The sequence below is a fragment of the Cavia porcellus genome, unplaced genomic scaffold (genome assembly GCF_034190915.1).
Source record: "Cavia porcellus strain 051 isolate PalLab524CR breed Dunkin Hartley unplaced genomic scaffold, mCavPor4.1 scaffold_22, whole genome shotgun sequence".
Classification (NCBI taxonomy): domain Eukaryota; kingdom Metazoa; phylum Chordata; class Mammalia; order Rodentia; family Caviidae; genus Cavia; species Cavia porcellus.
This window is the reverse complement of record NW_026947505.1, coordinates 56780238-56852326: the sequence shown is the minus strand read 5'-3', so window position 1 is coordinate 56852326 and position 72089 is coordinate 56780238.

The window sequence follows — 72089 nt, the reverse complement described above, 5'->3', positions numbered from 1 at the left end:
TTTTCTCTTATTTCTTTATTAACATCTTTTCATTTTATTGGCACAGAAACTATTTAAATAATACATGTTTCCATGATGAACAACTAGTTTTTTGTAAGAAAAAAATTTAAATAAATAGTACATGCAATAGCATTCCTATTATTTACAACATGAAGACAGAGATACATTAAACCTAATATTGATATAAATTGATTTGGAAAACTATCTCAATTATTGTATGAGTCCATGAGTTTTTATTGCCAGAATTAAGAATATGAGGCCTAAACCAAGACTAAAAAAGCAAAACTCACTGAAGAATACATATAAAATCTAATTAATGTTGATACTTAATTTCACAAGTAATAATTCAACCATTTGTAAACAATAAAATACATTATTATTGGCATTCATTTTCCTTTGAAATTTAAAAGGAATCCTCTAATGAAAGTGATAGGTATTAATAATGTAGTTGTCCTAACCCCAACAGCCAAAAACTTTCTGTAACAGTCCACTAGTGAATATTTTAGATTTGGAAGTAATATACTGCCTTTATGATATATAATTTCTTTCAAAAATCACTTAGAAAATGGAAAAATCATTCTTAGCTCATAAACTCAACATTGATATAAAGAAAAAAAAAATGTAACTATCAAACTTCTAGAAGTTAGAAACATTGAGTTCGTGTTCTCCAAAGGTGAACAATGAATTTTAAGAAACAATGGAGGTTACTAGTAGGAAATATTTCTTGAAGGGGGAAGATATAGCTCCTGAAGGATGCGAGGGCACCCAGAAAACTGGTTGACCCACAGTACAGAGTAAGTGTTATAGAGCAAAACCATAAAGTATGTACAGATTCACGAGGTGGTTCAATGTGGGACAAAACTACAACCAAGCAATAAAATTGCAAATTTAGTTGTTTAAGTAACATTGATCCAGTGGGAAAGTAGGTCACATACCAAGTATACCTGGGAAGAACACAGATCTTTTTCAGGAAGAGACAAGTTAAGGGGTTCCAGCCACTCACCAGGGTGACTGATATTAATTACTTTTTATCTGTCAAGGAGACATGTAGACCTTTTCATTTTGTCTTCATTTGGAGGACCAGCCTCCAAAAGATACACATCTGGCTACAGTTGTAGTGTTTTGACTCCCTTGAGGGGCTATTCCTGTCTGACTTCCATAATCCTTTTTCCTAAAGCCTTCTATAATATTTCCCTCTCTGAAGACACACTCGTAACTGCAGTGAGAAACAATGGACAATGACTGGTCTGGCTGCTTCTGGCTGAAGGTCTATAATTGTAATTCGCAGTCAGAGATGCTCTCCAGAGTGTCTGTCTAAAGACCCTAATAGATACCAGGTGTTCTCATCTTGAGTGGGCATATAGCTTTATGTTTGGAGACCACAAAACTGAAGAAACAGTTTAGTATGTGTAGACCAAGTAATATGATGAGCAAGACTATCATCAATACAACCAACAAATGTTTTCACCAAGAAGAACCAATAACAGCCTTCCACAAAGAGAGAAAGGAGAAAGTCCAGGGAATTTTGTAATCTGAAATAGCATTAACCTGCCATTTAATATCTTGAACAGCTATTGAGGTATTAACAGGAGCATCAGTAATGTACACACAGCATTCAGATTTTACAGTTGCACAAGCATTCCCTTTTTCTGCTGTTAGAATGTCAGTGCCATCTGACTTTGAAGGACAGCTTGCCTCATTAATTTTACTTCTTCATTTAGGAGAGAAAGATCAGGCAAGGCATTGTTTAAGGTCCAAGGAACACAGTTAATTGAGGCCTCCAAATGTTGCCTGAAATCCTCTAATCCTAGAGAAGAGACAATGATGGAAGCCAAAGGATCATGCCAGTGAATCACACTTCTAGACCACTGATATTGTGAATAAGGTAAGTTTGCAGAGTGGTTGACATTATTGTCACTCCTGCCTTGTAACTGCACAAGTCCCAGCATTCATCTTCTTATCCAACTAAAGGGTAGCTGGGATCATGAATTGGTCCCACAATGAGTGCCATTTGGGGCTTTCCATCTAATATCAGGGTGATTAAACTATCTATTGAAAACCAGTCCTTGACCTGTAAAGCTAGTATGTATACACTGTTTGTGAGGTATTCATCCCAAATATTTAGTTTAGTTAGGTAAATGATGATAAATGATATTTTGGTCCCAACATAAGGGGACTTTTCTATCAAGTTGTCCTATATTTGTAGTTAACTATATATAATCGTACCATATCTGAAAGTAGCCATCTTTATATCTGTGATTGTTGACTCATACAATAGGACCCATGTGCTTGCTTAATAGTGGTTCTGCTAATGTCTGTAGAGAAGTTTTAGTGATATTTTTAGGAAAAATTGAATTGTGTCTAGGATCAGTAAGGGTATATTCTATAGGATACTCAGTTAATCTGTAAAGGTGGAGTAAACTGCGAATAACTATGCTTTTACATGTCTCATCAATGTAGTTTTGTAGCTTATTCCAGTCATCTCCTAGAAGTGGGGATTCCCATTTGGGAAGTGCTGGTGCACTTGTCAAGGGGAGAAGAGTACATATTTGTGTTAACAATTCTGGGTATTCCTGTGTCCACACTAGAAAGGAGTTACATTGTTCTTTAAGTGGCAGTTAGTAAAGGGGCTAAGGATAATATCTTAAATTATTATCTGAATATTTTTTTAAATAAGAAGTTAAGTCTTCGATGGGATCACAGGAGTATGTGGATGGTTATTCACACTTAGCAACAGTCACTGGTACTTAGGGCTTGAGTCAAGTGTGTTGTATCCAGCATTCCAGACCTGTTACCTCTACAGCTGTTGGAGCTGACATGATCAAAATTCATGGTTCTTCCCAAGTTGGTCCTGGGGAAGGAGATGAAGAGGGATAAAACATTACTGGCAGGAAATCTCCAGGGTGGAATATGGAATTTACTTTTCTTTAGGTTGAGCTCCTGTTAGTTGTTGAAGAATCTATTGAAATTTAGCCAGAGAGGTGACATCTTTTAGTAATGCTATCTGTTGAAGAGAAAATCATTAGTAAGAAAAATCCATAAAATATTTCAAATAGACCAACACCTAGGATTTGAGGTGTATTTTTTACTTTGAGTAGAGCTAAAGGTAGTAAGTGAGGCCACTGAAGGTGGGTTTCCTGAATCATTTTGCAAAGATGTCAGTTTAGGGTCTCATTCATTTTTTTCTATCTTTCCCAATTATCGTGGCCTCCAGGCACAATGAAAGCAATAGAGAATGCTTAGATCCTGAGAGACAAGCTAGGTGATTATAGCTTTTTTTTTTTTTAAAGTCCCATTATCACTGTGAAAGCTCTTAGAAGACCCAAATCTGTGAATGATTTCTGAGACCAAACTGTTACCATCTCTTTTGCATTTTCTGTTCTATAAGGAAAGGCTTCGATCCAGTTTGTAAAAGTATCTACCCAGACCAATAAGTATTGGGATTCATTGCTCTTCACCATATGAATAAAATCCAGTTTCCAATCTTCTCCAGAGTAATTATCATGTCTCTGTTTACCTGGAGAGGCTATGTTCCATTTAAGAGAACTGTTCTTTTGGCAGAGCTCACATGTCTTAGCTATCTGTTGTAATGTTGGAGAAAGTCCCTCTCCTATGAATAACTCTGAGGCCATCTGGTGTGTCTTGTCTCTCTCCAAGTGGAAGTTTTGATGTAAACACAATAATTTTCTATTGGCTAGTACCAAAAAGGAACAATTTACATCATCTGATTATAACCATCGTGATAGAAGAAACTGATACCCACAGAAGAGAACCTATTCAATTTCTGACTGAGAATATTTGGGTTGACATGATTCATCTAAGATCATGAAGGTCTGAGGTCAGGGGCCTTGAGAAGCTTTTTGTGCAGCTATGTAAGTCAGTTGATTATCTTGAGACATTTCATCAACTCTTTTTTGGTGCCCTTTATAGTGAATTACTGCCACTTTGGAGGGCATAAAGACAGATGATGAAAGTTCAGATCCGTTAGCTGTCAGACAGTTTCTTTCCATATCACTGTGTGGCGTGGCATAATAAGAAAGCATACTTTGAATCAGTATAAATATTGACTTTTTGTCTGTTAGGATTTTTAAAGTCCTGGTTAGGTCTACGAGAGTTCTCCTACCTGGGCACTAGGTACAGGGGCAAGTGTCTGGTATAAAGTCACCACTTCATACCCTGCCTTTCTTGTCCCATTGTCCATGAAGGAACAGCCATCATAGAAGAGGGTCACATGAAAGTAAGGGGTGTGTCTAGCAAGTCTTCTCTGGCTGCATCCATATGGAGAATTACCCGTTCACGGTCATGTCTTTCAGCCTCAATTTCTTCCCTCTGTGGTAGAAAGGTGGAAAGATTTAAGGAGAACTATATCTTTATTTGAATGGGTTGTCCTTCCAGAATAAAGCCAGTATTTAAGAAGTCAGCTGTCTAATTGTCACAGGCACCCTTTGGAAGAAAGAAGTTCTGCCACATACAGGGAGAGACAAAGGCCTAATGTCAGTTCTAAAGCACATAGGCCATCCCTTTGCTACAATATCTAATTAATGACTCAGATCCCCTACAGGCTGTTAAGCAAGTCCTTGATCCTGTGTAAGCACACCCAAAGCCATGTGCCTTTCATTAACATGTAAAGTGAAACAATATCCCATAGATAGGCTGAATGTTGCCCGTTCAAAAGCACTTGTTTAAGCTTCTGGAGTGTGTTTTGGGAATCAGGTTCCCATGTCAAAATATGGATATACGCCTTTTGGGTTTCCATTATAAACCGAAAGAAAAGTAGTACAGTCTCACAACAGCCTGCTATCAAAAGTTGACAAAAGTCTGTAATTTCTAGAATCTCCTTAGGTGTTTTAGGCTCTTGGGCCCAGGAAGGATTGTATTCATTTAATTCTCTCTCCTCTCAGTCTTTTGGATTCCCTAAGTATGACAAAGCCCAAATACTTTACCTCAAGCCTGCAAAGTTGTGCCTTAGGCCTAGAGACTTTATAACCACGGTCTGCTAGTAAATTCAGCAGAACGCAGGTTCCTTGGCTAGAGAGCTCTTCTCAGGAGACACATAACAGTATGTCATCCACGTATTGCAAGGCTGTGACTTGGAAAAATCCAAAATATGCCAAGTTGTGGGAAAGCACTTGTCCAAAAAGATGAGGACCATCTCTGAATCTTTGACAGTCCAAACCAGTTGAGAGGCCTGGTTGTGAGGATTTTCAAAGGCAACAGGAACCTGGGATTCTCTATGTACAGGTGAGAAAAAAAAAAAGGCATCTTTTCAATCTAACAATGAAAACCAGTTGGCATCTTCCAGTACCTGAGAAAATAGAGTGGACAAGGTGGTACCGCTGAGTGGACTGGCACTACTGCTTCATTTACTGATCTAAGGTCCTGTACTAACCTCAACCCTCCAATGGGTTTTGAGCTCCCAAGATTGGAGTGTTACAGCGGCAGTTACAGAATTTAAGTAAGCCTTGTACCCTTAAGATGTCAATTAGAAGCAATAGTCCACCTTTAACTTTAGGCCTTGGAAGACAGTGTCTCTGGTAAGAAAGTAGTAGGATATTTGAGATGTATCTGTACTGGAGCAGCTCTTATTGCTCTTCCTTTCTATCTTCAGTTGTCCACACTCTAGGATTTAGTTTCATCTCTATAAGAAGAAGGCAGCATAGCTGGTCTAGGTACATATATATTATAGTATTTAAGTAAGATAAGATATCTCTCCACAGGAAGGGACCTGGACCTCAAGCATAATTAAAAAGGAACAGACAGTATCTCATAACTATATCTTGTACCCTGAGTAACTATTCTAAAGATAATATGACATGTATTAATTATTGTTACTCTCCTATTATCTTGTTTGAAATTCTGTTTTTTAATTAAAAAAAAAAAGAAATAGAAGAAGAGAAAGCAATCTCAGTTCACCTTAAGAGTTGGAGAAATAGTGAGTTGCCTCTTCTCCAGTGAGTCCTTTTACTGAAGTATGGTGGCTGGCAGGCCAAGGTTCGTAAAAAGAACCAAAAAATGTACCAGCATCCAGCAATATACTGGTTTCTTTACCCTCTATAGTCATGATTACCCAGAGATGATTGTCTGGCCAGAGAGAGAAGGTAGAGAGTGCCTTGGGGCTTGGTCTTGCTGAGCCAGCTGATAAGACAGGTCTGACCCTTGAGACTTCCGTTTCAGGGGACAATCAGACTTGCAATCAGGGCATGGCTCAGGGGGCCTCTTGTCATGATAGTTTTTATCACATTCCCTTTTAAGGTGGCCTGATTTTTCATAGTTGTAGCAGGTGAGTTTAGTCATTGGCACCATGGGAATCAGACTTACAGGTTTTTTTTTTTTTTTTTTTTTTTTTTAAGGCTACAACCAAGCCAGCCTTAAAGGTCTTTGTTTCTCCTTTGTCTTCCTCCTGGTCTCAGTTATAAAATACTGAGGAGTTGATTCTCACTAAAATATCAAGTGAGCTCTATGGAGCAAAAGCCCCAGCCACCTTTTGTAGCTTTTTTCTGACATCTGAGAATGACTGGGTAATAAACTTTTCTTAAGAATAATCTGTGTTACTCAATCCGGAACCAGGGAGGTATGCTTTATCAATGCCTCTTGTAGATGATCTAAGAAGGCAGAGAAGTTGTCATCTCTCTCCCGAAGAACAGTTGACAATTTAAAATAATTGAAGGACTTAGTTTTTGTCCTTCATAGATCTTCATGAATACATGTCTGAAGAGTCCCCCTATTCCAGTTTCCCATCTCATAGGTAGGCCAGTAGGAATCTTGTGTAGGGACTACTTGAGGTCCACTAGGAATCAGCTGTCCCCCTGGCTGTCAGTCTTCTGGCCTTCTAAAATTAACAATATGATACTCATATTCAAACGTAATTGCAGCTTGTAATGCTGCTTCTTTGATTTAAGAGTAGCATTACATCTTTCCAATCTAGTTCATAGTTCTGAGTAAGTTCCCTGAAGACTGGAATATATGTCTCAGGGTCATCTGAAAACCTTCCCAGATCTTATTTGATATATTTGAGGTCACTGAGAGAAAAGGACACATGGACACAATTAGTACCATATTTTCCTTCTATCTTCTGCAAGAAATAATGTCCTTGAGAAGCTTGAATAAAATCAAATGGGGTGGATGTAACCTATAAATGCTTCAATTACAACTGGCTTACAAACCTCATCCTTAGGATTGGAAGGGCAAGGGTGGGGAACCACAGGCTCAGGAATAGTAGATGAGGCTTTGATTAAGATTGCCTTAGAAACCTCACCCTTAGGTTCTGAAGGGCAAGGGAGATGAACCTCAGGCTCATTAATAGTAGATGCATCCAATTGTTCCTTAAAAGTCTGAGGTATCTGGCTTTCCTGTGGCTTGCATTTACATTTGGAGCACCAGTAAGGAGTATCTTGTAAAGCAAAGAAAGTCTAAACGTAAGGTAATTCTTACCAAATTCCCTCCCTCTTACACAACAAATCTGGTTGTAAAATAGTGTCATATTGCTTTCCTCAGTGTTATATTTTATCACTAAGGGGTAGGCATATGTGAGCACAAGACAATATAAAACAGCTTTTTCTCAATATGGGAGATTCAGACATTTTCCAGTGCTTAAGAATATATTCCAAAGGAAGAGAACTTGACATTGAATTCCCCACCTGAAACACAGAGAAACAGGCACCGCTTTTAATCTCCATTTGGTTTCTATCTCCCCTTTAGGTGCCCCTGGATGATCTGCTACCATCTGCAGAGTAACTAGAGGATAGGTCACTTTGGACTAGCTGCCCTTTCCAATGTGTACCCCTATGTTCCTCTCACTGTCTACCACTGCACACAGTGTGATAGAGTTATGTAGCCATGACTTAGCATAGGTAAACTTGCAAGCACTGGTTTATAGCACTGTATAACAATGTAAATGCAAAATAACAACTTACGCAAGAAGTGTTTAATGAATATTCAGGTGACTGTGGTTATCTTGCACTCTTCTGATTCATGCTGCCTGCCATTGTTACTACTGTCTCATACATGTGGATTCTTTAACCTATAAAATCTTTCTTGAGATCCACAAGTGGCCCAACAGCTATCTACCCAATAACCTGGACAACTTTTCTTAGCAGCAAGACAAAGCTAAGTTTTACTCAAAATTCACTTAAAATTTCTATGTCTCTATATCTGTAACACACATATGAAACTCACAGATTGACACCTTTATCCATTGTTCAACAATCACAATGTACACATTACAGAAAGTAATTTTCTTCCCTTACACATATAAATTATAAGAACCTGGCCTCAAAGGGGAGAGAGAGAGCCAGGAGGTTGGGGATTCTCCCTTAAATGGAATGTATTTCTCATCTAAAATGACTTCCCTGTCTTCAGCATTAGAAAATGTTTATATTTTTGTGCTCAATTTAAAAGTTATTAGTTGTTGGCTAGAAGGGAAATGTTGAAGGTTTCTTCCCCTCTTATCTTTAGCAGAATCATCCCTCCAAAAAAGGAAAGTACAAAGTGACAAGAAAAAATGAGAAATGGTATCAGGAAAGCGAGATACTTTCTTCTCATATTCACAGCGAGTTATTGAGATAACTTGCGCATGACTCATCAGAAAATGTGAAAATGGGGAATCTGAAGAACTAAGACTGTCTTCTCACCAGTGCAAAACAGCCCTGAAAGGAAATTGAGGCAGAGAGCTCAATATTCCCCTCTAAAAGTGCAGAGAGGAGGTCAGACCAGACTGCCCAGTGAAAACTCTCCTCCAAGTTTTAAGAATGTTCAGTGGCCTATGGCCTTTATGGGCTGATGGATCGAAAGGTTTATTAATAAGCATACATATATTATAAATATAAAGTAGATTTCATAAAAAGACTCATTTTACAGCATTCTATAAACTCATACTTTGGAGTTGGCAGGGTCCTGAATTCAGTCCTGGGCCCTGAGCATGTGTGGGTCAAATCCCAGCACACAGGGAAGCCTTGGAATATTACTCCCAGGTGATAAGAACATGCCCCATGTCTCAAATCACAGGAAAACACAGAATTCCCCAAGGGCATAACTGGCACATGCCCAGTGAACTCCAAGCAGCTAGCAGTTGCCTGCTGTCTGGCCCAGGAGCCAAAAGTGGGCCAGTGATTCCCAGCATATGGGGGAAGCTTTGAAACATTGCTCAAAAGCCAGAAACACAGGAAAATGACAAAACAAAAGAGCAATATGCAATTTCAAACTTCCAGACCAAACCAAGCAGGCCTAGGAGACATGGAAATAGAAGGAAATATAAACCATACACCTGAAATGATAACAACTGAAGTAAAGAAACAACTCCGGGAAGCTATAAAAGAACTAAAATTAGATAGTTTCCCAGGTAAAAGAAGAAATGATAAATGTAATAAAATAAATGCTAAACACATCTAAAGAAGACATAGTTAACAAATTAGAGGAACAATGCAAAAAGATGGAAACCCTGAAAGAACAATATAAGAAAAAAACAAAATGCATAAAGCAGATTCAAAGAGATATTCAGGAAATCAAAAATTCCACTGAAAGTTGGCAAAACCACTTCAATGAAAGTGAAGATAGAATTTCAGACCTCAAAGACAAGATTGCTGCTAGTGGACAGGAAAGGAAAGTTCTTTTAAAAATAACAAGGAATCAGGAAACAACAACTCCACAAGCTACAAGCTGATGCAAAGAAGAACAGCATAAAATTGATAGGTATAAATGAAAAAGAAGGGGACAATACAAATGATATAAAGGGGCTATTTAAAGAAGTAATAGCTGAAAATTTCCCATACATGAAAATGGAAACTAACATATACATCAGTGAAGCATATAGAACTCCAAATAGCCATAACTAAAATAAAACTACACCCAGATATATAATAATCAACATTCCAGAAATTCAATATAAGAACAGAGTACTAACAGCTGCTAGAGAGAAGAGACAGATCAAGTATAAAGAAAACCTTTCAGAATCACAGCAGATTTCTCATCACAGACAATGAAGTCAAGAAGAACATGGAGTGAAGTATTTCAGATGATAAAGGAAAACAACTTCCAACCCAGACTGATGTACCCTGAAAAACTGTCCTTCAAAATGGATGGAGAAATATGATACTTCCATGACAAAGAACAGCTGAAGAACTTCATGACCACCAAACCAGCCTTGCAAAGAATACTGAAAGACATTCTAGACAGACATAAGAAAGCACCATTAAGCAAGGCAAACAATTAGAGTGGAAAGGTAAAGAGTCAACAGCAGAAAGATATCATGTCAAAAGTAAACCAAAATATATCAGTTATAACCATTAATGTAAATGGCCTCAATTCACCAATTAAAAGAAAGAGACTGACAAAACTGATCAAGAAACAAAATCCAACCATATGATATATTCAGGAAACCCATCTAACCCAAAAGGAAGCTCATAGACTTAAAGTCAAAGGATAGAAAACAATATTCCATGCAACAGGATCCCAAAGAAAATCACGGGTAGCTATTCTGTTTGCAGGCAGTGTGAACTTCAAGAATAACTCAAAGACATAAAGAAGGCCACTACATACTAGTTAGGGGAAAACTTTAAGAGCAAGAGATAACAATTTTAAATATATGTGCACCAAAATTGGGAGCACCCAGCTATACAAAACAAATATTAGCAGAAATGAAAAATCAAATAAGTAATAACACAATTATAACAGGAGACCTTAAAACTCCATTAACACAAAGGAATAGATCAACTAGACAAAAAATCAGCAAGGAAATGACAGAAATGAATCATACCTATGAAGAAATGGACTTAGTAGATGTATATAGAGTGTTCCACCCAACATCAGAATATACATTATTCTCAGCAGTACATAAAATGTTCTCTAAAATAGACCATATACTAGCCCATAGAACATGCATAAGTAATTGCAAAAGAATTGAAATTATCCTATAAATATTATTGGATCATAGCCCCATGAAATTAGAAATTATTGACAAAAGAAACTGTAAAAAAAAAAAAAAAACAAGCACATGGAAATTGAATAATACACTCCTGAGCAATCAGGAAATTAAAAAAGAAATTAAATAATATTTACAGGCAAATACAAATACATGTTAGTGGAACCTCCAGCACACAATGAAAGCAGTTCTCAGAGGAAAATTTATTCAGATCAACTCCCACATCAGGAAAACAGAACTAACACAAATAAACAACCTGATGCTACACCTCAAACATCTCAGAAAGACCCAACCAAAAAAGAGTACTACAGGCCAATTTCCCTAATGAACATAGATGCAAAAATTCTCAATAAAATTTTGGCAAACAGGATGCAGCAAATCATCCTGTATCCATGCAGCAAATCATAGTGTATAAGAAGATTATACACCATGACCAAGTAGGATTCATCCCAGGCATGCAGGGATGGTTCAATATACAAAAATCAATAAATGTGATTCAACATACCAATAGAGCCAAAAATAAGAACCACATGATCATTTCTATAAGATGCAGGAAAAGCTTTCAGTAAGGTCCAACATTTATTCATGATAAAAATCTTACAGAAAATTGGAGTAGATTGTCTTTACCTCAGTATGTTTAAAGCCATCTGTGACAAACCAACAACCAGCATCATATTAAATGGCCAAAAACTGAAAGCCTTTATCCTAAAATGAGGAACAACACAAGAATGTCCATTATCACCACACCTATTCAACATTGTGCTGGAAATACTAGCCAGACCAATTAGACAAGAGAGAGAAATAAAAGGAGTAAGGATAGGTAAAGAAGAAATTAAATGATCATTATTTGCAGATGACATGATACTCGACATTGAAGACCTCCAAAACTCCCTTGAAAGACTCCTAGGCATAATAAATAAATTCAGTAATGTAGCTGGATAAAAAGTCAACACTCAAAAATCAATAACATTGCTATACACTAACAACAAAACCAGTGAGAGAAAAATAAGAGAAGCTACTTTACACTAGCATCCAAAAAATGAAATACTCAGGAATCAATCTAACAAAAGAAACAATAGATCTATTCAGGGAAATTTATAATACCCTGAATAAAGAAACCAAAGAGGACATCAGAAATGGAAAGACATCCCTTACTCATGGATAGGAAGAACAAACATTGTGAAATGGCCATTCTCCCCAAGTTGTTGTACAGATTTAATGCAATTCCAATCAAAATGCCACTAGCATACCTCATAGATCTAGAGAAATCACTCCCGAGATTCATCTGGAACCAGAAGAGACCTAAAATAGCAAAAGCAATTCTAAGCAAGAAAAGCAGGGCAGAAGGCGTCACATCCCTGATCTGAAATTATACTACAAAGCTACTGTAATAAAATCATCATGGTACTGGAATAAAAACACACCTGAAGATCAGTGGAATAGATTAGAAGATACAACTAAAACTACAAACACACTCAGCAACCTTATCTTTGATAAAGGGGCCAAACACATTCACTGGAAGAAAGACAGTCTCTTCTATGTATGTGCTGGAAAAATTGCTTCTCCATATGCCAAAACCAAAAGAGCCATGCCTATCACCAGGTAAGAAATTAAAGTCTAAATGGATCAAAGATCTAAATATTAAAACAGAAACACTAAATTTGTTGGAAGACAAAGTAGGCAGAAATCTTGAAGACATAGAGGTAGGTAGAGCATTCATGAACAAGAATCAAATTGCACGCAAAATGCTTCACAGAATCAATAACTGTAATTGCATCCTATTAAAGCATTTTTGCATGTTGAAAGAAATTGCCAAGTTTGAAAAGAAAACCCACAATTGGGAAAAAATCTGAATGAACAGTCCCTCAGACAAAGGACTTTTGTCCAGACACATAAAGAATTAAAAAAAAAAAAAAAAAAAAAACAGATCCCAAAATTTCAAACACTCATTCCAAAAATGGGAATCTGAGATGAATACACAGTTCTCAGTTAAAGAAATACAAATGGAAAATAAATACATGAAAAAATGTTCAGCATCAAATGCTCATTAGAGAAATGCAAATTAAAACAACACAGAGATTCCATCTCACTCCAGAAATAATGGCCAGGATCAAGAAAACTACCAACAACAAATGCTGGAGAGGCTGTGGGGAAAAGGAACTCTCCTGCTTGTTGGTGGGTGTGTAGCCTGGTGTAATCACTGTGGAGGTCAGTTTGGAGATTCCTCAAAATACTGGGATTGGAGGTCCCATTTGACCCACCTATTCCACTTCTAGGCATATTCCCAGAAAAACTGAAAACATAATACCACAGTGATATATGTGTACCCATGTTTATAGCAGTACAATTTGTAATAGCCAGATCTTAGAAATAACCTACATACCTATCAACTGAAAAATGGATAAAAAAGATGTGGTATTTTTATATAATGGAGTACTATCTGCTACAAAGAATGATCACATTGAGATATTTATAAGTAAATGGATGCAACTCGAGACCATATTCATAAGTGAAATAAATCAAACTTACATGTGTAAATACTGTATAGTCTCCCTAGTGTAAGAAATGGCAAGACTATATAAGATACCCAAAACTCAATAATTACAGTGAAAGAATCTGCTTAAATGGGAAAAAATAGTCTCTCAGTGAAAATGAGGAAAAAGAAAAAGGTAAAAGAAAAAATGTCTAAAATTATATAAACACACAAGATAGCTAATATGATTGTGCTACAAACTATAAATTCTTGGAACAAAATAGTTAACATTCATAGGATTGGAACAATTGTACATAGTATTGTATAGTGATCTGAGGAACTCTTGAAGATCATTATGTAAAATAGCAATCCTAATTATGTTCATATCACCTTGTTTTGAAGGCTGATATTATCAGTGTTGTAGGGTCTTTACTATTGCTGTTTATATGTCTTTTTCATTTCATGTTTTTCTAGGAAATTTTTTATTCTGTCTTGTTTTATTTTGTTTTTCCCTCCAACACAGAAAGATATATATATCTAGAGATTCATGAATGTGTAAAACTTCTAAAAAAGTTTATGAGAATCAATTTTTAATGCACAATGAAATGAATAGCTACTTTGAAGTAAAAGAGACACTAAGGTACCCAATGCTGATTCCCTAGGGTCATGATGTGAAATCCAGCAATACTATTATTCTCTGTTCAGAGTGATTTTAGTCTGTTTTGTTTTTTTAATTTCAACATACATGAATGTATAGACAGCTATTTTGAAGAGAATGAGAGACATTATGGCAGCCATTGTTGGCTTCCTTATTTTCTGGTTTTGAAGACCTAAAATGCCTTCATCATCCAGTTTGATCAGTTTTATGCTATTTTGTTTTGTATGAATTCCTTGTATGTGAAGATATGGACAAATATTTGGAAGAAAACAAGAGACTAATATGATAGTGAAGATCTCCAGTTGTCTTGCTTTGAAATCTGTTTCTCTTACATTGTTATCTTATGATCTGTTTTGTTTTGTTTTGTTATTTTTAATTTTACCTTCTTTAAAAATAAAAGTAAAAAATAAAAAAATAAACTCACATTTTGTATAGTATCAGAGTGCACCAGGGGACACTCTGACATTACATTTGCCTTGAGCTGTTGTCTAACAAGTCAGTCAAGCAAGGAACATCAATAAATTCAGCAGCTGGTAAATCCAAATGCATAATATACAAAACAGAAATACAAAATCTTGGCTGTAAAAGTAAAATGTCCCTTCAAGAAACATCATAATCCTCTCATGTTCTCACATTAAATTTAACATCATTTTTTAAATGGATAAAACAAAAGACAAGATATAAAATCCAATGCATAAACAAGGACAACAATTTCTAATTACTTAAGCAAATCACAATCCAAAATCCATGAAACAAAACCAAACTTTTACCTCCTTCCAATTATCTTGGTGGAACCTCCAAATGATATAGGGGAAATAGATATTTCTCCCATCCTATTAGATGTCATGTACACTGAGTTCATGTACTATAAAACTGAACAATGAATTCTGAAAGCAATGAAGGTTAAGAGAAAGAAATATTTATTGAGGAGGAGAGATATAACTCCTGAGAGATGGGGAGGCCCAGAAAATGAGTTAGCATGGACCCCAAATTACAGGGTAAGCTTTATAAAGCAAAATCATGGGATGGCAAGCAAAATGAAGTTACAATGTAGAACAAATTTATGATCAAGCAAAAAGGTTACAAGTTTAGCTACTTAAGTAATATTGACCCAATGGGAAAACAGGTCACATATCAGGTGTATTTAGGAATAAATGAGTCAGGGGTTCCAGCCTCCCACAAGGGTGGCTGATGTTAAGGTTATGTTTGTTTGTTTGTTTATCTCTTGAGGAGGAGAAATAATCATTTGGTAGTTATCTTGAAGCCTGGCCTCCAAAAGATGCACATCTAGTCACAGCTGTAGTGTGTTTTTATCCTCTGTATTGACTCTCTGGAGTGGCTTACAGATGATTACCTGACTACCTATAATATTTCTAACTAATTTAGTTGTCTATAATAATATGACCAGTGACCTGTGTGTTTTTTAGCTCTTATTTTTCTATTCTGGATTCATTTCACTCATATAGATCTCTAAACAATTGGTTGTTTCTTGTAGCTTGATTTTGTGGAAGGGGAAATATTTCTGAGAGATGAAAACAATCCAAACTCCAAATTAAGTCACTTTTCCTTCTTTTCAATTGCATGCATGAAGAACTTGTGTATTCAAAAACGTAGTAATTTCAAGTCTTGCGATTTACTAGTAAAGGAATTCAGCTCTTCCCGAAAATGATTTCATAGGAAGTGAAGGCTCAGATATATAAAGATTTATTTCTAATAACAATTGCTAATAAAAGTCCAGTTTTGTAGTGAACTCTTTGTATATGGATGCATAAAGTCCTGTTGGTCTGAATATGTCCTTTCACGGGACAAATGGCTACTAAGCTTTTGCCCATCTCAAGCACCATGTCCCAAGAAATCCAAGGGAGACCAGACTTGAAGGGCTCTATCCAGGGTGATCATCTTTGAAACAGAGACATGAAAGTAGAAAATAGACATGTCCGATGGAGAAATAAACAGGGTCATATGATGATGAGTAAAACCGCTTGGTGGTAATCAATCACTTTTAAAATGCAATACTTATAAGTTGATTCTTTAGTATTGCAATTATTCTCAGTCATATTCAACTCAATTCAACAATATTAGTTCAAATTGAGGTCTGACATATGAAAAGAAGTTATCTGTTTTAAATTTTGAATAAATACATTCATTGCTTTCATTTTGGAGTGCTGATTATAAATATAGAAATAACAGAACTGTGTTGATTTGTTTAGAATAATAAATATTATATGAAAGTTACAAAGCTTCTAATATGGAAATTGTCAAAAAAACAAATAATTGTCTTAGAATTTTAATATATCTTTCTGGTATTCTCTTAACGTACAAAACTTTTTCACAATAATGATGAGTTTATCAGTTTTCACCAAAAAATATAATAGCCAGTTGATAACACTGATGATATAGTACACACGTTTTTTGGTAATATTACATATATTTATCAGTTAACTAGGAAAAATTAAGAATAGTTCAATGAGCTTCAGAATAAATGTAATACATTTGATATCTCTATTTTCTTATTGTTTTTCACATTATTACTAATCTATCAAATGCAATAACCTGTAGCTATCCTTTTAGCTACTCCAAATTGCCTCAATGAAATTATATTTCATTTCCTTACCATTAAATATATTCAGATCATGCTCCTTCTTAGATTTGACATTCATTCTAGACTGATTTATTTTGTCTTTAATGTCTTAATTTTAAATTTATTTTAAATACAGTCCTAAGATAGAGAATAAGGTTTTTCTGTGTGGTTTCTCTGCAATAAATATTGCCTTGGGCACTTTATTGAACTCTTGGGGTACCAAGGTTAGGCAGGCTTTTAAAGAGAAAAGTTAAAGAAAGGCCACATGGCTTTTTCAGAGAAAGCAGCAGGATTAGCAGAGTTTAGCAATGTGGAGCATGCTAGATCTTTGGAGACGAAATGAAGTTTACAGATAAAAGTCAGTAGCTTTATTATACACAGAATTTAGATCAAGATTGTAAATAGTTACTTGATATGAAATGAAGTAGGGAGAGAAAGTGCAAAAACTCAAGAAAACTTTTTTTTTTTTTTTATCTTAAAGATACTTTAAAACAGGCCCTTATGACTCATTATCAGTTACTGAAATAGAATGAATCCTAGCACTTGGGTTTTATTTTTAGAAGGCCATACTGATCTTTTTCCCCCTTCCCTTCTGCTTCTGTGATGAAAAAGTTCCTGCACTGAGTTTTTTCCTCTGTCTCTCACTTCCCTGTACAGCTGGTAAATCTAGGTGAAGAAATCGAGCATGCACTACTCTGGCACATCAGAGCTAGGTATTTGCTTTTGCTTATTTTGTTGTGACAGGGTACACCTGAAAGGCAGTCCCTGCCCTCTTTTCCTCATGTTGGAGTTTAAGGAAAGTAATACCCCGTTGAAAGGTCTGCTGGGTTCTAGCACTGTTTGTAACTGGGTGAGCAAACCAATCTTGCCCTTGGATTAAAACAGAAGGGCAGCTTCTCTAATTAGTTCACTTCCAGTGTCTCAACTGGGTTCCCAAAATGAAAGGAAGAAAGTGTCATTTACTTATGCCATCAGACCTCAACAATGAAGGATACACTTCAAAGTAAGCATCCAGAAAACTGGATTCTAAAGCTGATTTTTAGCACATTTGGTCCCTCAAGAAAAGGCTGCTGTAAACTTTACAAATTTTAACTTGTCATAACAGCGAAATCTATATTCAATGTCAAAGGTGCCTTCCATTATTGAACAATATGGTGACCCAAAATTGTATCTCAATCCAGAGACTTCATGTTAAAACCAAATATATATATAAAACTTAACTGTCAGTAACTAGCTGCTTACTTTGTGCTCACTACTGTGAAGCATTTTATATTCACTAACCCACTTTTAACTTTCACAACATGAAGTCTAACTTTTGGCTCTCTTGAGTTTTATGGATCTTTCTCAAATAGAAAGGGAATCAAGAGATATTAAAGACAGGAGAAAAGAGGATAAAAAAGAGAATTAGAGTACGTTCGGTATGTGTACCAACCCTACACAAATGTACCAGAAATAGGTATGAATTATGTACTACAGACATGCATAAATAAAAAATTTTAAAAATAGGATATCAAAATTTGCTATTTTACTTCCAATATGTTTACATGAGCTGAAATATTAATATGAGTCTTGATTTGTCTCAAAAACTTTTCATCTCTTTATTCTATATATTTACCTGCACATGTATCCACTAAAACAATAACATTCACACATGTTATGTTCAGTATAAACCTATAACTCTGTATCAATTGATATGTATTGCTAGTTATCTAAGATATATTTTATAAGAATAAGTATTTTCTTTTACTTTTCCATATCTTCCACATTTCAACTAATATATATATATATATATATATATATATATATATATGTATAACTAATTATCAGAAACACTGGAAAATAGTTATACCTTATATATTTATGACAATGTTAAAGAAAATTTATTTTTAAATCACAGAAAAAAGATATGAATAAAATGGAATGAAAACTACACATTGTCATTATATTATTTGGATTGCATATTAAATACAATGTTTTAAGAAATAAAAAAGACTTGTATTCACTGAAAAAGGCTAACCCTAGTAAATTAGAAAGTCTGTTGACTTTTTCTTTTTTAATAAATAATAATTTTCATTGAAATAATTTTTAAATTTTAGATGAGACATTAATTTTCTTATGTAGTCTAATGTCAACTGAAAAAATATCCTCTTAGAACTTTAACATTTCCTAAAGGAGTAAAATACAGTACCTTATTAATACCCCCACTTTATATCAATGCAGAAAGCAAAGTAATTTAGTTTTTTTATGTAAATCCACTCTGGATTCAAAAGTAATATGATTTATAATTAATTTGCCTGAAACTAAAAAATACACCATGAAAATTATTGTACAACATCAACCTCCCAAAAATCATTACATCATTACTGCCTATATATCTGAATTTTCTATTAAAAAGACTCAACATTAATGACAAAGAAATAAAAAATATTTAACACTATGTAAAGCAAACTAGAATGGTGGAGCTTAACCAGCTCGATTCCCATTTCTAGTCTGACTCAGTATGTGTGTTAGAGTTAATGCCACATACTGGACTTCTAATGTTAGTTGCCTCTCCATCCATCCACTGCGCTGTCATTAAGAGTTAAATATCAAACTTCCTGTGATGTCCAATGAGCTAAAAAAAAAAATAGCCATTATGGTATTACACACATATATTTCTAAATAAATGCTAACAAAATTTCCTATAATTTCCAGATGGTGGGGAGCTATTAATAGTGTTCAAACAACCTTCTGCATTAAGAAATGTAGTAATATATTAATTAAAGTATTAATATATTCAGTTTTTCCCTCATTTGGTTTTCATATACCTCTATTTGTTGTAGTTTAGTAGTCACTCTTTAAAAATAATGAAAATATGCTGGGGATTTAGCACAGCAGTGTAAGCACCTGCCTTTCAAGTGTGAGGTTGTGAGTTTGATCCCCAGTACAAAATAATAATAATAATAATAATAATAATAATAATAATAATAATAATAAAAACAATATTGCTGCTTAATATTGAAGAAACAAACTTCAAAAATATGACAAACATGAAACTGTATACACCAAACTATACCACATGAAAACATGTCTAGATTTTCCTGTGCCTAATAAATATATTCAAAGTGATATTTGCTATAGCAAGTTCTAAAACATATTAAGCGAGTCATAGGCATAATTTCAATATATGTAGGTAGGTTTTATCTGCTAATATGGAAGATTTTGGAATTTCATGATAATAATATGGATACATATACACACATACATGAACACACATGTTCAAGGACAAAGTGTAGTTGCTATTGACATGATTATAAAAAATTGTCAAATATTCAATACAAACTTTAAAGTCTACTATTTCAGAAAGCAATATTGACTGCTGAGGCTCCATCATCCTGCATATAGATTATCTGATTGTCCCCAAAGTGTGTTGCATATTATCATTCTATTTAGAATATACTGAAGCCTATGTCTATCAATACATTTAACCTCTAACTTAAAAAGCAAGCAGTATATAATGCTTCCTATAAAAATAATACGGTCCACTAATCCAAGAGACAAAGGCTATTATGGATTAAAAACTGATCAACTTAACACCAGCAGGATTAAATCACCATGGTGCTGAGCATAGATGTTCCACCTGAGGAAAGTTGCCAGCATAAATACAGATGTGGAGAAAAGGAGCGAGACGTTGAGGCATTGTGGGTTCTCCTCTGTGTTGCTGTTTGGGCCGTTGGTTCTCCTGGAGAAGCTCGGGTCCTCACATGGAGCATTGCTTCCTGGCTCCAGAAGGGAAGACGTGTACTGCTTGGTCTCCAAGGATGAATTTGTCATGCTGGCTTCCTGGCATGTACTCGACTGTGTGTATCATCAGAGGATCTTGTGGTCTCCATGTCACTGAGGATGGCTGTGGTGCTTTTCAGGACAGTCTTTGTCTTGGTGTGCGGAGCATGACTTCTCGGCTCTCGCGCAAAACCCTCAACCTACCAGCACAGCTCCTTCACCCTGCTGGCATAGACTTTCTAGTATCCACCACTGACCTTTGGGCTTTGATCCATAAAAGAAACTGGCATGAATACTTCTTTTGGACTCTAGACCTCCAGTTGGACTCTTGGGAAGCATTGTCATGGGCTCTAGGTCTTCATCTGGACTCACAGGGCATTGTGGTGAGATTCAGGCCCTTGGTTCAATATTCTATGTCTTTGGTGTTGTGGATAGATTTCCTGCAGTTTCTTGTGTTAACTCTGGATGACCATCATAAAATAATATTATAAATTCCATGCCCTGATTTTAATTGTTCTCACAACCCCTGATTAAAACAAAGGCATTCCAGAAATGTTCACTATTTATACAAAATTTATATGTAAAAGCCTTTTAGTCATTTGAAAGAATAAGTATTGTATAGTCTTCTATAAAAATAATGTTCTACAATGTTGATTTATTTGATTTGTATTTATTTTCTTTTTCTCCACTTCCTTTTAAACTTGTTTTCCACAGTCTAATTCACAAAAAATATACCTAGCATATGTTGAGGTATAAAATTTTGTAGAAAACAATGTTTTGTAATTCTAAACACCTAAGACACATGCTTTTAGGGTTCTACTTTCCCTTTTAGTATTTATAAAATAATATTTTTCTGTCATTTGTAAAATTGAAGCAAATATAATTATGATCATTTTTCTTTGTTCATTTCTTTTATTCTTTTATTAAGTAGCCTCTTTTGAATGTACATATACTTGGGGAATTTCTGATTTTCACACATGTTATATTTTTGTCTGCTTTCCCTTGTGCATCCATCTTCAGAAAGTTAATGAAAATTTTTGTAGGATTCATTGAAATGCACATGGAAGGGATTTATAACTTATAAAAGTTCTATCTTGCTCAGTGTCACCAACCAAGAGACAGTACAATAGGGAACTTAATAATCAGAGAAATAGTGATGATCTTAAAGCCAAGTTACTCTTAATCTTTAACATTCAATTTGTATGTGTGTGGGCCTGCAGGGAATGGATGTTGTGAATCTTTTTTGCAGGAAGGTCTTAAAGTTCAAAGAAAAAGACATAACTGATCCTATCAGATATGTAGAAACACCTTTCCAAACATTTTACTCCACATAGCCAGCATTCTCTGTTAAATAGGAAAAGTCACTTATACTTCACAGAATCATTGGATAAGATCTAATTTCCCATATGTGTGAAACTCCTTCACGTAAAATTTCCAGTACATCTTTGACCTACATAGAGATAGTGGTATTCATTTATCCTTCACCTTCTCCATCATTTAAATTAAATTCTACAGTTGTTCTCTGAGTGTTTTGTGAGATGACATCGGAGAAACTGAAGCATGCTGCCCTCAGGCAGTTCGAAGGCTCCTGGAGGAGACACTCGCCACATCTTCACTCACATGCACAAACAAGTGTGCTCACTTGACAGTTTCTTCTGCTAATGTCATCATCATCATCTATGGTTTCCCTTTTTCCCCTCATCTGAACTCTGGCCAGCCATTAATCATCAGATCCCATCAGATCTGCTTCCTTAATATCTGTCCACCTATTTCACACTGTGTCTTCTCCCTCTGACAATTATTTCGTTCTTTATGTTCTTCTGCTGGCCACACCCTAGTTCCAGTTTTAGTAAGCTTCTACTACAATACATTCATAACAGATTTTCTTGCCTTCTCACTTTCTGATAGATACTTTGCGCCACTATCTTGATTATCATTGAAACAATTTCACTTTCTTCTATTTTCCAAGTCCTTTGACTCTTGCATGCACAACAGTCCATTAGCACAAACCATTGATTACCTTGCTCTCTTCCTGCAGTTCAGTTTTTCTTAAGCAGATAACCCATTCCATGTTACAATGACAATAACAGTTTCCCAGCTATGGTCTGCCTTGTTTTGCTTTTCCTCTACTTCTCCAGCTGGAACTGTGTTTAATGATATATCCTCTCTTCACAAAATATCCTCCTGTAAAATCTCCTCTAAACTTTAGGATGATCATCTTCCTCATTGTGATGAATCTTCTTCCCCATATTTTAACATATATCTTATGACCTTAAAAAATATGAACCTCTTACAATTATATATGTGGCTGCCTGCATTTCTCCAGTACTAAAAAAGTGAGATCTTGAACAGAAAGGACTATTAGATACAGTCAATGTTTCCTCAGTCCTCAGAATAATACTGCATTTAGGAAGGTTTAAAAAGAGTGCTACTAAAATACAAGTGGTTTTAACGGAACATGGTCAAACTGTTCATACCAATTTATCTTATCTTTCTCTCTCATTTACTTAACACTGCCTTTTCAATTTTTAACCATCTTTTCTAACCCTTGTCTAGGAATATTCAATCCCAATTCCTTTTTACTTTACCCAGTTTAACAGTTTCCCTTCTTGAGTGTGTAGTCAATTAGCTTTATTTATTGATTACAGAGGAGGCCTACAGTCTGGCATTTACTCAACTGATTGATGCAAGGTAAGAGAGGAAGAGGCATATCAAAGCCCCCTGCAGTTGGTGAAATCCAGAATACCCAGTGCATATTTTGAATGTTGAGTGGATAAATGGACCATGGTTCAGAATATACAAGACATCCACAAGTAGAAAACAGCATTACGAGTAGGAAGGAAAAAAATCTCTTAATTTAAGTATTCTTATATATTAATATGTAGTAACTGACATCACATCTGAGTGGCTGAAAGTAATGGCAAAAATTATATATATATATATATATATATATATATATATATTTTTTTTTTTTTTTTTTTTTTTGTCACAAAGCTCTAATTCACTTAGCATCACCAGGATAGCATGACTTTTGAGTTTTAAGAAAAGCACCTATCCATGGCCTGGCTGCAAATGGTTATGTGGCTTCTTAGCCCTGTGAGTGAATTCTAAGGGGAAACATCCCCAAAGAAAGACATAAAAGTAACAATGTATTTTTGGACTTTGCCTCCGAAGTCACATAGCATCATTACTGCTGCAGTAACAGATTCACTTAGATTAGAGTTGAAAGCACATCGATCATATACGTCAACAGAGAAATGCAGGTAACATTGTATGAAAAGAGAATGTGTGATGGGACATGCTGGTGTACAATATTTGTAAAATAAAGTCTTATTACATATTATACTTCTCATTGAATTAAAATAGCATTAAAAAGTATAGTCTTGAGCCAGGAAAATATCTCAGTGGCATAAGAGCCTGCCCTGAGTTCAATTCCCAGTATACACACACACACACACACACACACACACACACACATATATAGATAGATAGATAGATAGATAGATATAGATATAGATATAGATATAGATATAGATATATAGATATATATATACACACACACAATCTTCATGCTTTCTGATAATGCTTGCCACTGTATATTATGTGATGTACTTTTAAATTTCAGGAAAAGGAGTAATGTCATTAAAGAACCTTACCTGTAGAGAAGATTTTACTACCTGGACTTGGGATAAGATATTTTATAGTCAACTACAGATATTCCCAAATGCCATCATATTTGAGATACCTATAACACCTCTAAAAATACAGATTCTTAGTATGCAAAGATTATAAACTGATTATTAACTGATTAAGTATGACTGAGATATAAATTATCCTCAGAGATTCTGAGGTGTGTGATCTAGGACTCACTCTTTGAAAAATTCTGGCTTTTTCTTTAATTTCAGTCTATTTCATCAGACAAAACACTCAGACACATGCGATGTAAATCTTAATAAAGCACAATTAATGTTTAAGACTAGTGGGATGGAAAGGGAAATGATGGTGTTGGATGCAAGCTGCATACAAAGCTATACTGATTTATTTTCTGAGCCTTGCTGTCCTGATATTCTGAAGCAAGGTAACTGGACTTACCAAATATGAAAATAATTGTGCTTAAGGTGCGTGGTGTGGGAGACAGTAATTGCTCAGTGTGGGCACCTTGTATGTATGCTTCTTCATTGCGAGCTCCAATCAATTTCATATCGTTTTCACAAAAGGAAGCTACAGTTCAGAAAGGTGACAAAGTTATGCTATGAGAACACTGGGGAAAGCAGCACCAATATAAACTTCAGAAAATTCTAATGCTCATTGTTGTTATATAAAATCTAAAACTTCTTTCATATCCTCCATAATTTATAGGAATGACATAATTAAATATGGACATGGTATAAATCATGCAGAAACTCCCCCATTGCCATGAGCAAGAGGCTGTGATAACACTTGCCCTAGATAGACTTCCCCAGGCCCTTGGGCTAGACAGTCGTTGATAATTCTTGCCATAAACACGTATCATCCTGAAGTCATCTCACCACTACAGTGCAGTACTAAACACAGAGGTTTGAACAAACTCTCTGGGAAAGGCTACAGAAGACAAAATTCTCTTCATGAGAAAAAATATGGGCATCATTTTTATGTAACACTTTCCCGAAAACTGAAGATCAATCAGTTGACCAAATTTCTGGACAATAATATATAAGTTTCTCGCATAAGCTTTCTTAATTCGGTAACCATTCTTCTTAACTATAGCTTTTATACTTCAGTAAACAACACGGACTGTGTGCACTATAAAAACATTTAAGAATTCAGTCCTGGGTTAGTTGCCACCTTGTACGGACTGAAGACTCTCCTGAGACAACTTTGGAGGTAGTGCAATGGACATGGTAAGCATCCTTCCCCTCGTCTATAGGCTCTATCCTCAATATGTAGTTCAATCATCAGAAAGTAGAATGCCTTGGTCATTTCCTCTTATCCTCTGCAGAAAGTTTTCACTGAGTACAATTTAATGTTATGTTCTCAGACAGTAAAGTGAATCAATACCAGAACCGTCCATTTGAACAGTATTTTTGCTTTTTGGCAGACATGGTTTGTTAGGTTATTCAGCACATCTAATGCAAGGCACAACAAGATAAATTTCTTCTAGAGTTCAGTCATTTGAAAAATTTGCTAAAGATGATAGCATGGTATTTCTTTTCTTTATTTTTCAGACAGTAGAAAAGAAACTATACGTTTTCTTCTTGCCTTTCCTGCTAAGAAACAGGGTCATTTTAAGTGGTGAGCTATAGTAATTTACTTGTACCATGAACTTGTTGACATAGGATTGATCTTCTTGCTCCTTATGAATAATCTCTAATCATTTACACTTTTATAGTTTTTATCTTTTGGGGATTAAAATTATTTGTCAGATTAAAGAGTGGATACTACAATGTAGAGTGAAAAAATAAAGATAAAATAATTTAAAGTGCATCCCAATAACTGATGATTATTACTATAGATTAAAAACTAGAAGTCAACTTAAGGCCAGCAAAATTAAATCACCATGGTGCTGAGCGTAGATGTTCCACCTAAGGAAAGTTGCCAGCATAAATAGAGACATGGAGAAAATTATTGAGGGGTTGAGGCACTGTGGGGTCTCTTACGTGTTGCTGTTTGAGCCATTGGTTCTCCTGGAGAAGCTCTGATCCTTACATCAAGCATTGCTTCCTGACTCTAGGAGAGGATGTGTGCCACCTAATCTCCAGGACAAATTTGTCATGCTGGCTTCCTGGCATGTACTCAACTGTGCTTATCATCAGAAGAGCTCAGGGCCTCCGTATTGCTGAGGATGGCCGTGGTGCTTTTCAGGGCAGCCCTGGTCTTTGTTGTGAGTGTGACTTCTTGGATCCAGCATAGAACCCTCAACCTACCAGCGCAGCTCCTTCACCCTGCTGGCATAGACTTTCTAGCTTCTACCGCTGAGCTTTGGGCCCTCCCAGCAAGCATCTGTTAAACGACCTGGTGTGAATTCTTTTCATGGGCTCTAGATCTCCAGTTAGACTCGTGGGAGGCATTGTCATGGGCTCTGGGTTTTCATCAGAGCTCATGCAGGACATTGTTGTGGGATCCAAGCCCTTGGCTGAATATTCTCTGTCTTTGGTGTTGTGTATAGATTTCCTACAGTTTCTTGTGTTAACTCTGGGTGATGACCATAAAATGATATTATAAATTCAATGACCTGATTTTAATTGTTCTCACATCCCTGACTATGACAATTATTAATGCCCTAATTTTGTGAGTGTTCTTGCAGCAAAAGATATAGTATCCAAATTTTCTGATTATTTCTGTCATGTTGATGTTAGAAATCCACAGAATATTTTGTAAAATTATCTATTTATTCTCTAATCAGCATATTAGGGAAATCACATCATTGTCAAGTGATATCATCAATCTTATGTCAGTTACCAAGAAAATGACAAATAGTGGATTCTGTTATAACTGGACCATGGTCAGCCTTTTTTATTACTGTAGCCCAGATCATTCTGTCTTTGAAATAGGCAGAATACTAGTCTACAATGGGTTTCTGGGTAAAATTTGGCTTGAATAGTGTCCAAACAGATTTTCATAATGGAATAACACAGGACTAAAACTGGCAATCATTAACCTAAACATACATCCCTGCTGGTGAATAGGAGAACATGGAACTTAGTGCATAGACAGAAGACCAAATATGTAAACAAACAAACAGCTACACTGAACTGTATCTGTATAAGTTAAATAAAATATGTGAATTTGTTTATGCTCTAAAATTTTTGTGATAGAGTTATAATTAGCAGCTTGGCTGAGGCTGGAGGTGTAACTCATGGTAGAATGCCTGGCCAGCATGTGCAGGGCTCTGGGTTCATCCACATGTCACAAATTGTTACTGTCATCGTTAGTACTACTACTGTCACTGCTCCTACTATTACTAGTGGTAGTAGTTATCCTACTAACAATGGTGGTATTTGGCTGCATATTTAGAATTTTTTTGTAACTCGGCATTTATTTTAGTCAATCAGGACCCTAAAATATGAAAGAATTATTAGCAAGTTTACAATTTTCAAAATTATGTCACTTGAAAATATTTTAGTGTTCTGTAATGTCTTCTAAACATTTTATCATACTATACCTGAATTAAACACAACAAAAGATGACTTTGCTTCTCTTCAGATGGCATATCTAAATGAAGCATAAAAGCGTCTTCAACACAAAATAAATAAATAAATAAATAGTGCCTTCAACAACGTATCATCTTTACAGGACAAACTTCTCTAATTTTCAGATACAGAACCTTCTACTCCTGATACTCGTGTGCTTTCAGAGAGGGATCTTCCCAGCTAATTTTGGTGCTGAAATGAAACTTTAGTATACCATCTCTTTCTAAAATACGATGTACAATTTCTTGTACATTTCTTGATGGTGAAAAGTAAATCAGTTGCCTCTTGCTTCAGATTGCTTAACAGTGTTTTTGTAAAGAAATAGCCCTGAAAAGCATATAAGGGACAGTTACACACAGTTCTAAAAAAATTTCCTTGACATATATGTTGCCTGGAGGCATCCACAATGGTTTTTTTTGTTTTGTTTTGTTTTTTCTGTTTTTCTCCAGAAACATCAGATCAGTTACCTACAGAGGCATCAGGATCTTAATCTATAAAATGAGACAGTCACTACCTCCACAGAATGAAGAATACTGTCTATACATAAATTATGATTCATTAAAAGTCAACTTAAACTAGTAAGATTAGTATTCAACATAGTATTTCTTTCTTAACTGAATATCATTTCCATACAAGGATAAAGGAAAAATGACAGGGAGGAAGATTTTTGTTTATTTAAATAACTAGTTATTCTAAAAAAAAAAAAATGCCAAAGATGCTGAGTCTGAGATACTCAGTAAATTCTACAAAGGTGTTTGATAAAGTACTTTTATTTATATTCCAGCTCCTAAAAGGCTAAGTACTTTTTAAACCAGGAGGATGGCCTTCACACAACCTACCATCATTTTAATTACTAATTTGAAAATTTGTATTAAAAGATGATAGAATTATATATTCTAGAAATTTCATATTAATAATATACTGAGTAATCTGTTTTACTATGAATGTTAAAAGTAAGGCTTATAAAAGGGTAAGTATTTCAGTGTGTGAGACTCTGACATCTTTTAAAATACACGTTTAGTACATTTATTTTAGTAATGCTTTTCTGCTGTTTTTCATTCCGGGAAGCAGGGTATGAATCATGTACGTGCATTGCTACATTTGAAAGACAACCAAGTTTTCAGGCTCCACCTTCTCATTCAATTGTTCCTTCTCCTTTATGATACTGATAAGAGATACATATACACATAATTTATACTTATTCCTCTTGTTATATTCTAGATTGACTCATTTAGTTAAAGCTTTTTTTGGTGGGGATAGAAGAAGAGTTTTCATATTGAGTTCCTTTAATTTCTATTTTGAAGCAAGATTTCACTAAACTGCCCAAAGTGGACTCAACCTCAAAATCCTCCTGCCTCAGATTCCCAGATTATAGGTAAGTGTCACCATACCCAGTTCAGTAAAATAATTCTTAAATATAATGAGACACATTTCATACTTTATGTAGATACACCTACCAAACTGCATTGTGAACATTTATAACTTTTAAAAACTTAATATGCTCACTCTTGGTCATGACAGAACTGCTTATTAGGCAGCCTCTGAAATGTAAAGGAGAGGGATAAAGAAAGGTAGAGACTTTCTCCTTCATTTCTATGCATCCGTTGTCTGTTGAAAGGTTCTTGCCTAAGTAGAAATTATGGCAGTGGTCTAACGAGGCAGAAGGCCAAAGTGGGAACACCTACCACTTCCTAAATGGGGATACCAGTTTTCACAGTCTTTAGGCCATACGGCATGAAGCAAGACTGATATTTTTGTTCCCTGGGACCCTGCCCCGCACTGTTTGGTGACCAGCCGAGGAGAATGGGTGTTGCAACTTTCTGTGTCACACTTTCAAAATAGGTGACAATCTCTTTTGTTAAGTGTGACCCAGGACAGCTTCCACAGTCTTTGGGAGATAGCAAAGTTTTTCTCTCAGCTCACTTATAATTCAGTCATGGGGACCACTTCCTTTCCCAAAAAACACACTTCTGGCACACCTGGTTCATAGCCTTGGTGCTTTTGGCCTCTAAAAGGCTATAAAAACCAAAGAGTTGATCTTTTATTTATGCTTTTGTCACAATGGCGGCAAGTTGGCAGAAACCTTTAGGCCTTTTTCACTTTAAGGATGTGTCTGGCTTGCTCTGTTCCCCCTGGACCTCTCTCCCTCCCCACCAGACCATTTTGGATGATATAGCTCCTGTCTGTACAGCTCCTCCCCTGTATCTCTCATACCAAATCCCACAGCCTTCTCAGCCAGAGGTTTCTTTGCCCCCTGTGCCGTCCACTCCCCCACCGCCAGAGCCATGTGATCCATTGGAGGGTTCTCTGCCCCCTTCCCCTGTGTCGACATTTTCTCCACTGGCTCACTATACTGGGTCTCAGACACTCCAGCCTCCTCACAGGCCACATCATTGCCAGCAACCATATTGCTGCAGCTCACATGGAGGACAGCCACATCTTATGACAGGTCTCAGGGTCAATGGCCATGCTCTTGTGGCCTCTGGTGTGACCAGCAGCAGCTAGGCTGCTGCGGGCCACAAGATCACCCACCAACAGCCTGTGTTTCCATGTCACATGGTGACAAACAGCCCTTTTATAGCCCATCATCAGATAATTGCCCACATGTGCCTGCCGGATGGTTGGCCACTCGGTGGCCATAGCCTTCTCAGCCTCAGTCTCTGTCTCAGCCTCAGTCTCTGTACCTGCTTCAGGAATAGGCTGGCCCTGTTCCCAAGAGATTAGCTAATATTTACATTCCTGTTTTAACTTTCTGAGCTATCTCAAATTAGCCATAAATTAGGTTCCTTTTGGGTATTGTTATTTCAAGAGATCTCTATTAATTGATCTACAAAAAGGTTCATGCTAGTCTATTTATTATAGTTCAAATTGGCCAAATATATATGAGTGCACTCTAATTTTATAAGATGACTGTCAGTTTATATATCTGTCAGTTTATATGTCTGTTTGTCCATTTGCCTGCTCTGTAAACAGCTGTTTCTTTTTATTTGAGCTCAACAATTTTTCATCCTCTTTTATATTTTCAGATCATTTAATCAAGGTTTATTTGGATTATAGATTTAAAAAAACATGCTACCACCTAAGTTGCCAGCTGGTCAAAATGATGCTAAAACTGGTTCAACAAAACCCCTTAGGGTGAGGAGACACTGGACAGGACTCCAATAATAAACAAGAGAGTGGCCACCTGGTAATTTTAACCAGCTGTAGTTCATTAATTGGAGCCCCCAATAATCTCCATAGCCTTATGGGAGACACTTCAACTAATGTTCATATGACTAAGACAAGTCATTGTGCTGATCTAATGGTATATTCATGCCTTCACATGCAGAACTGAGATTTTTTAGGATGACAAGTATTTTCTTTCAGATCTAGACATCTGCCTTTTCTTGTGCTCCAGCCAGGAGATTCAGGTCAGACAAACAGGAGGTCACCAGCCAAATGATAATTTTTAAACAAAAATTTATGTAATATATATGTTATTCTTAGAGATGCTTAAACAATGTCACGAATTTCTTCAGTGCTCAAATGTTAAAACAATCATGATTAATAGAAAATAATAGTTCCATTTAATGTTCTATATTAAGCTTACTGCCTCTATTACACTGTACTGTTATCAAACTTCTGTATGTTCAACAACTAAAATTAAGAGATAATTATGGACTGCTTTTGCTGGAATCCACCAGATCTTTTCCAGAAAGAAGGTTATATGATGCAGGGACAACAGAGTAATGAGACCAGTGCTGGGTCTGAGGCTGGGATAAGGGCCAGGTCTGAGAGTTTCCCAGCCCATCCGCTGGCCCTGGCTCAGCCCTCCACCAACTGGTTGGTGCTGGGCATATTGGGGCCATAATTAGCTATACTCAACTGGCATTAAATGACATCACAGCTGATCTCTCTGCTTAATAAACAGATAAAATTAATAAAATAGGCCATCCTCCAAAAATCGAATGGCATTAGATATTCTAACAGCATAAGAAGTACTTATATATGACAGATGAATGATATGTCAGTTTCTAAAATTCTCTCCTCATGGGAAGCCATTACTAAAGTTATAATCATAAATACCCTGTTGATTTTATTATTTGACTACCGCATACTTAATAGATTGTTTGCCTTTGTTTCCTTTAGATTTAATTGGTACACCTACCCAAGATTAAAAAACTAGATGTCTTGTGACTGTGAAAGAGACAGATACCTTCCACTGTGGGCCAGATCCCAAGACAAAAGGCTAAAAGTAACACTTGGAGCTCTGAGACAGGTACACTGACACAAGGTGGAGCTGCTCAAGCCCCTTCTGGACCACGCTTCAAGTGCAGTGATGAAGGACATTGGGCAAGAGAATGCCCCAATCCTGGTGTTCCTTTGGGGCCCTGCCCCTATTGCAATATCAAGGGCTGCTGGAAGAGTGAATATACTAGCTGCCAGAGAGCAGGTAAGCCATTCTATAACTCCTTGCCCTCACAGGAGACTCCATCATCTCCAGATTCATCACTGACAGATCTGCTGGGACTTGCTGTTGAAGGTTGATGGGACTGGGCCCACAACTCCCATTAAGGTGTTCTTCTCAGAGCCCCAAGTCCTACTGAGGTCTCAGGTAAGACATTCTCTATACTAGTGGGCATAAGGCCATGAATAGTGTTCTTCCTGAGTTTTCAGGCTGTTATATTAAGTCCTCAGTCTCTGTAGGGGGTGTTGACAGCCAACCTACTCAGCCTTTACAGACAGGGCCTATTTCATTCAGGTTCCAGACTCACTTCTTCTCTGGCCAATCCCATAGTTTGAGATACCTCCAATCCCACCTGCGCTGCCCATGCCATGCCTATTTTGTCTCAGGAATCTTCAATTTTTCCTTGTGTTTCCCAATATTCCGTAATTCCCAAACATTTACAGGGCCTTAAACATATAATTAAGTGCCTTTTAGACAACAGTTTTCTTAAACCAACCCACTCACCCTATAATACTCCCATTCTCCTGGTACTCAAGCCTGATAGGTCTTATCATTTGGTACAGGACCTTAGGGTAATCAATAGTGCTGTTACCCCAATCCCTATTATCATGCTGTCTCATATCCCTCCCTCTACCATTCACTCTACAGTCATAGATCTTAAAAATGTCTTTTTATTCCTTTGTGTTTATGCAGACTGACCCAGACACTCTGAGGTCTCAACAGCTTACACCTGTTATTTCTAGTAAAACCTCTCCTCAGGGATACACAGCCCCTCCTTTCTTTCCTATTCATCAGTTTCTCAGACAAAACCCTGTGCGCCCTGCCTGTGCACAGCCCAACGCTGTCCATGCGCACCTCCCCCCATCCTGTCACTCATACAGGAAGAGGCGGGCTGGTGTGTGGCAGGGGAGGGATTGAGAAATGGGTGAAGGGGGGAGGAAAGGACAACGTAAGGGTCTCAGCCTTTGGCTGAGCAAACTGTAGGATTTGGTGCATGAGAGATAGGGAAAAGCTATAAAGAAAGGAGCCACCTCCTAAGTGTGGGGACAGGGAGGGTTCCTGGAGGAGCAGAGGGAGAGAAGGACACATCCTTAAAACAAAGTCCTAAAGATGGAAAGTTTCTTCTCGCTGCTGTTGTAAAAAAAAGCAAAAGATCAGCTTTTTGGTTTTTGGTAACCTTTGAGCCAGGTACCCCAGAGGTGTGTTTTTGGGGGAAGGCAAAAATTTATTTCCCATGATCCAATCACAGTAAAGTGAGCCAACAGACCATGACCAAAGCAAAACCAGGTCGTCACCTAGCCTTTTGGACTATGGTAATTGATTCCAACTCGTGTCTTTCTAGCCATCACTAAAAGGCATGAGCGGAGTCCTCGTGGATTAAAGTAAAGGCTCTGCCTCAGGCTGCCCAAGGGACATGAGAACTGCTACCCTAGTCCAGGGACAGAAAGGAAGATTTGGCATGGAGCCCGGCCCACTACCACGGAGTAATCCTGGGACACAATTGGCTCACCTGTGGTAAATGAATTAGACTGGTTGTTTTCAAACCAGCAGTGACAAGTTGAGCAGCTCCCGTGTGTTGAGAAATGAATTAATCCAGGATGCAATCCAGTCCATGAACTAGCAGGGAACCCCAACTGGGAAGACCCCAGGAGTCACTCGCCTGCTGTTCCCGCGCAGGGAACAAACTGATAGAATTTTTGGCACAGCTAAAAAGATAGAAATATGAAATAAAAGTGGCCTTTATTTTAAAAATGGGGAGAGAGAACCCCAAGACCACTGAGGTCTGGCTTTTCTCTTTGCAGGACATGTGGTGTGGGGGGCACACATATAGCTTTGGTTTGGGGTGGTGCCTAAGGGGCATTACTGATGCACAAGTAGCCCATTAAAATTCATTTTGTGCCACAAGTAAATTGCCTAGGAGGCGGGAAGATGACCTCAAGATAGAGCCCCTTGGTTTCACCTACCAGCCTCCCACACCACTGCAGCCTCCCATCCAGGGCAAAATCCTCTCAGTCAAGACTGACAGATAGATTTTACACACATGCCCTGCCACAAAATTCTCAAATATCTTCTCACCTTTGTTTGTACTTTTTCAGGATAGATAAAAGCCTTTCTCACAACCAGGGAGACTGCTGATATACTTACTAAAGTCCTGTTACAGCAAATCATCCCAAGGACTACAACCAAGGTGGAGCAGCTCCTACCTGGTCTTCTTGGCAACCCCAGCAGCAGTCAAAGTTGCTGGACTGCCATCCTCATTCCACATCACTCAAGTGATGCCCTCCCAGCCCTAAATCTAACCATCCTTTTTGCCCACTCACTCCGCCTCACCAGGGCTCACAGCCACAACTCTCAGGCTAAGTCATGTTTTGTTATCCAATTTGGTTCCTAATTTCTTACATTATATTAATCAGACTTTTTACAGCAGGACTCTTAACAGTCTTTCCTAAAGACTCCCACATCATGTGTAAGATCGTCTCCATGTTGTTCTACGTGAAAACTATCTTGGTTCTCTCTACCCTCAGCTGTTTAGTCAAATGTGAGATCCCTGTGGGCCTAGGCTCTTATCTCCCTTATAGTGGCACAGCCATGGCCCTCCCCAACCCTTTTATACTTTCCAGCTCAACTCATGGGCCAGAGACAAGTCCTACATACCTATACTTTTAACTGTTATCTTTTAGTATAAAAATAATCACCTCTCTAGGGGCCTGGGGATTTAACTCAGCGGCGTAAGCACCTGCCTTGCAAGCAGGCAGTCGTGAGTTCGATCCCCGGTACCAATAAAAAGGAAAAAGACAAAAAAATAATCACCTCTCACAACTTCACTCCTCCTACCCCACACTTATTTTTCAGAATTCTACCTTACCATAGTCCTGATGGAATGACATATTTAAATCAAAGACCCCATTCCTTCTACCTCCCCTGGGTCCTTAAATATGATAGTGGCTTTCCTCCTCATAACACCTTGTCTCTTTGTTTTTCCAGTCTAACATGTGGGCATTTACCGATGATGAAGTTTTCCTGGCTAAAACACCTGGTACCAGCTTCTACATGGGCATCAACCATCATCCCATCAACCTTTCTCAACCCCAATATGGTGCCCCCTTTCTGCAGGATAGAGTAAGTAAGAGGTTTCGTCTTTTTCCTAACAATACAAAGATGGGAATGAAAGGTTTGTGCCAGTAGAAATTATGACTGTGGTGTAATGAGGCGGAAGGCCAAAGTAGAAACGCCTACCACTTCCTGCTTCTTCTCCAGCTCCTGTTTGCACACAAAGAAAATTCCAATGGACGCTCATGCATCAGCAATGCCCACCCTAAGCGTCACCCCTGTCAGAAATTATATGTATATCCCATGCCCCATGTTTCTGGCAGAGAAAGCCAGACTCCAGCGGTCATGGAGTTCTCTCTACGTCCTTAGAATAAAGGCTGTTTTTACTTTGTGTTCTCTCTTTTATCACACCAAAAACTCTTTCATCTATCACAGGAAAAGATGAGCTTTTCTGAATCAATGTTTAATGCTTTAAACTTAAAGGTACAAAATAAGATTATTTCTAAAATTAAAAAGCCAGAAAATATAATTGTCAAATAGATTTCTCAAAGAGTTTCTTTAGGCATTAAAAATTGCCAATAAATAGAAATGCCAACACATGGCAAAAAATTTTAGAAGCTCTGAGAGGAAACATGCTGTAGAAATGTGTCTCTGATGATAAGGGTCATTAACTTTTAATGAACATGGATCTGCTATGATGGAAGTCATTTTATGTGGATATATCTTTTAACACTCATACTTTCCTTAATACCGATAAGAGGAAAATTTTATTGTCTTTCCCATCTTATAGATGAAGACCGTAAGGCTCAGAGAGGTTCATAGTTTAAGAAACTTGCCCAACATTACACAGCCAATTGCTTTTAATGGCAGATAGCCTGGCTCTCAGCCAAAACTCCAATCATGCCTCTGCCAGGTCATGACTTAGATGTTTTATTTTATCATTTTTCATTTTTTCATAGTGCATATTTGCAGTACAGAATGATTACATTCTCCGTGGGCAGTGGATAACACATCTCAATTCATTTTTAGACCCCAAACTCCCCTCTCCCCTCCCTCCTAGGAAGCAGGGAAGGGGCAGAACCTACCTAGAACCATTTAACCATTTCAAGGGCATGGCATAAACTGAATGCAAGGTTGGTTGACACTTTATGGAAACATTACTTGTTAAAGAAGGAGGTAAACAGATACTCTTCCTATGTGGCATCAAATAGAAGAGCCACCAAAGCAGAAGGGTTTTCTCAGCCATTTGGATCTGTTTCCTCCCTGCCTTTCCTGTTTTCTTGGATCAAGCTCCCAGCAAATATGGAGGTAGATTACACTAGCCAGGCACATCACTAGAGGCTGGCCTAGCACGGATAAATTGCCTCTCAGTGGGTGGCTATTATATTTATATTGCTTTAAACTGTTTCCCTTGCCGGTCCATTATGCTGGAATTCTCCCTTGCTGAGGGCAGCTGTGTTATTCTTTTCTTTGACTGAAGCCCAAGAACTGTCTCTCCAACTCCTCGGGAAACAAGGCTTTAGGAGTAAACATGTTGAGGCAAACACAGCCAGTCCTCATCCCACTGCTACTTGCTAAGTCAGAAGAGCTCCCCTCCGGCCCCTGCCAGTGCCCACTGCTCATTTTCAAGGAGATAGAAATTGGAGTGGAATGAGAAAGTGATGTGATGCCTATTTATGCAGAAAGTCAAAGGAAAACCCCGGGACTAGCTGGCAAAACTCATTCTCCCTACAAGGCAAACAGTTCAAACCTAGACAGGAACCAGGGTCCAGATGGTTCTGGGTATGTCCTGATGAGCCCCCTTAAAATAAAAAAGCAAGTCTGTGAGCAATCTTCTAAAAAGGATTGAAAGAGTTGCCGGCCCAGATGGAACACTGTAACCAGAAAAGGCTGCAGCTAAACTCCTCGCCCCCCTGCCCCCTATGCACTTGATTGTAACCCTATATCCCCATCCCTAAGGACCTGTGCGCCAATGAGATACCTGTGCATCTCTAATGGCATTAGGGTGCTGCCCTAAGCTTAGGCTATTTAGATTCCCCCACGCCACGTGTCCGAGGGAGTTCGCCAGAGAGAGTTCACCAGAGAGAGAGAGAGCTCGCCAGATTCCAGCGGCCAGCGCAGGCCAGCGCGCCAGTCTCCACTCCCCGTGTTCCCGGAGAGACCACAGCGCGGCCCCGGGCTCGGTGCAGAGATGCTGCGCCCCGGGGCCGGCGGTGGCGGGGGCCCCCTCCCCGCATTCCCGGAATAAAGCCACCGCTGACCACTACTTTCACGGCCGTCCACTCCGCTCCATTCCTCCCACGGACTTCTCCTCTCGTCCCCCTTCTCTCAGACCTAACAGATATCCTTGCAATCATTCAAAACTATTTCAGTATTGAACACACATTCTGGTTGTTTTGTTTTGTTTATTTTTTTTATACTGGGAATGGAACTCAGGACCTTGTACTTACCAAGTAGGTCCTGTGCACTGAGCCATATCCCAAGCCCTGGAACTCACATTTTTTTTTTTTTTTTTTTTTTTTTTTTGCCTTTGTCCTTTTTATTGGTATCAGGGATCCAACTCAAGACTGCCTGCTTGCAAGACAGGCGCTTATGCTGCTGAGCTAAATCCCCAGCCCGGAACTCAAATTCTTAAAGTGAAAGTCTCTTATTCCAGTTTGGAGTGCAAAACTGGTGACTAACAGTCAAGAACTGACTATCATTAGTATTAACTTAGATGGTGAGTTGCCTCCGCTGATGCTGTGGTAGAATTGGGACAGGAGCTTACCAACATGATTGTTCCCTGGAGTGCTGGGTTTAGCACTGCAAATCAATGACACCCACCTGACAGTCCTGTAAATGAAAACCCTTTTCACAGGAAAGTAAGGGGTGGTACGGTATTGACTATAGTAAAGCTATTTACACATCTACCAGAAGTCAACCAGAGCCCCTTTACTTGAAAAAAAGAGTAAGTTTCATTATTTTTAAGAATTTACATTTAAGAGTGCTAATTATAAGCAAGTGCAAATTAAAAATAAGAAGTTCAGCTATCCATGTTGAAAACTGGGAAAAGAAATTCCCCTTCCTTTTTTTCACGGAACATTTATTTTAGAAAGGTTACAATTATTTCTCTTCACTTTGAAATATATATAAATCATTTTGAAGACCACATATGCCTTTGATTAGCTTTAGGACTCCAGAATACCTTCTTTAAGGACCCAGGAACTGTCTCTTTGAAATGTAAACATCAAGGGATATACCCAGAGCACCTGAATCTCCAGTGGAGAGAGGAACCTAACTTTAGTGTATGCCTGTCTTCTAGCAGCTAATCTAACTCCTGTTATTAATTTGTGAGAAGTTTGTTTTTCCTCTGGATAAAACAATTTAGCTAAGATAGTCTGACGTTAGCTCAAGAGATATATAGCAATAAATGGTGCCATCAAGTCTTCTTACTTGAGGATTACTTCCTGTTTATGTTAAAAGTGTGAAAGCAATGGCTTCTTCTGGGCTATGCAAATGCACAACACTTTTGATTTTTTTTTTTTTTTTTTTTTTTTTTTTTTTTGTCTTGTAGCTGATTGCCAAGGATTAACATCGCATTGTGATTTTTTTTGTACCTGGGATTGAACTCAAGACCTCACTCACGTTTCCAAGCAGGCACTTACACTGCTGAGCTAACTCCCTGGTCTCACATAGTGATTTAATGTGAGCTTGATAATGAAAGTTGGTTTTTTGTTGTTGTTGTTGTTTTGTCTATTCTTGTTAGGCAGATTTCTGAGTTGAGACTTTATGTTTTTAATGATGTCTCCCGACTGTCAAATTGTGAAGAAGAAAGGAAGCATTTATATGAATTTTATGTGCCATGTGGAATGGAGCTAGACTTTCTTGATAGAAAAGACCCAAGCTCTTCCCAGCTTATAAACACTGCCATGCAAACCACCTTTGTTTCTGTCAAGGCCACAGTCAAACCAGGAATGTTTGTTTTGTTTTTGCTTGTAATGTACAATAGGTTCATTAAATCATCATTGTCTTTCTAAATGTGAAGACAATAAAGCAACAAAACCATTTATAATAATTAATTAATTTTATTCATATTTAATTGTATGTCTTATGTTTAAAGTATTCCCCACTAGTTCTAAACATTTAATAAGTATTAAAATCAATTGGCAACTTGTTTAATGTAGCTTCTTTGGACCAAGCCCTGATGTTTTGGTTCAGTAGATACAGAGCAGGTCCTTGAAATCTCCATTTTTAAAGTAGAATTCTAAATGATTCCAGGAATCCAGGGCCCCTTAAAGAATCACTGATGTATTCAAGAAACATAACACATCCTTGATAGGATTTTCGGCACGGTAAAAGTAAGAGAATATAAAATAAAGGTGGCCTTTTTTCTAAGGATGAGGAGAGAAACTCCATGATGCCAGAACCTGGCTTTCTCTGCTGGACACGTGGTGTGGGGGGCATATATGTAGCTTTGGTCTGGGATGGTGGTACCTAAACGCACATCACTGCTGTGCAAGCAAGCCCATTGGAATTCATTTCATCCCACAGGTAAATTGCCTAGGGCCAGGGAAATTGACCTCAAGGTAAATGTCCCTTGGTCCTGCCTCTCACTGCTTTAGTGTCCTATCTAGGGCAAAATCCTTTCAATCCTAACTTTCAGCATACATTGTAACTAAAACAGCATACATTGTAACTAAAAAACATTTTTCCTTTTGAATAAGTAAAAATTAGACTGAATTATTATTCTTTCAAAGATTGTTGAGTTGTCACATTATTTTATGTGTGTAGCCATGAAAAGAAGATATGTATAATTACATGGAAAATTAAAATAACAATGCTTATATTGATATGGTCTGTGTAGAAAATACAGGAGAAATACAAATAAAGAGAAAGGAAAAATTCTAGAGTTCTATTTGGAATTATTAGATCAATTTGCAATACCATAAATAAAGTGGACAAAATCACATTAAAGTGAAGAAATCAGCATTTAAATTCTATTGCAGAAGATTTGTAAAACAATAGAGATTTGGTTAACCACACTGGAATAGGGAATTTAGCCTGTGAAATGTCAGTGGAATGAGGCTCTGTGAGTGGAGAGAGGGCGTCACTCTTCCCTGGAGAGGCGCGCACGATGATCCCTGGGTAGTGCATGGAGCACGGATTTCTGGGAGGCAAGTTCAATGGGAATTACTTTAGAAATTTTTCCTTAGAGGCACAAAATTTAAACTTACACCACTACGGAAAGATTAGCACTGTTGAAACTGAACTCCCTTGGTGAGAGCTGTAGCAGAACAGTATCTCTTGTTAAACCTGCTGTCGGATTCCTGCTAACTCAATCTCAATTCCTTTGCTTTTTAAAGCCCCCCAAAGCTTTATAAAATGCCACTGAGACACTTTCTCTTATGACACAGATCAGCACTGTCATATAAGAAAGTATTACGAGTTGTATCTGCATGATATTTCCAATATTAGCACTGCCATCTTATAAAATTTCAAATCAGAAAAGTCTTTAGTCATAGAAATCATTCACTTTGCTATTCAGCCTCACAAAAGGATAGGTCATTTTGCAAAACAAAACAAGAGTGAAGTACAGCATAAATCCAGTGTGTTTTGTAACTGGCTTGTTTTCCCTTTTAATTACTCTCCTTCTCTTTAGTCCTTTTTATGTCATTATACTTAACCTGCATTTTTTCTTGTGTTACTCTTTTATGTATTCATTTTATCTTTTCTTTTGTTGAAATATTCGTACCTCTTTTCTTTATGTCATGGAGTCTATTGACTCACTTTAACATGTATGTTGGTTTGGTTTCTCTGTATAATAGAAGGTAGACCATAATTACTTTGTAACTTTGTTTTCCACCCCAAGTTTCTTTTGAAGGGAGACCTAAAACACCCCAAGATTGATTTTTGTTGTGTGAAGAGGCCTTAGAACTCACCTCAGAATCAGGCCCTTATGACTGCTTTTGTTTGCCTTCCTCTCAGCCCAGAGATACTTTCTGAAAAGTTTTCTCACACACCTAACCCATCTGCCAAAGAAGTATCACAATTGCTCTCCGTCTCTTACTGAAATGTCAACCTCTAGAGAATGGATTCACATCATAGTAAGAAAGACTGAAGTCTGTCAAATGCCACATCCGACTTGTTACACACCATTGTCATTTATTTTGACCCCAGAGAGAATTGTTTACAGCTCATTTTCCTGAGGTCCAAAAGGTCTTTGTCCCAGGGCATTGTTTATTCTCCAAGCTCACTGTTTTTCCCAGAAAATCATTTACTATTTGCCTAAAATTTGAACACATCCTTATTCTTCTGCGGAAAAAAAGAGAGCAGAGCATCTAAGTGATGCTGGAGTAGTAGATAATTACACTGTGTGATTTCCTGCAGGTACATCTCAAATGCATATATCTTTTCTTCAATTCATCCGTCTTTTTCAATGTAGTCTAGTGAATCTGCAGAGGGTGAAGCAGAATTTTCTCTTCAACCCTATACTTTCTCTCCTTGAATCCATTTGTTTACCTTTGCCCATTTTTAAAAATATTTTTTAATTCCCCCTCTCGGATTGACTGCATTGTGTGTTTCTCCTGACCAAATTTGTGTGTGAAAGTCCTAACACCCTAAAACTAAACATGTGACCAGATTGTAATACAGAGTCTGTGATGGGTGAGTGGAGTGTGAAATCTAACTTGGGATCTGCCGCAGCCTGTTGGTGGAATGTACATCTGGGTGTATCTGGGTAGTGCTTTGGGAACTATATGTGGTCTCGAGTCCATCTCTGGCTGGCGATATTTTCTGTCCTGCTTCCACCCGCCATGAACTAAGCATCTTTGCTCTTCCACATCCTTCAGCCACGCTGTCCCTGCCTTGAAGGCTGCTGACCTTGTAGAAACTTGTGAACCTTGTGAAATTAAATCCTTTCCCATTTAGCTTGTGGGTTTCTAGTACTGTGTCGCAGTCATGGGGAAATTGACCGATACAGTCTCTAAAGCAATAATTAAGGTAAAAATGAGGTGATTTGTTTGAATCCTAATCAAATATGAATAATGTTCTTATCAGAGGAGAGTAGGACACAAACAAGGGCTCCATCATGTGAGGACATGGTAAGAGAACTGTTCACACACCAAGGAAAGGAACGGGAAGAAAAACCAAACTTACACTTCTAGCCTCCAGAACTGTGCCGTGGCGAATTTCTATGATTTAGGCCAACCAGCTTGTGGTATTTTGTTTTGGCAACACTAAATCTGACACGTACTCCAGTTTCATCTTTTCTAAATAGAGCTCATCGTTTTTTTTTTTTTTTTTTTTTACATTCCAAGTGGCAGCTATGCTATGATGCTGCCTGAATTTCCTCATTTTATTAATTTATCTTCCTTTCTATTAACACAAGGCAATTTCAATATTCTGCTTAAAGCATTGTTCTGAGTTTCAATTTCTACAGTTCCACCATCCAAATGAGGATAATGAAAACATTATTCTTATGTGAGACCACTCCAAATATTTCATTTGTTAACCAATAAAAAGTTTGGAACAGTATTTGACACAGGGTAGGTAAAAATCAGTGTAGCTCATCGCTGTTATTATGCTCTTCCATTCAAGAAGTGCTTATCCTGTGCCCGGAGCTGTTCTTTTGGAGCTCGTGGTCCATTCAGTAAAATCAGACAATACACAAAATAACCAGTAATTAGACAAGTTCCTGCAGAGTTTGATAAATAGAATTTTTTTTGTCTTTTTCTTTTTTATCGGTACCAGGAATCGAACTCACGACTGCCTGCTTGCAAGGCAGGTGCTTATGCCGCTGAGCTAAATCCCCAGCCCCCAATAGAGTGTATTTTAACAGGCAATGTGACACATAGTTAGAGGACGAATATTTTAAATTGGATGACCAGTTGGTCCCTGTAAGTGTGCCCAAGTTCTGGATGGTGAGAAAATTAAAAAGTAATCCTAACCAGCAGGGCAGGTCCAGGAGGCAGTGCAGAGAAGCAACTCAGACACTGTGAATCGTTGGTATTGAGGGCTTAAGGTAGCTAAGCATTTGGCCAGTTTAGAAAACTGAGAGAGTGAGACTTTAGAGGTGAAGCACCTTAGTGACAATCAGCAGTGCATGCTGTCTTCTGCGAGGAGGACAAGTGGGGCTGGGCACTACAGTCTTCGGATTCAGGGACCTTTTAATGCCATCAAAAAATTTATCTCTTCATCTCTCTCTCTCTCTCTCTCTCTCTCCCCCCCCCCCTGCTTATTTCAACATGGTTCTCCATCCTATTTTCATCTTTCCTCGACTTTCTCTGACACGGACATAGCAAGAGGAGTTTGCTTGCTCATGACTGATGTAATCACTACCATGAGCTCCACATCTACCTCCGTGTCCAGACATGTGACAGCTTCAATTAGGTTCATGAAGTTTGAAGGACATTCCCAGAAGGCGAGTGTAGAAATAAAACAGTACATTTCCTCTACAGTCTTCTGGAAGCTCTTATGAGCAGCAATTGTGTAAGGCATATGGACTTGGTTTATATTTTGGGGCTGCAAACGGGACCTGAGGGAGAGAAAACTAGGGCCATGAGATGGTCTAGCTCTTAGAACAAGCTGCTTCTGCCCCCCCCTCCACTCATTTATCTTAGTCTGAGCAGACTTGATGTAACTTTGGGTAAGTGTTCTTTAGTAATTTTTATTCTTATATCAAGAATCTGAGTTTCTTCATAAATTAACACTATTATGTCAGCAGTTCAGAAACTTAGAATTTTACCAAGCAAAATTGTGTGTATTTTCTGGCTAGATATTTTATGCCTGAGCCATAGGATATGAGTGTGGGGACAGTGATCATCGTCAGTAAGAGCTGAGCTGTGTAGCACAGTGCCAGACAGTAAGCTTTGCTAGGTGCGGGTGCCGGTAGCTTTGTGCAGTACAATGCTGTGAGGAGCTAGAAGCACACTGCTGATTGGAAACAGGTGCCAGAAGGCACCAGTCTTAGGAATTCACCATGAGGAGATTTCCTGCAAATAGGTCAATGTATAGGCAAGGACATTGTTGATCATTTTTCTGTTTTGTTTTTTAATTGTTTGACTTTTTTAGTACATGTTTACGGTATATAATGAATACATTTACTGTAGGGAATAGACACATCCACCTTTTTATCATAAAAAAAATTTAGAAAAGTAAGACTGCATTTGGGTTAGGGACTCTGTTTTATGGACCATGGAAGGAAATCAATCTATTTGTCCTTGCAGTAGCTATTTAAAGTGTTTATTCTCAGGCTCTGCGATGAACATCTATTGGAGGCTCTGGAATGAAAACCTACTGGAGTATTTCACAAAGCTCAAAGTGCTTGCCTTTTAAAAGTCCATCATTTTCTCCCAACCCACAGAGATAGGCTACCCCAGATCTTTGTCATTCATTCATTCATTCATTCATTCATTCATTCATTCAATCAGCAAAGATACATTGCTTGATGCTGATTGTGGTAGAGGATAGAGACACCAGGAACACAGGGTAAAATACCAAACCTAGCTTTCTACTGCTAAGCATACTGCTGATGTAAATATTCTAAGAAATAAACTTTGTTGAATATATATATATATATATATATATATATATATATATATATAAAATGCATTCCTAGATGGGATTGCTGAGTATACACAGGGTTGATGGGGTTGATTTATATTCACTGTGTCCAACCCTGGTGTATACTAAAGCAAAGCTCTCAGAAACATAATGTAGATGATAACTATAATTTTAAAATGCTAATAGCTACATTCGAAAAGTGAAAAGTCACAGATAAGATTAATTTCAATACTGAATTTTATTTAACTAATACTATAAAATCTATAGTATTCTAATTTTCACACATAGTGTTAATATTTTAAAAATCATTAATAAGACAGTTTACATTCTTTTTCAAATTTTTTCAAATCCAAAATACATGCAGCATACCTCACTTCAGACCAGCTAGATTTCTAATGCACACAGAACTGGTGACAACTACACAGACAGTATAATTGCAGAGGGGAGGAAATTTAGTCACCATGGTTTATCCATAAAGAAGGAAAAGTTTAAATTTATCTAGCTATTTGCCTAGAATATAACAATATTAAGTACTGTGTTTTAGCACAGATAGTTCCACCAGTTAAATGCTGATAAACTACTAAGAACTTTGAGCAACCCAGGAAAATTTTTTTTTTACCCAAATGAACACATTTCCAGAACTGAGTGGAGATCATTATAACAAAAGATGCACAGATAACATTATGTGATACAAATGACACTGTAAACATAAGCAGGCCTGACGCGACAGTGTGAACATTGGGGGCTTTCCCATTTAGGTCAGTTTTCCTTACTATTTCAAGTGCAAATGAATCCCTTAGGAAGCATGTTTTAAAAGCAAATTGTAAATTCTATGGTTCTTTTAAATTATTATTTTAAAGAGAATAAAACAGAAGAGAACAGAACAAAGAAAATCAGAACTGAACAATGTAGGCAACACAGCACTTCATGACGAGACAACCGGATATCAACAGTAGCTACCGTAATGTCTCTTTTCTTTGAAATAGGTGAGCATACCTTCACACACAATAATATCAAACATAACAAAGTAGTATAAAACCATTGAAGAGAATGAAACAATTACAGGACACTTAAAACCAAATAACTGATAATGAACAATGGCTACTATAATATCTCATTTTCCTTAAAAAATTTGTTTATCCTCCCACATATAGTAAAACCCAATAAAACACAACATGGTAGAACCAATAGAAACAGAACAACGGAAGCATGGTAAGACTTCAGAGCAAGATGATATTAAATCAGCAATTCTAGACTGTAAATTCTTAATAGTAATTCTGATGTACGAGCCAGAATTAGAGTCATTCTATTCATTGTGACACAAACTTAGAAAAATTTGGAGGAAATAAATAAAAGATAGCCCATGGTTTTTGTTTGTTTGTTTGTTTTAAATTCAGATTTTGTTTGAAGAGCTCTCTTGTGGAATCCTTTCATGACTCACAGGATGAGACCGTACATGGAGAAAACTAAGCCAAGGTGGTCATAGTCATTAAGGAGGAAATAATGTAAGTTCTGAAATGAGATACTTTTCACCAGAGACAGGAGAGAATGGATTAAGAGATATTTGGGTGCTTTGTCTACTTGTGTAACGTGGAAAATAAGGTCAGAGGAAGCATTGGAGTCTGTCTACAATTATTAGGTGGACCGTGGGGCTCCTATTCATTAACACAAGAAAACTAAAGGACAAGTGAAAACAACTGAGTATCCATCCAATCTAGGTGTGAACGCGATACCAAGACAGGTTTTATGGTCGGTTTCTTTCAGATCATTTGCCACTCTGACTTGCAATTGTCATAATATTAGCCAATAGGATACCAGAAATGGGGTGGATAAACAGAAGTATCAAGAGCCACCATGGTCTCAGAGATATTTAATACTCTGACCCATGAAATACCTGAGCGATCCATGTTCCTTTCTTATTAAGGTTAGGAAAGCTGCTTATCAGAGTGACTGTTTAGCTCTCTTTTCCTCAGTTTCCAGAGAACTCAACAAGCAGTTGGTTTCTCCAAAAGAACTTGGCCTCCAGAGACATTACATAAAAATGCATTCACACTAGACAGACATTAGCAGCATCACACCTCTCCTGGGAATAAAAAGTTAAACTTCAGAAATCTTGGAGCTTAATAATAAGTACTCTAATCTGAGAATCAAAAAACCAAGTCTAATTAGAGCTCTTTACTAAGTTAAAATTGCTAGGGACCCATGTGACACCCTACAACAGTCACGGTCACACTACCCTGTATTCACCCAGGTGAACTGTTACTACTCACTACTTCGAGACTATTTGGAACTTTCTGTAAGGATCAAATATATGTAGGAATTCATAGAGTGCTGTCCTCATTACAGAAAGAATGTTCATTTCTTAATGCATTTGAAAAAGTTCTTAATGAAAAAGCTTTTCTAAGTTTTGCTACTAAAATTTTTATGCTAGAGTATACTTACGGGACTATTTAAATAACCACTCTGGTATCCAAAATGAAAAAAAAAAAAAAATGGAGAAGTAGCCACTCTATGTGCACAGTATGGCACTATAGTATGCATTTTAGTAATCAATTATTTTAATGGAATAGGTGTTTGATTATTAAACTGTTTCTTTCCTTCCCACAGTTCACATAGAAGTGAGCCAAGGTTTCCTCTACGCTTATAGGGACTAACTGAAAAGAATATGAAAATCGTAATATACTTGTCTCCTTCTGTAAGCTTTCTATCTTTTGCTAGTTTTGGATCTGAAGTCTGACTTCTATGGTACAGCTTAGATTTCTCCATGATTTTAAGACTAGCCCTTAGTGTAAAAAAAAAAAAAAAAAAGGCTTTAGCATTTCATGTTCTTCAAACATGCACAATATCTCTGTTTAAATTGAAGCAGTATTGATGGCAAGACAAAAGATAAAAAGAAAAAAGAAAAAGAAAAAAAGAAAGATTTGGTAGCCCTGTGTGGATAATGTATTTAAACATGTACCTTGATTTAGTAAAATTGTCTTACTTGTTTTATATATTGTTTGGCCTATTAATCTGGTTTTCAATCTGTATGTAAGATAATTAACTTTGTAAGGTCTTCTGAGTTAAATCAATCTGGTGTCAAAAAAATAAATAAAAGAGGGGGCTGGAGATTAGCTCAGTGGCATAAGGCAATAAATAAATAAATATAAATAAAAGGGAATTGGAAGGAAGATGAAGGAAATCAAAGTGTGATGTGCACATATACCAATATCCTACAGTGAATGTAATAGTTATGTACTGTAAACATGTGCTAATAAAAGAAAAAAAAATAGAATAAAACAATTGAAATATACTTGAAATGTATACATTCAGTTTATGGACTAGGATGTACTGTTGAGTCCAACTAGCTTTCAAATAGCTACCTACATCTTTTTTGCAATTTTCCAGTAAGTGACACAGGGAAACCCAAAAGGTAGAATTCTCTCATGCCTGCATGGCATCAGAGAGCGGAGGCAGTGATAGCTCTGGTGCCAGCACAGCGCTGATGAGCACAGAAGCACAGCCCCACCTTTGCCAGGGCCCTAGTGCTTCCTGCCTGAGGAGCAGCTCAACAGCGCTGGTGCACCGGAGACTCGACCAGTGAACTTCTGTTGTGGGGATCAGTAATGACTGGATCTGTGTCTCTGTGAGGCAGAGTAAGAGGGGAAGAATATAGCAGATTGTCTTTAGCTACCAGTTTTTAGTCTCAGCACAAAGCCTTCCCTTATTAACTGTAAGCTTTGTCTGCAAGAGGATTTAAGTCTCACATTCATCAGGGCTCATTCAACAGGTGATGACATCTGCTTATGACCCCAACCACGCTCTGCTCCCTTAATTCTCAAATGTATACATCTACCCTCAGCATCTCCCTGAAATTCATGATTTATATATCTGAAGACCTTTTCCAATTGAGTATATGACTCAAATTTCCAATTGAGTATATGACAGATGTTTCAAACTTCTTCAAAATCATACTTTTAATTTTTTTCTCTAAATCTCCTCCTTCTATATTCATTTCCTTCAACGTGTCCTTGTTTTGTGTCCAGGCTGCCCCGCGTGGGAAGTATGAGGGATAATGGGAAGCATCCCATATACACTTCACATTTTGCTAAGAAATCTCAAGCTAGACCTGTCTGTATTTCTCAAGAGACAACGGGATCAACCATACACAAATGGAAAATGTGACAATCCTTGCGACTGAGACTTGCACAGCAGCAGAGGTTGAAGGAAAGCCTTGGCCTTCACGTCTCTAAATCTGCAGCTTATATTGCATGTGGCGCTGAGGTGGAATTGTTATGATGAGGTATACGATGGACGGGATCGTAGCATGGAACACAGGGGACACAGGTTCTGGCTCCGGCTCTGGCTCTCACTGAATATTTAATTTGGAATAGATTATTAAATACTATACATCCAGGCCTTGATTCTTTCCTCAGTAAACTCCCAGAGTTTATTGAATCCATGGCATGATCCCTGTAGGTGACTTCAAAGACACATTATTGAAGTTTTCTCTTCTAAAATCTGAAAATGAAAAAAAAAAAAAAAAGAATTTTGGGGAATAGTTGAATAAATGAGGATGAAAATAAACGGACAAGAGCTCCTTCTAGGTAATCAATAAACTAATTTGGAATAAGATTCATAGTCTGGAAAAATAAATAAATATGTATTCACTGTCTCCTGTCCTGGAATACAGAAAGAGAGACAGATAGAGACAGAGACAGAGACAGAGACAGAGACAGAGACAGAGACAGAGGGAAAGAAAGAGTGACAGAGAGACAGAGAGAGGGAGAGAGAGACACAGAGAGAGAGAGAGAGAGAGAGAGAGAGACAGAGAGTGACAGAGAGACAGAGAGAGGGAGAGACACAGAGACAGAGACAGAGAGACAGAGACAGAGAGACAGAGAGACAGAGAGAGAGAGAGAGAGAGAGAGACAGAGACAGAGACAGAGACAGAGAGAGACAGAGACAGAGAGAGAGAGACAGAGAGACAGAGAGACAGAGAGAGAGAGAGAGAGAGAGAGAGACCCAGGTCCAGAAATGCTTTGGCGTCCTTTGCCGTGAATTCATGAGAGTAGCTGCATCAGGAGGGACCTGCAGAGTCTCATGGTGCCCTTATCTGTAGCATAAAGAGGAAAAATGATGTTTTTATTTGTGGTGACTTCAGGAATGTAATTATAACAGCAGTTTACTTTAATCCTGGAAATATCCATTCATTATTTAAACTCCGTTGTCTTTCCCACACAGGCCAAAGAGCAGGAGTGCATTTTTACAGTGCTCCTCTGGGGTAGTAATGTGAACAAATGTATGCAGTAAGGCTCTTTTCAAGTAGAGAAAGTGAAGGGAAAAGTTTAGCAGGGGCTCAGCAATTCTGCTAAGATCTCACTTGCAAACGGAAGCGGGAAAGGTCTATAAGGAGGGAGCAGGTTGATGCTTGCTTTCTGCTGCAGGGCACCTGTAAAGCATAAGGAGCGCAGACCTGGCCAGGGATTACTGTGTCTTAACTAGCTTCCCTGGGGAGTATTGTGCCCATATTATCTAGAAACTGGAAGAAAATGAGGAGTGCAGAACACTCCTTCACAAGTATATAGTGTTTTTCATATGCAAAGCTCTTTAATGCTTCTCTTAGGAGCCTTGTGAGATAAGAGAAGTGATTATATCCTCAGTTGGCGAAAGGGAGAATCAAAGCTTAAAGGTCAAGCAATTTGCACAGAAAATAATTGGAGTCAGTGTCCAACAAACATCAGGCCTCAGGGGCTCCTAGTGTTGAAGCCAGAGCTCAGAAAAATGAGACCTGGGGCTCGGGTATGAAAAGCTTATATCAAAGGATACAAGGACCAAGCAAAATATCATAATTAAAAACGATCAGGCAAACAGTCATGGCATAGAATACAGCAGGCATATTCATAACTAAAAAGGCAAGTAAGTGGCACTTCACTGAAATTAATTTAATTTCCTAGAGCTTATTTTTATAAGCATGATGGCATTTGATGGACATCAGTTATGTGTTGAGTAGAAACTAGAGATTAGAATCAAGAATATCTAGATGTCTGAATTTGTTTCTAAAGAATAACTGAAAAAATTTTAGGTGGTGCTGAAATTAACTTAAATTAATAAAAATTTAACTGCAAACCTCTTTGCCTCCTTATCTAGTCTCTTTCCTTTTGAACTTTTTTCTCTTCAGTACTGTGAGGAAAAATAAAGAAAAAATAACACCTAGATCTTTAATTTAAAAACTACAAAAAAAAATTACAGCATATATTTCAGGACTCTTGGCTTTGGTAGATGCTTACCGTGAACATGAAGAGTTTCATTCAGTCTGCTCTTTACCCTTGGCTGGGAAGAGCACATTTAGGTCATGACTTCTAATATAAATTTCTGGCAATTGTGGGAGATGTAAACAATTATAGCTCCAAACTCAGCTCATCTGTATGTCTTAAAAAGCAAGTCTTAATATCTAATAATTAATAAATGGAAAAGCTTTGTTGTTTTATTGTTTCTCTGAAAAATTATATTTGAAATCAGATGTGCAAAGAAATTAGTACAGTAACAGGTGAGAAAGCAAACTGGTTGAACAAAGAAAGGTTGGCACTGAAACAGAGCAATCTGACTTCCTGCTAACAAACTACATGAAGTTAACCACTTAAAAACCACAGACATTTACTATGTTAGAGTTCAGTGGAAGTACACCCTAAGTTTCCCTGATCTAAAGCTCGGCTCTCTGCAGGACTGAATTCCTGCCTCCAGGCTCTAAGGGAGGGCATTTCTTTAGTGTTTCAGCCTCAGTGGGCTGCCATATTTTTTGGCTCATGGCCACTTCTTTAGGCTTTAAAACCAGAATCACTGCTTTGCTCTCTGCTCTTCTTCTGTAGCCATTTCTCCTGCTTAGTTTCTGTTTCTCTGTCCTCCTTTCACGTTAAGACATTGATAATTACTTGGGCTCATGGATAATTCACTATGTTCTCTCCATCTCCTTGTCTATTGGTTAGCACTCGTGGTAGGCTAACCAATGGCCCGTGAGAGATATCAAAATGTTAATCCTTGAAACCTATAAATCTTACTTTATATGGCAAAAGGGGCTTTACACATATGATTAAACAAAAGATCATGAAGTGGAGAAAACATTGTAGATGACCACAGTAAGCCCTAAATACAATTACCATGAATGTATAAAAAGGGGTTTGCGATATGATATGTACAGAAGAGGAAAAAGACCTACAGGCCAAAGCCAAAATAGTCTCCCTCTAAAGCTGTGAATCTATTTCTGAATTTGAAATTTAGCAGACACCAGACTTTGAGCAAATCTCATTACCTTCAATACAGTAACAATATCTGAAGGCCCCTTATGTGCCAAATCCTGTGCTACAAACAAGAGACTCTCACAGAACTGAAGACATGAGCTGCTTGCTCCTAAAAAAACTGGTCTACAAATCCAGGAGAATATTCGCTTAAAGGACCGGTATTATGATTAAATAGACATTGTATATGAAATGTTTACAGAATGGTGCTTACTAGTTCCTGACATATAGGCATCACTTAGTAAACAAAGGCTCTCACCATCCTTTGACATTTTTGGACTGTCCAGGCTTCATTTACAAGTGGGTGTGGAAGGTATGTCATTTGTATTTGTTTGATCTTCCATAAATTGTACATAAACTGGATGATTTAAGAAATTAATTTCTGTCTCACACTTATAGTCCCTGAGAAGTTCAACATGAAGTGTCCAATATTGTATTCTCAATTTTGAGGCCAATGCTCCTGGATTCTAGCTGCTCACACATCATCTTCTTTACAAATACACAGGGTAAAAGAGAGAAAGAGCTGGCTCCCTGATATCTCTTCTTATTAGGCCACTAATCCCATCATGAGGGCTTCATTGCTCATGACCTCATCTAAACTAAATTTTCCCCCAAAGGCATCATCTCCAAATGCCATTACATTGAGGGTTAGGACTTCAACCTATGTATTTTGCAAGGACGCAAGCACTCACTGCCACACCATTCAAGGCCTTTCATCTTTCGGGCCCAGAGGGTAAACTCTCAGCTGCACTCACTCTGGTGGCCTGGATTTGATTTCATAGCATTGAATCAGAGCCATCTTTTAAGTAAACATTTATAATCAAAACTAGGGGTGTGCATTCAACCTCAGTTTCATTCTATAAATATAATAGCATACACAGTATGCAATTACCAGAGCTATAAACACATAATGCACCAATTCACTTTTAAACAAGGACAGGTGTTTAAACGCCTTTCACTGTCCAGGGAGTGGCAAAGCCTCGATAATAACTTCAGTCTCAGATACAGCTTATTTTTTTGTTCAAAGGCTTATTGCAAATCCTAGGTGTCAGAACCAAGCAGTACGAAAAGAGAAAGGAGCTGAGAGTCCAACCACCCGGCTTATAGACCCAGCATTAGCACTAACAAGCTCTGTGACCCAAAGTAAGATATTTAACCTTTCACAACCTTAGTCTCTCAGTGCACAGTGAAATGCAGGAATTGCTTTGTGTTTTTGTACTGCCTTCCCTAGCATGCTGGGGCAAATTGATTTGTGGCACAGATGGGAGACTCGGACAGCTGGAGCACCTCTGTATCCATCTCCTTTCCCTTGGCTAAGACTCATGTTAGATGATGACTTGATCTGCCTTGGGAAAGCTGTAAACAAATTGGGGTCAGCGGACATGATCAGAGAGTCCTAATCTTTAAAATGTTTATAAATAAAATGAGAATCTTGTTTAAAATTCAGAGTTTTATTCTGTTGGTGTCAGGAGAGCATTTTTAAGAGCATCATACATGATACGGCCTATGCCCAAATCACATTCTACTAAAAGATTAAATTATAATGTGAATGTTTCACTCCGAACTTTTTATTTATTGAAGAAAAATACTTTTAGTTTGGGTGGATGACTACTAAATAAGAGGCAAATAAAACTTTGTAATCTCATGGGTACTCCAACACATCTCATATCAAAAATGCTTTTCTTAAGGAAAGGGTGGTTCTGAAATTACATTTAGGATAGAGGTGCTTCGATTGACTTAGGTGGAGTTTGTAGGTGCCTCAACCCCGATCACCCTCATGTGGAATTCAAAGCATGCCTCGTTGAGGGTTCAGTGCAATTCTATTACCTTTTCCATTGTTCTTTTCATTTTCTCACTCCTCTGCACTGCCTGTTTCCAGGTGAGACGGGAAATAGAAGGGACCAAAATACCAATAATAAGAAAGGATTTTCTTGCAGTATTTGCAGTCCAGCTGGAATTGGGAAGTAACAAAAATCTCACAAGCAAAGCAAATCTTTAGGCCATCCAATTTGCAGAGCCCCAAGCGACTGACTAAGAATCTAATGGGGAGGATATCTAAAGTTTCAGGCCTCTAAAGACTCCCCATCATTCATTTCAATACCAGAAATTTCCAGTCCCTACAGCTCTGGTTCCCCAACAAGTTGGGTAATTAGCTTGCTATCTGCCCGGTCAGGGGACTAGTCTGAGCATTATTACATTCTGAGGCAGCAACCTCCCTGATGAACCATATTATTAGAGGTTGCAAAAATAATCCAGAGGCGAATAGTCTGAAAAGCCACATGAAAACTGCGAAGATGAATTAAAATTACATTCTAGAGACTAAAGAATAAATTGGAAATGAGGCAATTTCTTATTCAGGAAGACTGCCTCCTTGGTCTCTCAGAATGTAAACATGGAGCTCTCTGTGAGGATGGGGTCACCCACTGCCTGGGGAAAGCAGCTTGAATTGTATTACCTTGGTGATCCCTGGCAGCATACACACTTCAGGAGGCACAAACCCCGCTCCCCTTTACTCTGTCTCATGTGCTGCTTTCTGGCTCTCATAACATTTTAATTAAATTTGGGCTTGTTTTTCTCTCTCACCTTTCTCTCTGCATCAAAGGAGAGGCTTTTCACGTGCTGTCTGTCCAGTGTCCCTGCAATCCTTCCATTTCAAGAGCAAGCCGTACAAGGAGTGCTGGAATTAAATCAAAGTGGAGAAACCTGCAGCTTCTCTGAGAGATAGCCATGCCTAACTTCAATGTGACTTATACGTAGAAGTAATAAATTCTATAATGCAAATTTACATACAGGTCAAATAAAAATGTCTTTGCATTTGATAGTACACTGGGTATTAGGTAGTTGTCACACAATAAATAATTCATCTTGCATAGTCACTTGCTATGTAAATGATAGTCTATGTATATTAACACATTTAGCACTGAATAAAATAGACAGCTGAGGCCAAATGAAGCTCTCTCTGGACACATTATCATCGCTGCTCCCCAGTGAGTTTAACTCTTTACGTCTGAGGCTGATAATGATGATATTAATTGAAAAGGAGCTTGAGATTCATTTTGATGAAGTCATAATTATACAACAACTGAATAACTTTAATACATCTCCTTGGTATTGGTTTTGGCATGATCTGGGCTAATAGTAACGACTCACAAATCAGTATGACCAGAAACTGATGGAACTCAGGAATAGAACAAAGGTTAAGTATTTCCAATCGGCAGAAGTCTTCCTTTATTTTTTCAAAAGCAATTTGGTAACATGAAAAACATTTCTAAACTTCTGGCCATTCAAGCAGATATTTTGGCTCCTTCTAAAGCAGCTATTTATGATCATCTGCATTAATATTTATTATCTATTTCAAGTCTGTGGGAAGAAGTCATTTCTTCAGCATGCTTCATAATCAAATCACCCAGATATGCGCACGAGAGCACGTATACAAACACACACCCACACATACTTCATTGTGATTCCTCAATTTTCTTTTTTTTTTTTTTTTTTTTTTTTTTTGTCTTTTTGCTTTTTATCGGTACCGGGGATCGAACTCACGACTGCCTGCTTGCAAGGCAGGCGCTTATGCCGCTGAGCTAAATCCCCAGCCCCTTGATTCCTCAATTTTCAAATCTTTGCTGTGGCATTGGACAACATCCTCCTTACCATGCCTGTTTCTTTTGGACCTAGCTGTGTTTTGGAAAATTATTTGAACATATGTTTAGATATCAGCATTTGATGCTTTATAGATGAGAGTGGCCTAAGTGGAAATGAAGTCCAGGGAAGAGTGCAGAGGAAGGTGGGTGACAGTCCCTGAGGAAATAGTCAACGTGAAGAAAGCATTTTGACTTTGTAAGCCATTCTCAGCAAGAGGATCAAAGATGCAAGAGAAGAAAACATCGGGTTTATAAGAGTTTTTATCAGTCATAGTTTGACCAGAGAGGCAGAACCAGTGGAACATATTTGAATGTATATAAGCAATAAGCACCCTGGGCTAGTCAGTCAGATTCAAAGTCTGTATGGTAGATGGTCAGGAAAGACAGATACTCAGCAGGTGAAAACCTAAGGAACACAAACTGAAGCTTATCATGCACAGGTGTCAGACAGGAAGGAAGATTCAGGTTCAAAGAGAGAGGCAGTTTCCAGGGAGATGCTGGCTGGAACTCAGGAATATGTCGGCTTTGTCTAAAGGCTTTGAAATTAAGGAAACAGGTTCAGCAATGATAATCTCTCTTTCAATTCTCTTAAGAGAGCTAATTTGTGACTGTAATCATACTGAAAGATTCTCTTCATGGCAGGGTATAGACCAGTATCTGTGTGAACAATAGAAGAGACATGTGTGGTCATCGCCTCCCTCTAACTTACAGTCCCCTCCATCTGGAAACATACTGGAAATGGAACACCAGAACATGTAGTTCAGGCTAAATTGTCACAAACTGTCACAGTGAAGAGCAATCACAAAGCTAACACTAACAGTTACCTAACTGTAACCAACCTTGAAAACGTGTGTCTGACAGAGGAAGTTCAGTAATTTTGGACATGCAAAGGTTGTGTTTATAAATGCTATAACATTTTGGAACTCAAACAGCTTTGCAGTGGAACTCTTGGGCATTTAACTCATTATGCATTATGCAAGAAGGTTATTTTCCCGAAGGGTAGAATTACAAAGTTCCAGCTGGAAGTCATTAACTGGGCTCCACCTCAGACAGAAGTGATGGTAGCAGCCATGACAATGGGAAATTCTTTGTCTTTTGGAAGGGCTACTCTGTGAAACTGATGAGACTGGAGGACTCCGATACAGTGACAAGTTACGAAGATCAATTCACAGGCATTGTACCATGACTACAGCCATCCTGAGTTACAAACACAGTCATTATCCCAGAGTAAGCCTAATTTGTTTTCCCTGCATAGTTTTCCAACCCACTACAAAAAGATTAAACCATGAGAGTGGTATGTGAAGTTTCACAGATAGATCTTGGTACCAGGAGTGTGCCTGAATCTGTCATATTAGTTTCAGATAAACCATCTACATTTCAGTTTGAATGAAGCCTTTTTTGTTCTTTTTCTGAAACAACTAATCTGACACCTCCCAGTTTATTCTACAGTTCTCCAATAAATCACTCTCTGCAAGTGGGAATCTGTCAATTTCCTCAGTTTCATGGCACCCAGGCTGGTTTTTCTGCACCAAGGACATATTTTCCAGAAAAGCATCTATGGAACATGGAGGAGACAGTTGACAGAACAGATCCCATAAGGGCTGGAGAGGCACTGCAGTCAGGGTAACTACGGTATTAATGTAAGGAGTCTACAATGATACTTTTCTGCTACTGACTCATGAACGGAAGTGGCAATTGCATAACCATATTTGCACACCAATTATCCAAGAAGTATTCTAGGGCAGTTGGGTCACTAAAACTGTGTTGTACTAAACTAGGACCCAGTCGACGATCTGAAAAGCTGTAGCTGAAGGACAGCCAGAATCAGACAAAAGTAAAATCAGAATCTCAAGAGAGGTCCGCAAAGGAAATAGGACACATGACAACAGTGTAGTGTTATGAAACTTAACTCAGAAGTGAAAGGTAATAATACGGAACCAATCTAATAAATGATACAATTATCCTGGAAAGTCTGAAAACTGCTCCATCTGGTGACATCTCTGCTTTTCCATCAAACTTTGGCTGCAAAGTAACCCTTGGATTGCCTTCCCTCCTAGTTCTCTTGTGGAATTCTACCACTTAAGTTAACCCCGACTACTCCCCGTGTAAGGAAAATTAACAATTTTTAGTGGAAATTTCAGAAAGAGAAATAAGGAGATAATATTATAATTCCAATCGAATAGTAATTTTAACCCTAACTACCATCACTCAGGAAAATAACACCAATTGGCTAACTTGGTAGGTTCGAAAAAACTTTTCTCTGTAGCATAAAATCAGCATAATACTAACTTTTTTTCCTAAGGAATGTTACATAATGCTTACTCACATAGCTAAAACACAAACAATTAAGATGAAGTTGAAAACGCAATTGCAAAATGAATAACTGCTGCATTACTAATTTTGGGAACAAGAAATGCAGAGTCCTTTGCATTTAAGGAGAGAGAAAGTATGAAAGATTTTACTAAAACAAGAATTAGTAAAACTGTGCTTAGAATTCAATAAATTCCTGCACATAACTTAGAAGATATGTCTGTCTATCTATCTATCTATCTCTAGATAACATTTGTTTTCTTTTTGTGAAGTCATAGCTACAACTGTCAGCAGAATGGGAAAAAGAAATGCAAGGGGTATGAGCAAAAGAGGGGGACAGGAAAATGATGGGGCTGAGGGGGGACAGGACAGCAGAGAGAGAGGACAACGCAGGTGGAGAGTCAAAAGGCAAAACCTGGGGCATCTAGTAGGAGAAATAAGGAAAACAGGTAAATACAATGTGAAAAAGGAGAATAAGAAGGATGAGAGGATCTCTTTCTCCTCCTCCTCACCCTTCTCCTCATTCTCCTTTTTCTCCTTTTCTGTACTGGAGATGAATCCAAGGGTTTCACACTGAACTAAATCCCCGCTCCATTACTTTGATTTTCATTTGTTTTCTGTTTTTCTGTAAGACAATCATGTTAAATTATTTCTTTGCCCAGACTAGTTTGAACATGCGATCGTCTTGCCTTATCCTCCCAGACTGCTAAGATTACCCTAATTCGTGTGCCCTTGCAAAAGAGGACCGAGAGTATTTGCGGAAACTAAGGCTGTATGATTGAACTGTTGTCAGTGCCTGAAGCAGGAACCAGCGCCTAACTGAAGAAAAAGACTAGAAGAAAGGAAACATTTTACTTATCTCAGTATCACATAAAGTACCTGTCTGTCATCAGGCTTCATAAGAATGAAAAACACTTCGTGACATCCTTGGAAATCTGATTTAATGACAAAGAAGCTGAAGAAGTTTTTTTTAATTAGCATTAATTACAGAAAAAGGAGTATGACTGAAGAGTTTAAAAGGTGTATTAGTTCAGCACCCCTCTTTTCCATCCCTACAGCAGTAAAGAAGAATCATCTCACTCCCTGTCTAGAAAGCCTTCTTTTCTCCTGAGTCTCCCTCCGCCACACGTTTCTGCTTCTTAAATCTTCAACCTCCTCTCTATCAAATCCTTTCCTTCAAAAGTCAAAACTTCAAAAAGTGAAAAAAATCACTTTTTATTCTCTATGGTCCGATACCACCCCTACTTAACTATTGCCAAATCTGCATCTATACATTAACTATACATTTTACATGTGGCCAAAGACAATTGCTCGTCACTCAATGAGGACTGAACAACCTAAAAGTGTATACATACCGAAAATATTCTGTGAGTGGCCACAGAGTAAATACATGGAGGTCTGTAGACCTGGAGGTCCCTGACGTAACTACTCAGCTCTACCTGAAGGTTGAAAGTGGCTAGAGTTAACATATAAATGTAATAGTATGGCTAGTTCCAAAAAGCCTTTATTCATGGTCACTGAAATCTGAATTCTGTATAATTTCACCATGTCACAAATTCTTCTTCTTCTTTGGATTCTCTTTCAAATTTATGTCAATGTTTTTTTCTCTCAGTTTGCGATCCATAAACAAAGAGAGGGAAAGCTGCACCTGGCTTGGGCTGCAGTTTGGCAGGTCTGATCTATGTTATAACCATTCCTCACTGGGCAGTCTTCTCTCCCTTTTCTAATCCATCCTTGTTTCTTTGGCTTAGAAACAAAACACCATAAAGAAACTGACAATGCTAATAAACACTGTTCCACAGCAAAATAAAATAATCCCGTTTTGGCACTCCACCCCTACCTTGACACTGAGCCTTGTTTGAATCCTCTCCATTGCTTTCCAGTTCTCTTAGTTCAATGTCAAAACTCTTCAGCAAGCCCAGAGTGCTGACTCAACCTGAGTCATACTGGATGTCTGTTCTGTTGTTACTCTGATGACCTCCTTTCTCAGGTCATTCTGGCTCACCCTTCATTCCCTCACTGGAGCTCCCCTCACATTTTGCACCATACCTTTTCTTGAATAGTAAACACACCTCCTTAGAGAAATCTTGCAATGGATGTGACACTAGTGGTTTATTTTTGGTCCCCTGACACTCTTGCCCCAAATAGCAATCTACATTGCCTACCCAATAGTTTATCTCCCATGTCCTGCAGGTGGCAGGGCTCATCTCCCACAAAACGGATTAGAAGCTCACTTTTCCCCATTTACTAAACTAAATTCATGTGATCCAGTTTTAAGCAATGGCCTTCATTAAGGAACGACTCTCCAATCTGAAATTTTGTGAAAGTTGTTCACAATTCTAGTTGAATTGTAGATCATAAAACAAAACTTGTACAGTGGCTTTTAATTTTTAGACTATGCTTTAAGTATTGGAATAATTGTTGGAGTTAAAGGTAGATGCTTTAATCTTTTTTCTACTTTCAAATCAGGAAAAGGTACCTTAAACATGTTGTTTCCCACCAAATCCTTCAGTCAAGTAGTAATGCAAGCAAAGCTCCTCCTGACTTCCAGCTCAGGGTCTTGCTTTGCAGTCATCCTTGCACTTCATCTCACTACAACTGGTCCCCACCTGGGAGTCCTTTGGCAGTCAGGGAACTCTTTCCTCCACAACTCATGAGCCTTCCTCTAGGGTTGCTGCTAATCTGACTTTTAGACACTAATACATAAACATATGACTTCTTGGCCTGTATTAAGGATGATTTTTAAGGCAACCTAAATTTCAGTGATTTCTCTGGAAGATTGTCTGAGCCTCAAATTATAGAGAGAGACAATTTTTTTTGGGCCTTCTTCACTTGCCTTTAAGAGTATCTCCAGTGAGTACTCCCCGAGTAAACCTTTGGTGTGCAGGTCTCCTCGTCTGACTATGTTTCCAGAGTGACCAATACAACACAAAGTATAATTCTCACAAGTGAAGCATACGTATATATTTCTGGTTGAAATTTGTATTTCTCAAGAAACAAATAAAACAATACAGGGAAACTGCTAACCTTAACTTATTTCCGAATAAATTAGCAAAAGAAAACTGATAACCTAGATGGCATGAAAACAGTAGGAAAAAATGTATCTTCCACTCAAAACTTGAAACAGTGAATTCTAAAAATAGCAATACTAAAACTGAATACCCCCCACATATTTATAGTTTCTGTTCCAAATATTTAGAATAATAACAAATGGTCTCAATTAAGAATAAAATGTATCAATGGAAACAAAATCACACAGAGAGCTCTAATGAACTGAATTTGCTGTTATAAAATATGGGCTAGGGCTGTAGCTCAGTCACACCACATCTGCCTATCACGCCAGCCCCTGAGTTCAGTCCCTAGCACTGCAGCCAACTAATCAATCAGTAAGTACATTAAGTAATAAATAAAAATTGTTTTAAGATTATGTGGTGCATCAGTACAAGAAGAACACACATTGAAAGGACATCAACTAAATCATAGACAAGTTTATGGTTAAGACACATAAAGAACAATAAAAGAAACTAAAGTTTTTCTCATTTAAAAAACATTTTCCTTACCAATTTTGTAAACAAGCTAATGATCATTCCAATGGTCTCTTTATTTCTCCTGTAAAATTTTTGCGGTTACTAAAATCTAGTATTAATAAAAAGACAGAAGGCAGGTAAGAAGATAGTAAACCAGGAAGGAAGAGCAAAGCTGTAATTTAAAAAGACAAAGAGAACACCATCACTCAATTCTGCTTTGTTCACATAGAATAATATCTGGTATATTAAAAATTATTATAAAAATTGAAATGCATAAAAAATAAATATTTTCAGAAATAGCTTGAAGTCATATCTGTATATCTGAGGTGGATGTGTAAGACTATTTTCTAAATCTTTCTATGAATGACTTGATGATGATAAAATTTACATTAATCACAATGTCTTTAATCCAATATAGTTAGCTAGCTATCCTGTATTCACCCATCTATCCACCATATTCACTAACAAACTTGTACTTTCAGTGTATATATATATATATATATATATATATATATATATACACATTGTCTTACTTTCTCATCACTGGGATAAAATACTAACATCTACAATTTAAAGGCAAAAAGTTTTATTTAGTTCATGGGTTTGAGAGGATTCAGTCCATGGTCAGCCAGCTCCAAAGCAGGAAGAGAAATGTGGAAGTGTCTGGCGGAGGACAGCTGCCTCTATCACAAACCCAAGGGAGCAGAGAGTGAAGGGAGAAGCTTTCGAGGGTGTTACACCCTTCCACGTCATGCCCCCAGACCAGTTTCCACTTCAAAAGTGTGCATTCAGCTATTACGGCATCAGTAGATGGACTCACTGATGAGCACATTATCCTCATGCTCCTGATATGCCACCCCTGGCCCTGAAAAGACTTACGCTCATCTCTTTATGAAACATGCATTGTATTCAGTGGTAAGAGCCTCCAACAATTTAATAGTTACAGCACTGCTGAACTGCAGTCTAAATCCAAAGTGTCATCTGAGATTTAGGGCAAACTCTTACCTGTTAACTCCTTGTAAAATATAAAAAAAGAAAATTAAAGACTTCCGACATATAATGGCACAAGACAGACATTTCTAGTCTAAAATGAAAAAGTAAGAGTCTAAAGAGGACAGAAGCAAAGCAAGATTGAAATCAGTAGGCCCACGTTAACCCTTCAGTTCCATGCCCAGGACCCAGTCAACTGTGAGATATGAACGCTCCAGAAGGCACCGACAGCCCTATCTCTCGCTATAGCTTTGCTGTTTGTAGACCACCTGCCTCTGTCCTGGGCTGGCTCCGCTTCCTCCCTGCACTTCCCTCCGCAGATGTTTCATGCTGCTGGTATCTCCAAAGTCCTGAATCCTCCGCTGCGCTTTAGCTGCACCCTCACAGCTGCACACAGTGCTTCCTCCTGGGCACACTGCCTGACCTCCCAGGCCCTCTTCTCAAATCTAGGTGGAAGTCTCCCTGACTCTACAGCTCTTTCTTTCTGCTTGTCTCTAAATCTACACTAAGGTCTGCTGTCAGCTGAAGCAGTAGCCAGGCTGCCTGGAGTCATGGCTATAGGATTCTCTGGGTATAACACACTGGTGAATCCACAGGAAGATATACCATGAAGAGGTGGGGTCTGTCCCAAAGATCTGGGCTATTGAGGGTCTGACCTGGAAGAGAGTCCCTGCATGCCTGCTCCCTTCTCTCTGCTTTCTGGCTGCCGGAGCATGTGTAAATCTCCTCCACTATGTCCTTCCTTTGGAGCAAGCTCACTATGGACTGAGTTCTCTAAAAAGCCTGACCTAAAATAAACCTCTTCCTGTTCAAGCTGTGGGCCTCAGGTCTTGTGTATTAGCAATTTTTTGAAATGAGGTCTTTACTGATAGCTTCTATTTATTTTGATGGGCCTGTAGTATGGATAAGTATCCTCCAATGGCCCGAGTGTTAAAGGCTTGGTCACCAGCCGGGGGCACTGTTAGGAGATGGTAAAATGTATAAATATAAGGCCTAGTGAAAGAAAGTTTGGTGTCTGTGGATATGTCCTAAATGGAAATATTGTCTCTTTCCTTCATAGCCACCAAGAGGTAAGCAGCTTCTTCTACCATATGCTGATATGCTGCCCTATTGTGGGCGTCAAAGTGACAATATATAATGGCACAACACAGAAAGAGTGAGCATAACGCAGTGACTGAGATCTTTAGAGCTAAAACACATCTTTTCTGCTTATAAATTGATTATCTCAAATATCACAATAACAAGAAGCTGATGGTTAGATGTCTTCCTACTTTTACTTAAAATTTCTTTTGTTCTCAGCTTACATTGTTAACAATCTGCTTGTATGTGGATCACAAACCAATATATTTACCTTTTGTATCCTCAAAGCATCCAAAAAGGTACAGAGACATACTATTGTGTCAGTATTTCTTTATTAAGTGAACAAAATGTAATATTTGTGCCAGCTATATTCAAAGAGTTAAATTCTCTCCTGAATTTTTATAAGAAACTTATTAGAGGTTGGGCTGTATCTTATAGACCAGCTCATTCTTTTTAAAAATATTTTAAAAGTAGATCTTAAAATATTAATGTCTAAAATTTTCATAAAGGCCACTGTGAGAAAGAAATATATTCTGTCTTTGAGAAGCACATCTATCTTACCTGAAGGTCAAATGCACACTAAAACTACTGAATAAAATATTGTCTATGAAGAAAAATGAATTATTCTTATTTCTGTTTTCATTGATACTATGCATATTTATTTTTTGTTTCGTAAGATTATAAACACCAGCTTGTACTTTAAAGTAAAAAACAAGATATTTGCTTATTTTCTAATTGCTTAATTTCTAATAAAATGTACATTTAGAATATAAACCTAAAAAAGAGAATAAACCTATATTCAAAAGGCAAAAAGATATTAGTCTTTAATAATCAATCTTGAAATTAAAAATAAAAATATATTAACTCAACAATTGTTCATCATGAGAAGTTTCCAACAGAGACTTAGACATGAAAGTAAAGAGCACAGAAATTAGTCCATTAGAACAAAAACGTGATGTTTGAAACAATATCTTGGTGACCTCTAACAGTTAATGCCCTTTCTAAATAAATGCTTTAGATCACTGTTTGTGATAAAGACAGTTCTAATAATGTATACTTACAATAAAATTTTAAAGATATGGGTCTTATTTGAAGTCCTAAAGTTTAGCTGAGCCTCCACTGAATTTAGAGGAAGCTTTGCTTTGAAACAGTATTAAGCACTACATGTTAACATAAGATGCCTAAACAATGCCAACAGATAATGACACCCTCCCAAACAACCTACTTCTGAAATATCCATCCCAAAACAGCAGTTTCTCAGGAAGTTATGATTCTTCGTGATGGGATTTATGAGCTCAGATCAGCACTTTAAAATTATACCAACCAGTAACTGGAACAGAATTCAGGATAAGCAAAGGGCAAATGCCTCAGTGTAATAATTACTCTGATTTTTAACATGTACTAAATCCAAATAAAGGGTATACGATATGCATCATATAAAGAAGATAGGTGTTGGCAAAGTACTATCCATAATCAGTGAAGTTCACATGTAAGAAGTTTGTCACAATGAAAATTTACACAATTCTGAGCTTTATAAGACCAAAGACTGAGTTCATTATATAGCTGAGGCACTATTTCACTCCCAAGGTTATTGGATTTTGTTTTGCTCCATGCAAGTAATATATTTCTTCCATTCATTTCTCGCTCTGCTTGTAATGTTTGGTTTCATTTATAAACTCCCCTTATCTATTTAAGCACTGGATTTTAGACAGATTATTGTGTGTTTTTCCTTTTCTTTTTTCTCATTTATTTTGTTTTTTATGAGTTTGAGTAAAAATTTTATCTCTACTTTTATGAATCTTGCTTTTACTTTATTATTTCTAAGGTTTGCATTCTGTACTTCAATAGATCACTCTTCAGACTTCTTCTAAAAGCACGTCTTATCAGTACAGAATTACTGAAGTCTAATGATAATGTTTTATTAAATGTTACATGGAGTCTGAAATTTTCCACAGCAGGTAGCCCAGAATCATTACCAGTCTGAATATTTTCTTTTCCAAGATGATAATGATAAACACAAAGTCTCAGTTGGAGTCTTAACCACTTATTACTTAATCCACAACCCTCCTGCAGGTATATTTTGGTGTCTTCAAATGCCCACCCAAGGTTGTACAACAGCCTAATGTGAAAATACATAAATAATTTTTAAAAGGTCTTATTATACAACATAAGCTTTTAGCCTTGGAGAGATTGTTATCTTACTGGTGAGAAGTCCAAAGTAACCTAAGTATTTGAAAAAATATGCACACCACTAAGTGCTCCTTCCAAGTATTTTTGCAAACTCTTTCTAAAATATTTTTCTTATTTTGACTAAGAACCAACTGAAATACTTGAAATTGTCATTTAATGAAATGTTTAGATAAGGGCAACAGAAGAGTTTCTAAAAGAACTGTCTCCAGGCATGATAAATTCTGCAAGCCAAGCAGGCTGAGCATTATTCAAGTCCTAACAAGGACTCCTCACCAGGCACAAAAGGCCAAAGGGCTTGAACATCACCTTAAGCAAAACAATGGAGAAAACACAAATGCATGTGGCACTGAGACATTCATATTCTTAGCAGCACTTGGTATCTCTAAGATGCAAAAACATGAAATCCATTTCTCACATCATGTAGCCTTGCCAGGATTGACTCTGTTAAAATTTTTGGATAAACAGGTAGATTTTAAGATCAAAATAAAGAGGTTCAAAAGGATAACAGAGATGTCCAGAGTAAGCTGAACAGCCCCATTTCTTCTAATACCAAATAAGTTTTAAATATGCTAATTGGCAAAGGGAAAAATTCAATAAAATGAGAATTCAAAAGGCCTAGTGGTCTAGGTTTGCTTTAAATGTGAAAGCATGAGTACCAGATATTCCGATTTTTAAAAAATTTTTCATAAGAAATTGCATTCATGGCAGAGTTCTTAGAGAACACAAACAGGCAAAAATAAGAAAACGAACTATGGCTCTCCCATGTAACACTACAAACATTTTGGTGTATATATTCAAAACATGACAGTGTAATTAACACATGTAATTAAAATATCCTTCTACTGACACAGAAAAGTTGCATATTATAAACACAGAAATTAAGTTCACAATCTATTAGGGAACTGAAAAAGGCAAATTATTGAACTAATTATTTATACATGCATGCATATAAATACATAAAATGAATCATACATGTTATAGCCATGCTGATTTCTTTTCAAAATGATTTATGACTTAATAAAATATTTGACAGGTTTTATGCTTTGGTTCATTAAATATAATAAAAATAAATTGAGTAATATTTGCTTAATTATCACAAAGGTGGTGATCAAATCCAGCCACTAGTTAAAGCATGGTTGTCAAATGATCTTTCAAATATGTTAACAGTTGTAATTATATAGAGTAAACATGTATGTAGTTTAAAGCTTATAGGTCAGCGATTCTTAGAGAAGAAAAACAAAACAGAATTATGGATTTTAAAGCAAAGAATCTTTTTTTCAGTAAACAGAAAGAAATTCAACTTAATGATGACAGAATAAAGGGGGAGGGGCAGAGGAAAGAGAATTAGCTTTATTTCCCAAATTGGAGTATCAGTCTTCTGTCCTTGGGCATTTGAGTTCTGGGATCTCGAGCCTTCAGTTTTAAAAACTTACATAAGAGTTCCTTTACCCAAGCCCTCAGGCCTTAGAATCAGGACTGAACATACCATATTTTCATAGCAATTTTTGGTCCTTCAACCCACAAATGACATGTCATGAGGCTTCTCTGTCTCTGTAATCATGCTAGCCAATTTCCATAAATTCAGGTAAAGGAGACCAAAATGTAGTTTTCTAAACTCCAGCTTGATAAAGTCACCATATCTGTATTGACACGTAGGACAGTTAACCTGTGAAAACATTTGGATGTAGTTCTGGAACATCCAGCTGATTGAAAGCAAATAATTAGAAATAGATTACATTTTTGTATTAAAATAGCCACAAATTTGATGTTCAAGAGACTGTGATTGTTTAAGACTTCAAATATGAGTACAATATGCAGAGAGTTGAGAAAATCGAAAACAAATGTATTTTTTATGATCTCTATTGTCCTTTTTAGAATGAGCTGAGGGGCCAAACTGAAAAGGAGGCACCTCCCAGACAGGAGTCGGTGACCGGAAACAGCAGCTGGGAAGCCGTCCCCAGGAGGAAGAGTGGGAGCCTGTGCTGACCATAATAACCAGCCACAAAGCTTGGGGGATTTTAGATTTGCTCAAGACCAGAGACTGCCATGTCTCGTTCTTTCTTCTCTGTTCTTAACAGGAATTGTGCTGTGAGATAATCCTATGCCTGTTCCATCAGTAGAGATCGCGATGATAATTTGTGTTTAGTCTGCATGATTCCAATTTCAAAAGAACCCTACTCTATCCTAATGGGACAATTCAGCATTTATCACAGATCTGAAATTTAAGCTCAGATTTACTGTCATTGGAAAATCATTGGCTTGTCACTGCAATAGACAGCATCACAATTCACTCACATCTCCTGCCTCTCTATGTGGTGTGCCTCTCCATCAGCAGCTAACAAACTTTTACCCTATGAAATTCAGGGATGACCGTATGACTTGTCAGATCAAGGCAATTTTAGTGAAAGTAATGTGTGTTATTTACGACTTTAACGATGAGATCGTGATTCAAAATCTCATTTCCTCTTGTTATGGGGTAGTCAGTACCCACAAAAAAGAGCTCTATCAGCTTGGATTTCTCAAAGAAGATTAGGTGGACAAGGATTGTTGTTATTTCAAGATGGACAAGAAGCACAAAGCAGTGTGGGGAAGGCTGTGTCTTAAATTAACCTTACCTCTTGTAATTGCAGAGACTTTGAGCTCTGCTAGGCCACATGATGGTCTGTTCTGGAGGAAGTCTTACCGTAGTAGAGTGTAAAAGGAAAGGAAAGCAGGACCTTAATCCCAGTGGAACGATGCGGAGGCAGCATGAGATGCTTTGCTAAGATGTGTCTGAAAGAACTGTAAACATGAAGGCCAGACATAGCAAAGACTGTCCCTGGGACAGTTACACGATTCAGTTCTCATTTATCTGTACTTTCTCCCTGTGATGTCCCCCTTGTGCGTTTTGTAAAGAAAAGACTTCAATGAATAGCCAGAGACAGCTATAATCGAGGCTTTAGTCATAGAGACCGTGGTGCCCTGATCCCACAACTTTGCCTCTCTCTCTTTTATTCTTTTCATCCACCATGTCTTGTTTTTGGGACTCATCACCTTACAGAAAACAACAAAGGGGAAATAGACTTCTGCCTTAGACCCATCAGATCCGATGGTATGTGTAATCTAGTGTATCCTGGCTGATATGGAAATGCTTATATTTTACCCAATTATTTTACCCAATTATATTTTACAGTGCTGTGAATCAAATCTAGGATCTTATGCATGCTGGGTAAGTGCTCTAACAGTCAATTATACTCTTGTTCCTTTATAAATTTTTATAATACATGTATATATAGAAATATAAAGCTACATAAAAGAATTTTCCAAGAAAAAATGACAAATACAGGTTCTAGTTTGCCAATCATTTTTAGGTACTAGAGCCTAGGATATTTTATTTTCATTTAATTTGGTATCACTACTTTTTCCATTCCATATGTTTATATGAGAAAAAGAAGAGAGAAAGAGAAGATAAAATCAAAGATGAAAAAAGAATAAATTTTACCTCATTGTCCCTGAACAAGAATATAAAAATTACATAGAATGCCTCTAACATTTTGTACTCTTAAAAAAATTGTCATTAATTTAACTGAGTTATTTACTTGCCTAGTACTATTTATTAAGTAATTTTGTCTCTTTTCTTACCTCTTTTTTGATAGGCAATCATTATCAGATGTTACATTTCTGCTTAATTTGTAGCAATTGCTGAATTCAGGGCCCTATTCCATTTATCTGTCTTCTAACTATGGAATATTTTAGTGATTGAAAATGTATATACATTCCTATATCTCATAAATACGTAACCCTCTCCATTCCTATCATTACTCTGGTTCTTCAAAACTATACTATCCATTCTCATTCATTTCCTCTTTTAAAATAACTCAAAGATTATTTTTGCCAAGTTCTCTCCAAAATTCATCAAGAGCATTATTTCTCACTCAATTTACAAGTTAATGGAGAGAACAGATATCTTTAAATATTGAGACTTCTTGTCAAAAAAGATGGATGTTACTTCACTAGCTCATGTCATTTCTTTTTCCTCGGTAGAATTATCTATTTTCATGCTTGTAGAGTCTTTAAATGTTTTTAAAATTGGAATAATTTTGTCCTTTGTTATATGACAAATTTAAGTTTATGTAAACTTAAGTAAAACATTAAGATTTTCTATGTTTCGAAAGTTGTTTAACTGGAGCTTTTGGATTTTAATCAGACAATTATAATTTATAAATAATGATTTTTACTGTCATAAACGAAAACATTTTATCTTCCCTCTCTGTTTGCTTGATTGTAATTCTCTGAACAATACTGAATTATAGGAAGTGAACTGTTTTTTCTTGTTCCTTATTTTAATAGTAATGCTTCTTGTATTTTATTTTTCTTTTTTTTTTTTTTTTTTTTTTTTTTTTTGTCTTTTTTCGTTTTTATCGGTACCAGGGATCGAACTCACGACTGCCTGCTTGCAAGGCAGGCACTTATGCCGCTGAGCTAAATCCCCAGCCCTGTATTTTATTTTTCAAAATAATAGAGATTATTGACTCTTTATCAAAATTATTTTTATAGTAAATAACCACCTTGTCCTGCTATACTCTGAGTTTATGTAAGAAATGGTTACTCAAGGTCTCATCAGTTAAAATATTTATAAAATTATAATATCAATTTATTGAAACTGAATTTCATTAAAATATTTTCTAATGTATTTGAATTTCATGAATAACTCTGATTTTTTTATAATATATTAACTAACTCCTTTCTGGTTTAGTTTGCCATGATTTTAAAAGATCATTTAATTTTTTTTGTAACGTAATCTTCATGAATGCTAGGACACATCACTGTATCTCTAACACAAATATTATACCTAGTGAACATTCAACAATTACTACTAACGAATGAAGTGTTACATACTTTCATGTGAGGTTATTCATTTTCATGCTTGCTTTCATTATCGGACTACATAATTTCACTAAAGGAATGTAAGAGACAGTCGCATTTATTGCAGGTAAATTGATATAGATGATTCTACCTTTATCCAACCTTTTGTCAAAAAATGAAAATATGAATAAAACACAATTTTGTCAAAATAAAGCCTCAGTCCACAGTTCAATTTTCTAAATAAAAGAAAGGAAAAGATAGAACCTTTCTGACACCAAGCATATGAAAAGTAATCAAAGATAATGTCGTAAGCCTACAAGCAGAGTATTAGAGCCTTGTAAGGTTTCTAAGTTCAGACAGAGGCCTTGGAGATAGGGTACTGCATTTATTGGCACATGAAATAAGGATATGCATCCTCTGGCCAGTGAAAATGGTCTAATAGAGACTGGAAAATAATTATGATTAAAATTAGAAAAAGAATTGAAACTATAATAAAAGATAGAACACTACAAAAAATAATAGGTAGATCTGCAAAATAACCATACACATCCTAAAACTGAAAAAACTAGTTGACTCTAAAACCTCAGTGTGTTTGTTGAGCATCAGAATAAACACATCTAAAGAGAAAAAAGAAATAGTTTGTGATGTGGTTTGATATAAAATGTCTCTCAAAAATTCACGTGTGCAGAGATGATACTTTTAGAACAATAATTGAATATGAGGTCTCAGACTTTAAATGGATATTACAATGTAGGGCCTACCTGGATGAAGCAGAGCCTATGGGCATTGCATTGAAGTTTGCATGTTGGGCCAGACCCCTCCATTTCTGGTTCATTCCCTTTTACCTTCCTGGTTGCCATGAGTTGAACAATGTTCCTCCATGACCTTCTGCCATGATGCATCTGCTTTGGAACCAGCCAGTCATGTACTCAGTCTCTCTATCCATGAGCCAGAATAAACCTTTCCTGTGTATGTCAGGTTTATTGTGCCAACCAAAGAAGACTGATTAATACATTATGTATAATTCTCACATTTTATTTCTATAAAAACTGTAATTTTAATAATTTATCTGATTGTTTTCATTCATGTAAATAATTGAATAAATATGCCAGGTACTGGAAGACACAAGAGAAGCACCTAGCACTTAAAATGTCATCTATAAATGTTTGCTATTTTCATTCAAATAAAATATATAATTTAGTTCATACAGACACTTAAGAAGTAGAAAGTGATATTTTCATTTTTACTGCTGAATGAAGATTTTGGAGGTTAAGTAGTTTGTCCAAGCTCACTTTTGTAGACTTATAAAACACATACCGAGTCCACTAAAAAATGCATACACACTTCAGAAGAAGAAAAATGCATGATGTTTTTTCAACAGATGGTGTTGCCCTCACATGGGGTGTCCTAGATAATGTCACAGAAAATCCACTACCCTGTCAGCCTTTGGAGAAGAAATTGAAAATGCATGTGAAGTGATCTCAATGACCAGGGTTACATAAGCAGCAGTTCACAGTACTAGTAAATGTCTGAAAGTGAATGGCCACCACTGTGAGCATCCTTTGTAATTATAGAGGCCAAAAGTAACTTGTATTAATTTCATGATGTTTCAATAAAGTTAGTGTTAAAGTATTTG